Source organism: Protopterus annectens, chromosome 4.part1 (assembly GCF_019279795.1).
Source record: "Protopterus annectens isolate FY-2018-M chromosome 4.part1, PAN1.0, whole genome shotgun sequence".
NCBI lineage: Eukaryota > Metazoa > Chordata > Ceratodontiformes > Protopteridae > Protopterus > Protopterus annectens.
The window spans coordinates 75,587,741-75,659,829 of record NC_056734.1 but is presented as its reverse complement, the minus strand read 5'-3'; positions in this window follow the sequence as shown (position 1 = coordinate 75,659,829).

Here is a 72,089-nt window from a genome sequence, read left to right as displayed (position 1 = left end):
AAATGTTTTTGAAAAGAGTGCTGCATAAGAGACCTCCAAGAAATCCAATGGAACTCCTTGGGAACTTAATTTTGTGTTTAGCAAAAGCTGACACTTGCTCCATTTAAACCAGCTTATCTGGCTGACTTGATAATCTCAACATGGGAAACAATTTTACTAATTGCTCTGATATCTGCAAGAAGAGTGTCTGAATTGCAAGCTCTTATGATGAGTGAACCGTAACTCCTTTCCACTGAGACTGGGTTTATTTGATAATTGATCCTTCTTTTGTGCCTAAAGTGGTATCAGAGTTTGTTTATCCCTCTCCCTGTGCTCTTTCCTGAACCCAAAAGTGAAACCATGAGTAAAAAAAGTTGCACCGAAAACAATCTGTTAACACACACACAAAATCTTGGAAAGCTAGACTTTCCACTGTGTGATTCCTTAAACCTCTTGTATTGGAGGCAACATGAGATATATGCAAATTACCTTTTAAAGACATTGGGTGTTACAGCTAAATGGCAATTTTGAATGTCCATGATTTTTTCTTTTAAATCTTAGTCTATTTATGGACAAATTCAGGGCAATAAAGCCAAACCTCACTAGCTGTGGACATGCATGTTTCTCCCTTCGTATGGCATTATCAGCACAGCATAATTAGACTTTAATGGACATTCAGAATTGCCATTTAGCTGAAACACCTGATGTCCTTAAAAGGTAATTTGCATATATCCCATGTTGCCTCTAATACAAGAGGTTTAAGGAGTCGCACAGTGGAAAGTCTAGCTTTGCTAGATATTTTTTTGTGTGTGTGTTTGAACCCAAAAATTGACGGAGAAAGGATACTTCGTGCATGTTCACAGATAACTCTGGTATTATCTTGACAGAACAACATTTTTTAGAGAATCCAATCAATTGTTCACTTCTTGTGGAGGTAAGAAGGGGCAACCTCTGTCAAAGCTGATTATTTCCAAATGGTTGTTTCAGGATATCACCTTTTTGTTTCTACCAGAAAACAAGAATAAAAATATTCAGGAAGGGTCGAGCCACACTCCACTGTCCCTTTTTGTTTAGACTCTAAGAATTCTAGAAGCAGCTACTTGGTTTTCTGTACTGACTTTTACAAGCACTACAAGCTAGATTGCTTTTCTAGGTCAAGATCCTGCTTTGCTAGGACCATTCTCCTGGTACTCTTGGACCCTTCACCCTCCCAAGTGTTCTAAGCTATGGTAATATACCCATATAACTTAAGCTACTGCAGCACCGATAATTATGATGCACACAGTACAGTGGTATAAGTGAACGTGCCATAACAGTAGATGTTAATATGATCAGTGTTGCAGTAGCCACCTCCCTCCCTCATCCCCCTTGTTTTTTGGTGTGTGTTATGCCAGAGTGTGGACTTTACTAGGAAAAACAAAAATACAATGTCCACTGAGCGCTTAGCGTCCAACTTTCAGTTAGCATGAAAGCTCTGAAGGGCGTGGCACCTTAACCTGTCATTTAATCATCTCTGCTCAGACTTATGTGAATGGCAGGTGTCCTGAAGCTTTGGAAGCTGGCCAGTTGTTAACATCCTTGGCAGGATATAACCTGTATAGCTTATGCTACTGCAGCAGTGATCATCTGAATATCTACTGTTATGGTAAGTATACTTGCACAGCTTTATTTTCTTACCAGTTTACTGTTGGACATACCACAGGTGATTGCTCCTTCAAGTCCAATCAAGAGGCCAGAGTTATTTGAAGTATTGGCCATTGTGGCTAAGAAATGCATGTATCTGACTCCCTGTGTGACCCTTTGTAGGATGGGTGGTAGTTCTGCATGGAGATTTTTTTTTTTTTGGTGGGGGACCTTTCCTTACTGGGCTGCCTTCCCCCACTGCTAGATCCATATTGCTGTCACGGTTTTCAAAGATGCTGTTTTTGTCTCATTCTCTGCTTACTTTTTTAAACACTGGGCTACACTCTCTCTCTTCTATTTCCCATGTGTTCTCCTTACCATGTTCTTTCTTAGAGGGCCTATGAGATCTTGGTTTGTTAGTATGGTTACTGATGCAGTTTATAGCCCATATTCAAACTGGGTTGTGATGAGTTCTTGTGCAGAAAACGCATTCTTCATTTTTAAGTCGTGTTTATAGACATGGATATTGCTGTTGATTTTGAGGTGTCTGTGGCAACCGGTCTTTACACGTTCCACCCCTGATTTTATTTGTCCTGTATCTCAGTCCACTGATGATTAATTACATCGCTAAACCTTTGGTAAGACTCTCCTTCTAAAGCTTTTCTGTTGCTTCCAGCCTGTGGTGTCTTGGGTTATGGATTGATGTCCTTCCTTATCACTGTTGCAGTATTTTTTACAAAAGGGATTTCTTGCCAAGGGTAGCCCAACATTCAGCCAGTATAAAAAGCCTTAGGATTTTTATAGAAGTCGTACATCATGTATATGCTCCTTGCTCAAGGTGTATGGCATAAAGGTGACGTACATACCTCGGAACTTCTTTGCCGCCAATCTGAACACCATCATAGATTGTATGTATGAACACTCCTTCTGTGGTGATTACGGAGCCATGTTTCAGAAAAGTGCCCCATTGGGGTTTATCTTTTTCTCTCAATTTTTATGAGTTTGCATGTCATCCAGAAAGGGAAAATGCCATTGTGGGAGGCAGATTTCCAGTGAAGATCATCATGAACTATGTCTTCTGTTTGTGTGAGTCTCATTATCGTACACAGTGTTCTATATGTTAAGCATTTGTACCCAAGTCTGTACGTAGTCATCCCTCCTTTTCCATTTACCAGGAGAACCAGCATCTTAAATTGTTGGGTAGTGTGCTATGACAGAATCTTCCCTTCCCGGATGTCGGCCACCTGCTAAGAAAAAGGCCAAGAAACTCTGGTCTTATTTGGCTACTGTTCCGCTTCCCCCAGATGCATCTCTCGAGGCTACTGAAAGTCCATATGATTCCCTGGTTGTTGTCGGATTCTTCTGCCACGATCCAGTCGGAGGCTGGCATGGATCTGATTTCTCACACTTCTTCAGAGGCTCTGCTAACATCGCCTCTGGATGCTGAGGCAGAACCTGTGCTGATTTATTTCAGAGGGACTGAGTGGGTTACCGCAGGTACCACTTCAGGAGAAGATTCATACTTTGTTGGTTGAGTGTAGGCAAGGGTCTGAACCTTCTAGGGTATTTAGGCAGATATCCCTCAAAAGAAAAAAAAAATGAGCGTTTTTCCCTGCTGCTAAAGATCCCCAGTGTGAATGGCAGGATTTTACCCAGAGTTGTTTTGGTTTTTAATGCATTGATGAACTTTAAAGTCTCACCAAGGTGTTTCTATGACACCCCCCCCCCCCCAGTCTTCTACACCACTCAAGAATCACAGGGAGCAGGACTCCTCTGAAGAAGATTTGGATTCTGGGGAAGAATCTTTGGGATATTCCTGTAAGATTCCTTTAGTCCAGATGCTCCCTTGGAAGAACTCCTCTTTGGGGATACTGTAGCTCGCATGATGCGATGTTTTACATGAGACTGTTCTCGAGTTTTTGACATTCAAAGTGATATTAAAAGCTCCTCCAGATGAAGTCCCCCTAAGCCCTCTGCTGTACCTCCAGTCTTTGCTGCCCTCTTAAATGCCTTTTTAGTAGCCTCTGTGGCCCCAAATTCTCAACTTCCAGTCCCTAAGAAACCTGATGGAGTTTACAAAGTACCCGATGAGTGTAAGTTCCTATACAAATGTCCTTCTGCTGACCCTTCTGTAGTGCCCGTCTCTTCTAACAAGCCCTCTAACCTTTTGCTATCTACTAAGCTACTTCTTTCAGACAAGGACGGTAGAACTGTGGATGACTAGGCAAAAAGTATATATAGGTGCCACCCTGCCTTTTTGGGCTATTAATTACCAGACCCCATATGACCAGGTACTCCAAAGACATGCATCTGGAGTGCATCTCCCCGGGCCTCCGCTGAAAACAGGCTCTGTGGAACCTAGTCGGACATTCCCGGTCAACAAATGTTAAATAAATAAATGTTTTATCCCTTCTTTCTCAGGCTTCCCCAGCAATCTCTACCCTCCCTGATCACAACTCAAGTAAATTTAGTTATGATGCAGCTGATGGCTCCTCTAGGGCTGGTGCCTTTGCTTCTGTTTTGAGACGTTACTCCTGGCTTCATATCCAGCCTTTGCCTGCTGATACTAAGGCTAAGTTGGTGGATGCTTCTGTTGATAAGAACCTGCTTGGTTCTGCCGCTGCTGAGCTTTTAAGTCCCTTCAGGGTAAGGTAAGGCCTTGCATATTTTTTGTGGCTCCTATTCCTAAGTGCCAGAAGAATTGTATACCCAAATCTGTCTCTGTTTGTAGACAGCCTTGCCTTCCATCTGTAGTTAAGAAGTGTTCTAGGCAAATTCCTCTTGCTAAGTCTACTCTGATTCTTGTTTCTCAGAGGCAGCCTTTTCAAGAATAGCCAGGTTCTGTCTGACAGTTTGCTTCCCCTTTTCGTAAGTTGGATTTCCTTAACCAACTGGAAAGGGACAAGGAAACATGAAAGGATAAGGGTCACTCAAGACTCTTGGGATGTTCTTCGTGTTTCACTGTTGCAGTCATTACAGTTGTGTTGTCCTGCTGGCAGCCTACCCTCAGTCGGACTGAATTCCAAAGTCTAGGTCCGGCGTTGGTTGCTGTCGCCTCTTCCCTGACGTCAGTGTGCCAGGGGTATAAAAGATGCAGCGACACTATTTTCTTCAGTCTTTTTTGCTGCGCGGTGCCCGAAGCAAAAGCAGTTCGCAAGTGCTGGTCGACCGACTCCTGAGATTTTCATGTTCGAATTTCAGATCCGAAGTTTTCACTAAAAGCTAAGTACCCCGTTGGGGAAACTTTTCTTGCTCCAGACTGATGACAGAAAACATTAATAATTGTGTTTCTTGTGGGAAGCAAATACCTTATAAGGACTTTCATTATTACTATATTCCTTGCCTAGGCCCTGACCATGTCGTAGCTAGTTGTCGGTTTTGTGCTAGATTTAACCAACTCATTATTAAGCATCAGTATGATTTTGCATTTCACTATTTTGGCAGAAGATTTAACTATACAAGGTCGTTGGATAGCCATCCGACTACCGGAATTCACAAGAAACGCAAAGAAAAGGACATTCATCCAAGGTCCAAAATCGACGAGGCTTCTTCTAAGCCAGTCGCCGGTTCTCAGTGAGGCGCCTTCGCAGCCCCTGACTACCGCTACTTTAGACTCGCAGGCCGCTACCGACGCCCACGTGGAGTCGACCAGGCCACTGTAAGCTCAAGGTATTGGACCTTCGGAAACTATTCCCTCAGATGGGTCCGGAGCCTCTGAGCAGGCATCTGCTTCTGAGGGTGTTTAAAACGACTTCAGCTTCAAAGGCAAAGATTAAAGCACCTTTTAAAGACAAAGAAATGAGTACAACAGCCTCATGGACAGGCCTCCATGCCTAAAAAACAGATGCTCAAAATGGATGAAGACCTAATTACTTTGATCAGGGGTTCCAATCCCCCTCCTGATAAGAGGCCTAGGCAAGAGACAGAATATGAATCTTCAGATCAGGTTTCCATCTCATCTGATTCCTCTTCTGATCAGGAATACTCTCTTCCTCCCTATGAGGATTCTGATGCTGAAGAATCTATCCCTTCAGCCTCTCCTCTGAGGATTATTCTTTTGGGGAAACTTTACATACCATGAGGGAGCATTTCCACTGGGAGAGCCAAGATTATTCAGAATCTAAGAAAAGGCTCTGAGACTTCCTTTTACTGCCACAACACCGACCCCTAGATATTCCACCTGTTAGACATTGTAGATGTATTTTCAGAGTCCAGTCTGACCCCTGACTCCTTACCTACAGCTCCTGTTAAGCCGGACAGGTACTACAGGGTTCCTGACTCTCATAAATTCCTTTTCAAAAACCCTGCTGCTGACCCAGAAACTATCTCTCAGGGTCCTAAAGGGGTCAAGGCTTCCACTGCAAAAAAAACCCTACTTCCTCTGACAGGGATTCTAGGGCACTGGACAGATGGGGAAAAAGATTTACACTTCTGCTACCTTGGCTATAAGGGCTTTAAATTGTCAGTTTCATATGCTCAAATATCAGCACTATATTATGTCACTGCTTAAACAGAAAATGTTGGTAAATTCTGAAAACAAAGAAATGCAGGATTTATTGCATGCAGCTGAACAAGTTGGAAAGCATACTTTGCAATGTGGTTTTGATTCTCTGGAGGCCTCCTGCAGGGCCGCAGTTACGGGTTCTGTCATTAGGAGGCATGCTTGGTTAAAGGAACAAAATCTTCCTGATCATGTTAAAGCAAAATTATTAGATGCTCCATTACAGCATGATGCTTTGTTTGGTGTTAAGGCAGAAGAGGTGTTAAAGAAAATGGAGGACAAAGCTAAATCTATGCAAACAGTCAAGGATTTCTTACAGGTACAGCCACCAAGATTTAGCAGACACTGGCCTACAAAGAATTGGTCCTTTCCAGTGTCAGACAAGCCACAAAGGGGCAGATACAGACACCCTAGAGGCAGATCCCAGCCCCAAGGTTCATACAGGTCTAAACGGTGGGGTGCTTCTACCTCCAAAACTGGAGAAGACAAATCACAGCCATACAGGAAACAGTCCCAATGACTTTCCCCTGCCTGTGCCAAGCACTTATCTTCTGGCAGCACCTTTAGGGGGAAAACTAGCACTTTTTTCTCAAAATTGGCACATAATAACCCAGGACAAATGGGTCTTAAACATAGTGTCACAAGGCTACAAGTTTCACTTCCATACCCTGCCAAGGGCAAACAGTTGGCCAGACCTGCCAAAGCATCAATGGGCAGAGGCACAAAAACAAGTCTCATCCCTCATGGACATGAGGGCCATTCAACAAGTACCAGAGCAAGAGCAGGGACAAGGATTCTATTCAAGACTCTTCTTGGTACCCAGAAAAGACAAAGCCTGGAGACCAATACTGGACCTATCTATTCTAAACTCATCTGGATATTCCAAAATTCAAAATGTTGACTCTACGGCAGCTTCTGCCCATGTTTGGCAAGAAGGCTTGGCTTGTGACTTTAGATCTAAAAGAGGCATACCTGAATGTCCTAATCAGACAAACATGCAGAAGATACCTCAGATTCAAAGCTGGCTCAATGCACTACCAATTCTCTGCACTGCCCTTTGGCTTATCTACTGCGCCCAGGGCCTTCACAAAGTGCCTGGCACCAGTAATTGCATACTGCAGACAAAGAGGAATACAAATATATCCTTACTTGGACGACTGCCTCATTCAAGCAGAGAACAAGGACGTTCTACTACAGCATCTGGCATTTGTAAAGAGATTGCTACCAAGCCTAGGGTACACAGTCAACAAACAGAAATCAAAACTAGTACCCTCTCAAGAGATAATATTCCTGGGTGCAAGCAAGCTTAAATACAACTCCCCAGATGGCTTATCTCGCGCCAGACAAAGGCAACTGACTACCTATTTCAAACCGTTGGCAACAAAGGCCAAGTTATCTGCAAGAAAAATTCTGCAGGCTTTGGGCTTCATGGCATCTTGCATTCTACTAATTCCATATGCAAGACTGCATATGAGGAAACTTCAATGGTACCTAAAAAGTGTTTGGACTCAACATTGCCACAGCCTGGAAATAATAGTTACCCTCATTAAACAAGCAAGTTGGTCACAAGTACCCGAAACTGCACTGATTAAACCAAAAAAAGCTTGTACCTGTTTTTGGTTTAATAGTTACTCTCATTCCCTGCTTGCAGCAGGAGTTTCAATGGTGGGTGAAGGCATGTCACCAGAACAAGGGACAGCCATTCACTCTACCCCCAGCCACACAGACCTTAACAACGGATGCATCGGATTGTGCCTGGGGAGCCCACATGGCAGGAAGATGTATTCAAGACACATGGTCCGCAAACCAAGTGCATCTACATATCAATCAAAAAGAGATGCTAGCTGTTCAAAATGCCCTGACAGCCTTCAAGGACCTACTTCATTCGGGACAACTACTGATGAAGACAGACAATACCACGGTCATGTGGTATATAAACAAGCAGGGAGGCACTCATTCTCACCCCCTTTGCAGACTAGCCATGACTTTGTGGGACACAGCATTGACTTACCAAGTACATCTGCAGGCACAATTCCTGCCAGGAAAGCTAAATACTCTGGCAGACGAACTAAGCAGAAATCTCATGGATCCCCACGAGTGGAAATTGGATCCACAAGTCTTCAGCATGGTAACAAGGAAATGGGGATGCCCAGACCTAGATCTATTTGCCTTGCCTCACAACTGCCAACTAAAGAGATTCTGCACAAGGACTTATCACAGACGAGCATGGAAAGTGGATGCCCTGTCTTTCAGCTGGAAAAACTTAACAGTATATGCCTTTCCTCCACTGCCTGTCCTCCTCAAGGTACTCCTAAAGGTCAGACAGGAGAAGCCAAAAATGATACTGATTGCCCCAGACTGGCCACGCCAGTACTGGTATCCAATCCTAAGGAACTTGTCTCAATGCCCAGCCTGGACCTTACCTCAAGTTCCTCATCTACTGTCCCAGCAGAACAATCAGATCCTGCACAGCCAACTCAAGACCTTAAATCTGGCAGCATGGCGGATAATGTAGTCATACAAAGCACACCTCTCACTAAAGCAGTGATGGATGTCATTTTGGAAGCCAGGAAGCCAGGAAGCCTAGTACTAGAAAATCCTATGTTGGAAAATGGAAGAGATTCTGTGCTTGGAACTAGGCACAAGGAATTGACACAGCTGTACCAAATATTCCTCAGATGTTGCAATACTTGACTGAGATGCTGGACAAAGGCCTATCCTTTTCATCTATAAAAATTCATGCCTCTGCCATTTCGGCTCATTACAATACAGAGGCACCAATTTTTGCTCATCCTTTATTAACGCAGTACCTCAGAGGGGCCAAAAATTTAAGGCCTCCAAGGAGATCTCCAATACCTGCATGGGACCTCAGTTATGTCTTGGAAAAACTCACCCTGCCTCCTTTTGAGCCAGCCGCTACAGCTGATATAAAGTTTTTATCTTGGAAAACAGTTCTGCTCCTAGCAATAACTTCTGCAAGACGAGTCTGAGCTACAGGCATTCATGGCTGTGGAACCTTTTATCATTTTTATCCAGACAGGGTTTCTCTGAAGACAAACCCGACATTTATGCCTAAGGTAGTGTCCAGTGTGGCCCTTAACCAAACTATTCATCTGCCTACTTTTTATCCAAACCCACAGAATAAGGGGGAGAGAATTCTGCATTCTTTGGATATACACAGACAGCTACACTTCTATTTGAACAGAACCAAAGCTTTCAGAAAGACAACAATTATTAGTGACATATGCTGCAGCATCACAAGGAAAGGCTATCTCAAAGCAGACTATTTCAAAGTGGATAGGCCACTGCATTTGTTTCTGCTATTTACAACGTGGCAAGCCAGTACCAAAGGGCATTAGGCCACATTCAACCAGAGCAGCAGCCACTTCAGCAGCCTTCCTCAGGGGAGTACCAACCAAAGACATTTTAGAGGCTGCTACTTGATGTTCAGTGCACACCTTCACAAAGCACTATCACTTACCACTACTCTAAATCCAGGGCAGGCTTTGCCACTGCAGTTCTGCAGGGCCTAATAGCCGCTCCTAATGCTATTTAGCTCCAGCCTCCCAACCTTAGCTTTGGGATTCAACCCAATTGTAATGACTGCAACAGTGAAACACGAAGAACATAGAACAGCTGTGTACACTTAACATAAATGTAGATGTTCAACTGTATTCACTGTTGCAGTCCGGGTTACCCACCCGCCATCCCTCATTTCTTTGCTGGAACTTATCTGTACTTCTCTATTCTATACAACCTATGTGGTGTATTTGCTTGTAGATGAAGGCAAAATATATACTTTGGTGCATGCATGTTTTATTGACATATTTTTAGCCTACCCTTTTGGGGGCACCTGACATCTGGGGCAAGAAAAACTGAAGAAAATGGCGTTGGCTGCATCTTTTATACCCCTGGTGCACTGACGTCAGGGAAGAGGTGACAGCAACCAACACCGGGCCTAGACTTTGGAATTCATGCCAGCTGAGGGTAGCCTGCCAGCAGGATAACCCAATTGTAATGACGGCAACGCCATTAGTGGGGAGCATACAACACTCAAACATCTACATTTATGGTAAGTGTACACAACTGTACTTTCTTTCCATCATCCGTCCAGGGATATTTCATGGTATGGAAATCCCTTCCTCCTTTTCTGGGTATCCCTCAACTTCTTTGGGAACAGCTTCCTTTCTTCCCAGACCTACTACAGGGCCTTTTAGCACAAGGTGCCATTCAAGCTGTGCTCTCCTCCCAGGTAGGGAAGGGGTTTTATTCCAGAATGTTTCTAGTTTCCAGGAAGTAAGCGGTCTGGAGACTCATTCTGGACCTTTCTCAGCTCAACACCTTTCTGAAGGTCCCTTCCTTTCAGATGTTCCTTCAAGCACTGTTTTGTCCTCCTTCCACAGGCTTTTTGGTCTCCCTGGATCTTGGGAATGCTTATCTTTACATCCCAATTATCCCCTTTTCAGGAAGTTGTTTTTTTTTCCTTGCATTTTCAGTTCTCTGCTTTGCCCTTTGGCCTTTCTGCTACCTCAAAGGTATTCACCAAATGCCTTGCCCCTGTGATTGCCTTTTGCAGGATGAGAGGGATTTGAATCTTTCCTTATCTAGACAAACTGCTCATTCAAGCTCTATCTCTCCCCCCCCCCCCAAGGTCTTGCTTCAGCACCTCCATTATACTGTTTGTCTGTTACCAAGACTGGGGTTTACAATAAACTTTCAGAAATCAGTCCTGGTTCCTTCTCGGGATCTGGTGTTTCTCTGTTTTAGGATCCAGACCATTCCCATCCTGGCATCCCTGCCTCCTCCCAAGGCTCTTTTTCTGATTGCCTTTTTTCAATCCCTTCTTCCTCTGGCTTCAGTTACAGCCAGGGAATTTCTCAGGGTTCTAGGATTTATGGCTTCCACTTCCGATGCTATCTTCAGCCAGACTTCATATGAGAAAATGACAGTGGTCCTAAAGTCACTATAGCTCAAACACTGTCATCATCTAGATTTTCTAGTCCCCTTTTTCCATGCCTTACTCAAGCTTCAGTGGTGGATTGATCACCTAGCTCTCAATCCAAGACTTCCATTTCAGCCTCCAGTCCCCTCTCGGGAACGTTTCTCGGGAGGTGAGGAACCTCCTCCAGTAGTTCCCTCAAGGCCTAGGTTCTTTGGCCTCTTCATCACAGATCAGATCATATAAACATAAAGGAGATGAGAGCTCTCTGCCCTTATCTCAGATCGGAAAAGAAACTCGCAAAGGAGGGAATAATGAATGAGAAAATATAGTTGTGCAAAATTGTACTGTAACAGCAGGCTTCCTTCTCTTTATTGTTGCAGTATTCTTTACAAAAGGGATTCCCTGCCAAGATTAGCCACCCTTCAGACCTTTCACTCCTCCTTTCTTCCAGGCCCTCTCAGAATCTTCACAGAATGGGGTATATTAACAAGGAAGTGGGGACACGGTACAACCTTGTTTGTAGGCTGGCTGTTTAGGTGTGTGATCTAGCTGTCTAATATCAAGTGACTCTTTAGGCTGTATGCATTTCTTCAGAGCACAGTATAGTGACCGTCTTTTTGAACAGGTCCAGTACACCAGCTCATGAACGGATACTTCACAAAGATGTGTTTCTGGACATTGCTCATCAGTGGGGTACTCCACAGCTGTCCATTCTTCAACTGACATTTGGGTAATAGGATTTTCATCCCTTTTAGGTATATTTTTTTCTGAGGACATGCTTAGGGTTCTGAAGGAGGCCAGGAAACCTACTACCACGAAATCATGCATGTCCAAATGGAAAAGATTTTCTGTCTTGTGCCTTGCTCATAACGGAGATCATTTTCTGTAGGGATCTCTCTGGTACTCTCTTATTTGTGTGATTTGCTCCATGCTGGGTTAGTATATTCTTCTGTTAAAGCTCACCTATTTCTGCTTGTCTGTCATAGACTCCTCCTCCTCTGGCCTCTAGATTTGAGGCCAAACCATTTCTTAAAGGTGTCTTTAATGTCGGGCCTCCCCATGCAGCCTGTTCTGCCTTCCAGGGACCTCAGTTTTGCTTCAGTTTTCTTGCAACATTGTACATGGAAGACTGTTCTTCTTTTGGCCCTTACTTCGGCTGCAAGAGTTTCTAAACTCAAGGCTGTTGTGGCTGTTCCTCCTTTTGTTTTTTCATAGGGACAGGGTGTCTGTTCGTACTAATCCTTCTTTTATGCCTAAGGTAGTTAACATTCTTTTAATCAGTATATTAATTTGCCCTACTTTTTCTTTCTTTGCAGTCTGCTGGTGAGAAGGTTCTTCACACCTTGGATTTGCATATACAGCCCCGATATTTGGATAAAACTAAGGCCATTCACAAATCTGAGCAACTTTTCATTTCTTTTCATCACAGATTTCCGGGCTTGGCCATTTCTAAACAAACCATATCCTTCTGCATCTCTAGGGCCACTTTTTTTTGTTATGACTGTCATGGAAAGTCTTTCTGCATTTGTAAAGGCTCATTCTTCTGTCTCTGTAAAGGCTCCATTCTGCTAGGGCTGTTTCTTTCTTTGGTGCTTTTTTTCAAAGGAATGGATACCAGTGCCTTCTTTGAGGCTGCTACTTAGATCTGTTTCACTAAGCAGTACAAACTGGATGTTGTCTGCAGAGCAAGAGCCAGCTTTGACAGAACTGTCCTGCATGGGTTTCTTGAGGGCTCCTCAGTGCCTTTCTCCTCCTAAGTTTCCTTTTGAGTTTATGTACTTTCCCTTTTGTAACGTATACCACAACAGTGACATAAAAGGACATAATACGGCTGTGTAAAAGCTTACCATAACAGTAGATGTCCTTCATTTCAATGTTGTAATATTCACTCCCTTCTGCTCTGTTCCTTCTATCATTCTGGCCTGGAATTCCTTTCCTTTCCTTTTTCTCTTTCTGGATGCACATGTTCCTCCTAATTCCTTAGACTGTTCTTCCTGGGGCTTCATTTCTGAGGCATGTACGTTCATACGTTACCTTTTATGCCCTACGCCATTAGTGGGGAGCATACATGTGATGTACAACATCTGTAAAAATCCTTGGGCTGTGGTATACTGGCTGGACATTGGGCTACTCTTGGCAGGGAATCCCTTTTGTAAAGAATACTGCAACAGTAAAGAGAAGGACATCTGCTGTTATGGTAAGATTATACACAACTATATTTTCTAATTCATTATTCCTTCCTTTGTGAGTTTCTTTTCCGATTTGAGATGAGGGCAGTGCTTATTCTAGGCCCCTTCATTTTTCAGGTCTGCATGAAGCCTGATGTCCTTCATGGATGCATCTGCAGTCATAACAACTGGGTTGTCCTGTCGTCAGGCAGCCCTTCGGTCGGCCGGATTCCAAAGTCCGGGTCCGGCTTCAGCTGATGTCGCACTTCACCCGACGTCATCTCTGTTGGTCTTCGGGTATAAAGGCATCAGCCGACGCCATTTTCCTCAGTCTTTCTTGCGCGTGGCCCGAAGCAGAAGCTGTTCGCAAGTGCCGGTCGGTCAGATCCAGAGATTACTACTTCCGAATACTACTTCGAAGACTTCTAAAAGCTAAGTACCCCGTTGGGGACTCTTTCTTGCCTCAGCCGATGTCAGAAAAAGTCAATAACTGTTTAACTTGTGGGAAACAAATACCTCATAAAGATTTCCACTCTTACTGTTTGCCTTGTTTAGGCCCAGACCACGACGTAGCAGCCTGTTCAGCCTGTGCCTCATTCAACCGACGAACGCTTAGGCGTCGGTCGGAGTTTGCTGAACAGTTTTTCGGCTCAGATTTTGCGTACATTATGCCGTCGGATCCTCCGACTACCCAGATTGTTAAAAAACGCAAAGAAAAAGACCGACACTCGCGGTCCGCGGTTTCGGCCGAAACCATGGTTAAGCAAACCGCGAGTGTCTCGGTTTCGGCCGAAACCGAGAAAACTGATCAAAGCACAGCTGAATCAATGACTACTACTGAGGCTCCTGCTACCCTACTTGAAACGGCCTCAGAAATCTTACCTACAGTGGTTACTAGTGACTTATCAGACACCATCCCTTTGGATGTCTCTACCCCAGCACGTGGTGCTACTAGGCCTCCTGCAGCCATGTCTATTAAGGCCTTTGCCAGGGCTAAAGCAGCCAAATCTACTAAGTCAGTGCCTTTTAAGCCCCCCTCTACTAGGCCCACTTCTAGTTCACAAATGCTTACTCTGGCAGAGGATTTGATATCCTTAATTAGGGGATCTCAATCTCACCCAGACAGGGCCTCTCAGCCCCCAGAAAAGAGACCTAGAGCAGAGCCCCCCGAGCCTGTGTCCTCTGATGATTCTGCGGAGGACTCTGATATTACAGACCAGCCAGAGGCTCATTTCTCCAATTATGAAGACTCAGATGCTGAAGAATCCATTCCAGCTGCTTCTCCACCAGAAGAATTCTCCTTTGGGGAAACCTTACATGCCATGCGAGAACAATTCCAATGGCAGGAACAGGATTTCTCAGATTCCAGAAAAAGACTTAGGACTTTTCTGCACCTACCACAACACAGGCCTTTAGCTATACCTCCTGTCCTCTCTGTTGTGGACGATGCATTTAATGATGTCTGCACTGCACCAGATTCCTTACCTCCAGCCCCTGTCAAACCAGACAGATTTTACAGGGTTCCAGGCACTCATCACCACTTATACAAGGCCCCACTTGCAGACCCCGAAACCATATCCCAGGGGCCGAAGGCAGCAGCCTCGACCACAGCAAAAAACCCTATCCCTTCTCAAAGGGAAGCCAGGTCTTTAGACAGATGGGGCAAAAAGGTTTACACCTCTGCTACTCTCTCAGCTAGAGCTTTAAATTGTCAGTTTCACATGATACAATACCAAGAGTTTATGCTTGATCAGTTAACTAAAAAGCTATCCTCTGATGACTCTATAGATAAGAAATATATATTAGAAATGGTAAATAACATACAACAGGTCAGTAACCATTCCTTAAAATGTGGCTATGATGCACTGGAGGCTTCATTTAGATCAGCCATGACGGGCACAGTGATAAGAAGACATGCATGGCTGAAGGAACAGGTCTTACTGGATCATGTTAAAGCTAAGTTATTAGATGCACCTATGGATAAGGCCAGTTTGTTTGGTACACCTGCCCAGCAGGTAATGAAGAAAATGGAAGAAAAGGCAAAATCTGTACAAACAGTTAAAGATTTCTTGCAGGTTCAACCCCCAAGGTTTAGCAGGAACTGGCCTGCCAAAAATTGGTCCTTTCCTGACTCTACAAGATCCCAAAGGGGCAGGAATAGACGTCCCAGAGGCAGAAATCAATCCAGAGGGGGTGCCTACAGAGGACGACAGTGGCAAGGTAATAACAGAGGCACAGACACAGCCACTGCCACTACAGCAGCACAGTGACTTGATTCTAACTCCGCCTACCAGGGAACAAATAGCAGCACCATTAGGCGGAAAATTAACCTTATTTTCGAAAAACTGGCACTATATCACAAAAGACAAGTGGATTCTGCAAACCATACACCAAGGATACCGGTTCCACTTCCACACCTTACCAGTCAAAAGAGGAATGCCAAACCTGCCTCCAAATCAAAAAACAGAAGCTCTACAGCAGATAATGCAACTAACAAAGATGAGAGCTGTGGAAAAAGTGCCAATAACAGAACAAGGCAAAGGATTCTACTCCAGACTATTCCTAGTTCCAAGAAAGGAAAAAAGCTGGAGACCTATTCTCGACCTGTCCATCTTAAATACATACATCATTGTCCCAAAATTCAAAATGCTGACCCTCCAGCAACTTCTTCCCATGCTGGGCAAGGAGTGCTGGCTGGTAACTCTAGATCTCAAGGAGGCATACCTGCACGTCCCCATACAACCAATTTGCAGAAGATACCTCAGATTTCTTGCAGGATCAGAGCACTATCAATTCTCAGCATTGCCCTTTGGCTTATCTACTGCCCAGAGTATTCACAAAATGCCTGGCATCAGTAATCGCTCACTGCAGACTACAGGGAATCCAAATTTATCCATACCTGGACGACTGTCTGCTACAGGGGGACAACGAAAGCAAGCTGACAACAGATTTACAAAGGGTCATTTACTTGCTACAAGCACTGGGATACACAGTCAATTTACAAAAGTCAAGGCTGATACCATCCCAAACAAGGACATTCTTGGCTGAATTGGACACAGTAAAACAAATGGCATTCCTAACTGCAGAAAAACAAAAGAACTCCCTCTTTACTTCTTGGCACTAACAAAACAGAACAAGCTAACAGCAAGAAAAGTTCTACAGGCCTTGGGCTTCATGGCATCCTGCATAATCTTGGTTCCACATGCCAGACTACATATGAGAAAACTACAGTGGTACCTAAAGAATTTATGGTCCCAACACAGGCACAGCCTAGAAGCAGAAATTCCTCTAATCCCATGCCTAAAACAGGAGTTCCTATGGTGGGCTCAAGCATGCCAGTCAAATCCAGGCCTACCTTTCCACAACTATCAAGCAAGCCAAACCATCACAACAGACGCCTCAGACCTAGGATGGGGGGCTCACATGCTGGACAAATGCGTACAAGGATTGTGGACACAGGACCAGCTCCATTTGCACATCAACCTAAAAGAAATGCTGGCAGTAAAGCTGGCAATCCAAAAATTCAGACCATTCCTCAAAGCAGGACATTTGATGATAAGGACAGACAACACCACAGTCATGTGGTACATCAACAAACAGGGAGGCACTCATTCATACCCCTATGCAGAATGACTTTGGACCTTTGGAACCTGGCTCAGCTACAACATCCAGTTACAGGCAATGTTCGTACCAGGAAAGGAGAATACTCTAGCAGACATGTTAAGCAGAACCACCTCGGATGCTCACGAATGGATGCTACACCCGGACATCTTCAAGGCCATCTCAAAGAAATGGGGAATGCCACAGATAGATCTATTCGCTTCCCTCTCAATCACCAGCTCAACAATTCTGCACAAGGACGTTCCACCCACTTGCATGGAAAGTGGACTCGCTCTCCTTCAGCTGGAAAGGTCTGACAGCATATGCATTCCCACCTCTTCCCTTGATACACAAGGTATTACAAAAAATCAAGGAGGAACGTCCAAGGATAACCCTGATAGCTCCAAACTGGCCAAGACAACACTGGTACCCATTGCTGAGGAGCATGTCTCGGGACAAACTATGGCCAATACCCCTGATGCCTTTGATGTTAACCCAGAACAACTACAGCATCATGCATCCAAACCTAAAAACTTTGCAACTGACTGCATGGAACATCACATAGCAGCAACTAATCCAGAGCTTTCCCAAAGGGTTAAAGACATTATCCTTGAAGCCCGCAGACCTTCAACAAGAAGGAACTATGCAGGAAAATGGAAAAGGTTTGTCATTTGGAGTGCTGAAAGAGGAAAAGATGTGTCCAATATAGACATTGCTAACATTCTGGAGTATTTGGCAGAGCTTCTACATACAGGCCTGTCCTATTCCTCCATCAAGATACATGCATCAGCTATTTCAGCAGAATACAGCTTTGATCCACCTGTCTTTTCACATCCTTTACTCAGGCAGTTCCTCAGAGGGATCAAGAATGTAAAACCTCCTAGGAAACCACCATTGCCAGCTTGGGATTTGAACTTTGTGCTGGAAAAGTTGACACTGCACCTTTTGAACCAGCAGCAACAGCAGACCTGCAGCATCTATCGTGGAAAACTGCTTTCCTACTGGCAATAACCTCAGCAAGAAGGGTTTCTGAACTTCAGGCCCTAATGGCAGTACAACCCTTCCTAATCTTCCACCAAGATAGTGTCCATGAGGACTAATCCTACATTTATGCCTAAGGTGGTATCCAGAGTGTCTTTAAACCAGGCAATCCACCTACCTACCTTCTTCCCAAACCCACAAAACAGAGGGGAAAGAATGCTGCATACCTTGGATGTACATAGACAGCTACGCTACTACCTGGACAGAACAATAAGTAACAGAAAAACTGACCAGCTGTTTGTAGCCTATGCAACAGGAAGGGAAGGAAAAGCGATTTCCAAACAGACAATCTCCAAATGGATAGGAAATTGCATACGATTCTGTTACTCCTTTCATGGAAAACCAATTCCACAGAACATAAGGCCTCATTCTACAAGGGCAACAGCCACTACCACAGCCTTCTTACGAGGAGTGGCAACCAAGGACATTATTGAGGCGGCTACTTGGACCTCCGTGCATACATTTGCCAAGCATTATAATTTACCTCTGTATTCCAGATCCCGAGCAGGGTTTGCCACTGCAGTACTGCAAGGGATCCTATCCACACCATAATCTATTCTTCCTCCTCCCCTAGTTGGCTATGGTATTCTACCCAGTTGTTATGACTGCAGATGCATCCATGAAGGACATATTACAGTTTTGTACCTACCATAAATGTAGATGTCCGAACTGGATAGCATCTGCAGTCAGGATTACCCTCCCTCCTTCCCCTCTGTGGTACTCCTAGGGTATTTACCCTCCTAAAAGCTAGCTGGCGGGGGGGAATCTCTTATGGTGTATTTGTTTGTATATATGTACATACATGCTTATTTTTTGTGTTTGCCTTCTATCTTTTTGGAAACATTGGCATTTACCCAAAATTTAGCCTTCCAAGAGGGCAACTGGCATCTGGGGCAAGAAACACTGAGGAAAATGGCGTCGGCTGATGCCTTTATACCCGAAGACCAACAGAGATGACGTCGGGTGAAGTGCGACATCAGCCGAAGCCGGACCCGGACTTTGGAATCCGGCCGACCGAAGGGCTGCCTGACGACAGGACAACCCAGTTGTTATGACTGCAGATGCTATCCAGTTCGGACATCTACATTTATGGTAGGTACAAAACTGTACTTTTGCTACCCTTGTCAGGCAAGGAGCTGGGAGGCTGCTCCCATTTACAAAGTGTCGTTTTTATGTGGCATATTACTGTGGTCTCATATTTAACTGTCACAAAAATCTCATTTGTGTGGTTAAGGATATCCCAGCAGGCATAAAGCTGCAATTGTTTCCCTTTGCTTATGTTGTGGCTCCAGAAACCATGTCTCAACTGAGTATGTACAGGTGGAGCACTTCAGCGATTGACACTTGTCATCAGAGGATCATACTTTTCTGGTTCTCCTGCTTGGCCAGCTGATTGAGGAGGATATGTTGAAATGGTTTTGTTTCTCCCTCTTGTGGCACATAGTATTCCTCTGCAGCTTCTTTGCAATCATTGGTTCCATGACACAGTAGAGTAGAGTTCAGGGACTAAGATTAAACATACTGCACCTCTTGGTGAGTGGGGAGGGGGCTGTGATCCAGGCTTTGTCTTTTCTTGTTAAGACCCCTTTAGTGTTGCCCAAGGATGTCTAATTGTTTGACTAGTTGCTAATCCCAATTCAGGGCTTAGCTCAAGACTTTTCCCCCTCTGATCTTCATATTCTTGCCTTTTGGAACAGTGAGGGGGTAGGCTTGGAAATACTAGAAAGCTTTACAAAGTAGTATACTCTCTTACTATTTGTTGGGATACAGGTGTCTTTCATTTATTTAATGCATGTATGCATTTTTGATGTGTGTGTCTGAACAGATGTTTGCCCTTTTTATCATTGGATTGTGGACTAAGGCTGGTCTAACGGATGTTCATTGTGTTTCACTGTTTCAGCCCTTACAAATGGGTTATCTGGCTCCCGGTAGCCCACAGTCAGCCAGAATACCAAAGTCCTTGGTATATGACGTTGGCTGCCTTCAGCTTAGGCCTGATGTCCGGTACAAAAGAAGGCAGCCAACGCCATTTCCTCAGTCTTTCTTGCTGTGGAGCCCAAAGCAGAAGCATTTTGCACAAGTGCTGGTCGGCAAAGTACCTTTTTGTATTCCAGCTGCTTAGTTGAAGACATCCTCAAATAAGTACCCCATTGGGGACCCTCTTTTCTTGCTTTAACGAGTGTCAGAGAAAGTTAATAACAGTCTTACCTGTGGAAAACAGATTCCGCACTGTGATTTTCATTCCTGTTGTATTAGTTGTTTGGGCCTTGAGCACAACGTCCCTAATTGTGTTCTCTGTGCTTCTTTCAACCCTCATACCATACACCGTAGAGCTAGGATCCTGTTCAAGCATTTCAGAGTTTGGCCTAAGTTCGTCGGTATGGCGTCTTCTGGTCTCCCAACTTCAAATGTTCCTAAGAAGTGCAAGGATAAGGACCGCGACAGGCTTAGGGTCAAATTAGCCAACAACGGCCCTGTTAAGGTGGTTGTCGGCCCAGCGGTAGTCATTGTGGCACTTTCTTTGCCCCCTGCAGTCTGTGGATGTTCAGCAGCAGGGGTCTGCAGAGGCCTTTTCTGAGTCCTCCATACAGCAGGCTTCCACTTCATCTTCTGACCCTCTGCCAGTCTTCACCTCTGATGGATCCGGAGCTGCTGAGCAGGCGCTGGCTTCTGAGGCCTCTTTTCTCCGCCCGGAGACCAGATCAAGACCGACTACCTTGATTCAGACTTCTGCAGTGGCTAGGCCTCCTGAGTCCCTCCGGCTTTCTAGCAGGCCTTCCAGCTGAAAATCTACTCCCAAGCAGGCATCGACCTCCCCTCAAATGCCTCGGGCTCAGATGGTTAAAATGGCTATTGATCTCTTGACCCTTATCAAGGGCTCTCAGTCATCTCCTTCTAAAAGGATTAGGGAATTGGCCCCAGAAGTTTTCTCTGCCTCAGACTCTGAGGTTTCCAGCAACTCTGCTGATGAAGAGGGGAAAAACTCCACTTTTTTTGGTTTTGAGGATTCTGATGCAGAAGACTCCATCCCTTCTGCCTCCCCTCCAGGAGATTTTTCTTTTGGAGATGCCCTGAATACTCTTAGGGAGCATTTCAAATGGGAAAGTCAGGATTACCCTCAGTCTAAGAAATGGATTAGGGAATTCTTGGATTTGCCACAACGTAAGCCTTTGGCTATTCCTCCAGTTTTGGAAGTTGTTGATGATTTCTTTGACTCCTAATTCTGTTCCTCCTGCTCTCAGAAAGCCTGACAGGTGTAGAGTTCCTGATTCTCATCAGTTCCGTTTCATGAATCCTACTCTTGATCCAGAAATTATTTCTCAGGGCCCTAAGGGTGTTAAAGCCACAGTTGCTAAAAATTGTGTTTCTTTTGACAGGGAATCTAGGGCCTTGGATAGATGGGGTAAAAAGATTTATACTTCTTCCACCCTGGCTGTTAGGTCTGTTAATTGTCTCTTTCATATGCTTAAGTATCAGCAGCGTACTTTGGAGGCTATTAAGGCTAAAATTGCTGGTGTTCCTTCCCTGATGGAGAATAAGGTCATGCATGATTGATTTATTGAATTCTGCCACTCTTGTCACTAAACATTCTCTACATTGTGGTTTCGACACTTTGGAGGGTTCTTGCAGGGCAGCAGCCACTGGTTCTGTCAATTAGAAGACATGCTTGGCTCAGGGAACAGCCCCTTTCTGAACCTGTCAAATCTAAATTACTGAATGCGCCTTTGCACAAGGACAATCTTTTTGGTAGCAAAGCAGAAGAGGTGTTGAAAAAGTTGGAGGATAAGGCCAAATCTATGCAAACTGTTAAGGACTTTCTGCAAGTACAGCCTCCTCGTTTTAGTAGATATTACTCTTCTAAGAAATGGACTTTTCCTGACCCTAGTAAACAGTCGCACTAGGTCCAGGGGTTACAGGTCTTCTAGGGGACAGACTTCCACCCCTCAAAAGGCTAATCACTGGCAGGCTTCCTCTTCAGAATCGGGAAGTTCTAAGCAAACTTCCCAAAGCAAGCATTCCCAATGACTCCTGCCTTCCCCTGCCTGCTTCTGCGGGCCCAGGGTTTCCTTTGGGGGGAAGGTTAGCCATGTTTTTAAATGTCTGGTTCACCATCACAGACGACAAATGGGTGCACAAAATAGTATCCCAAGGCTACAAGTTCTCCTTTCACACCTTCCCTGTTCACTAAGGATGCCCAGATACCCCCCCAAATCAAAGGGCAGAAGCAAAAAAACAAGTTGTTTCTTTACTAAACCTGGGAGCAATAGAGCCAGTTTCTGCACTACAGATAGGCAAGGGTTTCTACTCGAGACTTTTCCTGGTTCCCAAAAAAGGGGGCACCTGGCACCCTATTCTGGATTTGTCCATTCTAAACACATTTTCTGGTTATTCCCAAATTCAGAATGCTCACTCTTCAGCAGTTGCTGCCAATGCTGGCCAAGGATTCCTGGCTGGTGACTTTGGATCTCAGAAGCTTATCTGCACATCTCAATAAGGAAAAGCTGCAGGCAGTTCCTTCGCTTCAGGGCAGGGAACAGGCACTTCCAGTTTTCTGCACTGCCCTTTGGATTATCTACTGCTCACAGAGTTTTTACCAAATGCCTGGCAGGCAAATGCAGGCAAAGAAACATTCAAATTTACCCTTATTTGGACAATTGTCTTATTCAGGCAAACTCTCCAGAGCAACTCCTAAAGGATTTTGACTTTGTAAAGACCCTTTCTCACCTCTTTGGGCTACACAGTCAACGAAAAGAAGTCAAAACTGGTACCCACCAGGGAGATTGTGTTCCTGGGAGCGAGCCTGAACACAGCTGCCCAGATGGTATTCCTCCCTCAAGAGAAACAAATGGATCTTTCGAATTACTTCAAAAATTTGGCAAGCATGACCCAGCTTTCTGCAAGGCAATTCCTGCAAGCCCTGGGATTCATGGCTTCATGTATTCTGATTCCATATGCCAGACTGCATATGAGGAAAATACAATGATACCTCAAAAACCTTTGGTGTCAACACACTCAGGATTTAGACTTGATACTTCCTCTGATTCCCTGCCTGCAGACAGAGTTCCTTTCGTGGGGCAATGGCCTGTGCACTGAACAAAGGGCTGCCTTTCTGTCCACCTATTGCCAGCCAGACTCTCACCACAGATGCCTCTGACTATGTTTGGGGAGCACATCTAGAGGGCAAATGCATTCAGGGGACTTGGAACTCTCAACAGGTTCATTTGCACATAAATCTGAAGGAATTGATGGCAGTCCAGCAGGCCTTAATGGCTTTCAAACATCTTCTCTCTCCTGGTACTCTTCTGATCAGGACAGACAACACCACAATCATGTGGTACATCAACAAGCAGGGAGGGATGCACCACCTGTGCAGACAAAGCATTATACTGTGGTTCATAGTAGCTTCCATGGGCATTCATCTGATAGCTCAGTTTCTTCCAGGAAGGCTCAACACCTTGGCAGAACGGTTGAGCAGGCAGGTCCTGGATCCTCATGAGTGACAACTAAACAAAACCATCTTGTATCGCATCATTCAGCGTTTGGGCACTCCCCAGGTGGATCTCTTCTCATCTCCAACCAACCACCTTCTTCCAACCTTTTGCACCAGGGATCATCACAACAAAGCTTGGAAAGTGGATGCTCTGTCCTTCCCTGGACACCGCTCTCGTTATGCATTCCCTAGTCTGCCTCTTTTTCCCAGAGTGCTGTTAAAGATGAGGGACGAAAAACCAAGGGCCATCATCCTAGCTGCAGACTGGGTCAAACAACATTGGTATCCACTACTTCGCAGTCTCGGCCTTGGCATCTTCCCCTGATACCAGATTTCTTGGTTCAGGAGGGGGGAAGAATTCTGCATTCCTATCTTCAGACTCTGTGCATTTGGCAGCTTGGCTCATAATTTAAACCTTTCCCAACAAGTGGTTGAGGTCCTTCGTGAGGCCAGGAGGCCTAGCACTAAGAAATCTTACGCAGATAAGTGGAAAAGATTCTCCATTTGGATGCAGACTAGAAGGGAACATCCTTCTCAACCTTCTCTTCCTCTCATTCTTGACTATCTGGCAGGCTTGCTTAATGGTGGATTTTCCTTTTCTATCAAAATCCATGCTTCAGCTATTTCTGCTCATTGTTCCTTTGAGCATCCCATTTTCTCTCATCCCTTGATGAAACTGTTCCTCAGGGGAGCTAGCAATTTAAAGCCTCCCAGAAGGACACCTACTCCTGCTTGAGATCTCAGTTTTGTACGTGAGAAACTTACTCTGTCTCCTTTTGAACCAGCTGCCTCAGCAGACCTGAAGTTTCTTTCCTGAAAATCTGCCTTTCTTCTAGCTGAAGTAATAGCCAAATTAGTTTCTGAGCTGCAGGCCTTAATGGCAGTAGAGCCTTTTATCATCTTCCATGTGGATCAGGTTTCTCTTCGAACTAATCCCTGCTTTATGCCTAAGGTAGTTTCTAGTCCCTGTTAACCAGTCTATCCACCTGCCTACCTTCTTTCCTAATCCTCAGAATAAAGGGGAAAGGTTACTGCATTCCCTGGATGTGCATAGACAGCTTAGATGTTACATGGACAGGACTAAATCTGTTCGAAAGTCGGATCAGTTGTTGGTCAGTTTTGCTCCTGGAGCTCAGGGCAAAGCTATTTCAAAACCGACCATTTCTACGTGGATTGCTCATTGTATTCACTTTTGTTACGTACAGCATGGCAAGGTTCCTCCTCAGATTATTAGGACCCATTCTACTAGAGCAGCCTCTACCTCAGCAGCTTTCTTAAGAGGTGTACCTACTAGGGACATACTGGAAGCAGCTACATTAACTTCTGTCCACACTTTCGCTAAACATTACAATTTACCCTTGTTTTCTACGTCCAGGGCTGGTTTTGCCACTGCAGTATTGCAGGGCATCCTTACCACCCCTTAAACAGTGGGTGTTCCTCCTCCCTTTTGTTTTGTTTTTTCCTGGGCTTTGGGAATCAACCCATTTTGCAAGGACTGCAACAGTGAAACACTGTGAACGTAGTACAGTTGTGTACACTTACCATAAATGTAGATGTTTGAGTATATTCACTGTTGCAGTCCTGGTTCCCCTCCCTTCCATCCCCCCTTTTTTTCCTAGTGCACAGACTGGATTTTCTTTTCCTGGTCTAACATTTTTTGGGGGGCTCCTGACAGTTAAGGCAAGAAAAACTGAGGAAATGGCGTCGGCTGCCTTCTTTTGTACCCGACGTCATATACCGAGGACTTTGGTATTCCGGCCGACTGTGGGCTACCGGGAACCGGATAACCCATTTTGTAAGGACTGCAACAGTGAATACACTCTAACATCTACATTTATGGTAAGTGTACACACCCGTACTTTTCTTTACAAGTGCTGCTTTGAGGAATTCCTCCCATTCCAGGGACTGACACTTCATCTAGAGCAGCCTCTCTGCCTCCTGTTGGTCTTTCAGGGTCATCAGTGTTTGATTTCATCCTTCGGCTAAACTTCCTTTTTTTAATGGCTGTACATTTACAGAACAATCCTGAAGCCTCAGGCTTTCAGTCCATTTTATCTCTTCTGTACTAGTTTCCCTCCATCAGTTGTACATCTCCTTGAAAATTGCACTGTTTTTGCCCTTGAACTAATTTTTTTTCTTCTCCCTATTTCTTTACAAATGTAGACATTTCAGGATAGAGCCTTTTTTTTTTTTTTTACTACTTTGGAGGTATGCTTTCTGAGGTGCTCCCCAAAACAGTTGCTGTGGTTTGCTAGTTTAGTCAGTAACTTATCTCTTTCATTTTATGAAGGAAAGAGTATTCAGTTGCGAGTTAAATACTTTGTTGCTGTACCCTCCTTTGCTGTTTGATTGGCAACTATATCCTCTCTAACTGAAATGGCCAGCTAATGCAGCCATTCAGTGGAAGTCTGCTTTCTCTAGGACTACTTTTGTGCTAGCTTTGCTGTGTCTTATTGCAGATATGGGCAGCATGACCTTTGGACTACAGTGTTCTCTATCAAAAAGCATTTTTGTCTCGGCCATAACTTCCGAAGTTTGGCTTTTCTGTCTAGGCAGATGTTCATCATCAGATCATTGCTGCAGTAACTTAAGCTGTTTGGGTTATATCCTGCAAAGAATGGCAGCCAGTATTTAGAACTTTAGGGCACTTTCCATGTACCCTAACTGCTGATGAGCTTGAGGAAAGCAACTTGTAGTCCGTTGTTAGGGCACCAAATACTTCAGATCAGATCATTGCTGCAGTAACTTAAGCTGTTTGGGTTATATCCTGCAAAGAATGGCAGCCAGTATTTAGAACTTTAGGGCACTTTCCATGTACCCTAACTGCTGATGAGCTTGAGGAAAGCAACTTGTAGTCCGTTGTTAGGGCACCAAATACTTCAGATCTTTCTTGTTGCCAAAGTGTACTCTTGTAGGCTTCAAAGGACCAGTAGTCTGCTAGCAATGCTTTAAGGCTGGGCTAGCAAGTCTCCTTTGGGAAAAAACTTTCACTTTCTGTTTATGAAGGCTTTTTTTAGTTTCTTAACTTCACTATTTTGTGCTAGAGAAAGTATTTTTAGGGATTGTAATGAGACCATTACTGTGTATTTCTTGTCTACCAGGCAAAAGGTTGTTGTGAGGAAATTTTTTTAAAAAAAGCATTTTGCATAATTTTTATTTGTTTACCTCTTAAGTATATGGGCTACTTTTGATGATTTTTGGAGGTTGCCATTGTGTTTTTGATACTTTAAACAGTTTTTTTTTTTTTTTTTAATATTTGGGACTTTACTGACTCACTAAGGCTGACCTAACCAGGATTCATTTCTAGCATTCGGCACTCATATATACGCCACTGTATGGAAGTTTGTAAGTGATATATAATGTTTGTAATTTAAAATATGTTAGTATGGTTGGTTTTCTTTTACAGAAATGTATGATTACCTATGTTATAAGTGATGATTCAGTAAAACTGTTCCTTGTTTTTATATTTAAAAAAAAAAAAAACTTTCTGAAGGTATTAAAACGGAGCATCTTCACTCTCCCCTTGATCAAGAAGAGGTATTTGGCCCTTCGGTGGATGAGATCCTGAAGAGACTTGATGAAAGAGGGTAATTTTAATTCAAGGGTTGGCCCATATTTCTAACCCTCTTTTTCTGAGTTTTCTAATAATTTGTCTTCAGCTGAGGAACTTTTACAAGAGAAAAAATACAGTCTCAGCAAGTTGCATGCCAGGAAGCTTCCAAAAAGGAGGAAACTTCCCATAAGGAAGGGGAGTCCAAAAAGTTGGACCAATTATCATTCTTTTTCCACCCCAACACTATTACATCTGCCCTGAAGTCTGACCCTTCATTTCAGTTTGTGTACAAGAGGACCCTCTTTGCATCTGGAATACCTCTCGCCATCCACCTACAAGTAGTTTCAGTCAGATGTTCTTCGTGTTTCACTGTTGCAGTCATCACTTGTGGGTTATCCTTGCTGGGTAGCCCTTGGCCAGCCCAAATACCAGAATAAAGATTGTCCCTCCTGCGTCAGCTTCTGGTCGCCAGGGACTGACGTCAGGTCATAAACAGGGCAGCTGACACCATTGCATTAGTCTTTCTTGCTGTGGACCCTGAAGTAGAAGCAGTTTGCGTGTGCACTGGTCAGCTGCTACCAGAGTGAAGTAGAAAATGACTAAAGCTAAGTACCCCATTGTTAATCTTTTTCTTTCACTAAGCAATGTCTGAAAAAGTAAATGATTGTCTCCGCTGTGGAAAACAAATACCAAACTGAGACTTCCATAACTTGCGCGTAACCTGTTTAGGCCCAGACCACAATGTCCCTGGATGTTAGATGTTCGTGTTTCAGTGTTGCAGTCGTCACATTTGGGTTATCCCTGCCAGGGTAGCCCTCGGCTGGCAGGAATATCAGAGGCTTAGTATTTCTGTGTCGGTTGTTGTCACTTCAGGACTGAAGTCAGGTCATCAGTAGTATAATGTAAGTCCAGAATGCCAAAGTCCTTGGTATGTGACGTTGGCTGCCTTCAGCTTAGGCCTGACGTCTGGTACAAAAGAAGGCAGCCGCCGTTTCCTCAATCTTTCTTCCGCGGAGCCCGAAGCAGAAGCAGTTTGCATGAGTGCCGATCAGCTGCTACTTGAGTTTCGTCTTCTGAATTGAAGCTGAAGTCTTCTAAGGCTAAGTACCCCGTTTGGGGATACTTTTTTCTTGCACTAACAGATTTCAGAAAAAGGTAACAATTCTCTCGCCTGTGGAAAGCAAATACCACACCAAGACTTTCATTCTTACTGCATCACTTAGGCCCAGACCACGACATCCCCCGCTGTCACTTCTGTGCTTTGTTCAACACCAGAACTATACGTCATCGGGCCCTTATTGCAGCTAGATATTTTCACTTACAGTCCTCAGATTCCGATATGGCTTCGGTAAGCCATCCGACAGCAGATCTTCTGAAAACACGTAAAGGCAGAGACAAACCGCACAGGTCCAAACCCACCGACGACACTTCCGTTAAGCTAGTAGTCAGTTCTCCAGTCTTCAGTGAGGTGCTTTTGCAGCCCCTGATGCCCACTTCTGTGGATTCGCAGGCCATTACCGAGACTCTTTCGGAGACCGGTGTGACGCAAAACTCTTCTTCGACTAAGGATCCTGCGGTTGTTTCTCCCGTGGGAGGGTCTGGAGCTGATGAGCAGGCACCGGCTTCCGAGGAAGTCCTTTGCAGTACCGATTCTCGACTGACAACTTCTTTCTCATCTACCGTTCTTTTGAAAACTACCTAGTTTCTTAGGCCCAGGGTATGAACCACACCCAAGAAACCGACGACCCAATCTCAGGCACCTGCTTCCTTGCCTCCATCTCAAATGCTTAAAAAGGTGGAAGACCTTATCATGCTGATCAGTGGAATCCAAGCTAGCCTTTCCAAAAGAAAGAGATATGTCCCCTGGTAGTTTTATCTGAACAGGAGTCTGACACTAATGCATCTGAATATGAAAACAATGCAACCCCTCTCTACTTATGAGGATTCTGATGCAGAGGATTCCATTCCTTCAGCCTCTCCCCAAAGGACTTCCCGTTTGGGGAAACCCTTCATACCTTAAGGGAGCATTTCCAATGGAAAAGTCAGGACTACCCTCAGTCTAAAAAGACTCTGAGAATTCTTAGATCTTCCACAGCACAGACTCCTGGCCATTCCACCAGTCCTGGATGTTATGGAGGATGTTTTCCTGGAATCCAGTTTGAATCCTGACACCCTCCCTCCTGCACCCAGAAAACCAGACAGATGTTCATCGTGTTTCACAGTTGCAGTCATTACAGTTGGGTTATCCTGCTAGCAGGCTACCCGCAGTTGACCTGAATTCCAAAGTCTAGGTCCGGCATCTGTTGCTGTCTCCTCCTCCCTGACGTCAGTACGCCAGGGTTATAAAAGATGCAGCTGACACCATTTTCTTCAGTCTTTCTTGCCACGTGGTGCATGAAGCAAAAGCAGTTTGCATGTGCCGGTCGGCCGACTCCTGAGATTTTCAAATTTGAATTTCAGATCCGAAGTCATCATTAAAGCTAAGCACCCTCTTGGGGAAACTTTTTTTTTTCCTGCTCCAGACCGATGTTAGAAAAAGTTAATAATTGTGTTTCTTGTGGGAAGCAAATACCTCGTAAGGATTTTCATTCTTACTGTATTCCTTGCCTAGGCCCTGACCACAATGTTGCTAGTTGTCGGTTTTGCGCTAGATTTAACCAACGCACTATTAACCGTCGGTACGATTTTGCATTCCATTACTTTGGCAAAAGATTCAATTCTATAATGCTGTTGGAACAGCCGACTACCGGTGTTTATAAAAAGCGCAAAGAAAAGAACCGGCATCCGAGATCCAAAACAGACGACAAGGCTTCCGCTAGGCCTGTCGCCGGTTCTCGGTGAGGCACTTTCGCAGCCCCTGACGCCCACTACCTCAGAGCCACAGGCTGCTTCCGACTCCCACGTGGAGCTGACTAGGCCGCTGGAAACTCAAGGTATTGGACACTAACTATTCCCTCCGGAGCCGCTGAGCAGGCATCGGCTTCTCTGGGTGTTTTCAGGCCTACACAGTTATATGTGAAACCTACTTCAGCTTCAAAGGCATAGACAAAAGCAGCTTTAAAGACAAAGAAACAAGTACCGCATTCTCCTGGACAGGCCAACATGCCTAAAAAACAGATGCTTAAAATGGCCGAAGACCTAATTACTTTGATCAGGGGTTCCCATCCCCCTCCTGATAAGAGGCCTAGGCAAGAGATAGAATACGAATCTTCAGACCAGGTTTCCATTTCCTCTGAACAGGAATATTCTATTCCTCCCTATGAGAATTCTGATGCTGAAGAATCTATCCCTTCAGCCTCTCCTCCTGAGGATTATTCTTTTGGGGAGACACTGCATACTATGAGGGAGCATTTCCACTGTGAGAGCCAAGATTACTCAGAATCCAAGAAAAGGCTCGGAGACTTCCTTTTATTGCCTCAGTACAGGCCCCTTGCCTATCCCACCTGTTTTAGACATTGTAGATAATGTATTTTCAGAGTCCAGTCTATCTCCAGACTCTTTACCACCAGCCCGTGTTAAGCCAGACAGATACTATAGGTTTCCTGATTCACATAAATTTCTTTATAAAAACCCTGCTGCTGACCCAGAAACCATCTCTCAGGGTCCCAAAGGGGTCAAGGCTTCCACTGCAAAAAACCCTATCCCCTCTGATGGGAATTCTAGGGCCTTGGACAGATGGGGTAAAAAGATTTATACTTCTGCTACCTTGGCTGCAAGAGCTTTAAATTGCCAATTTCATATGCTTAAATATCAGCAATATATTATGTCACTGCTTAAACAGAAAATGTTAAATTCAGAATGTGCAGAAAACAAAGAAATGCAGGATTTATTGCATGCAGCTGAACAAGTAGGAAAGCATACTTTGCAATGTGGTTTTGATTCTCTAGAGGCCTCCTGCAGGGCCACTGTTACAGGTTCTGTCATTAGGAGGCATGCTTGGTTAAAAGAACAGAATCTGCCTGATCATGTTAAAGCAAAACTATTAGATGCTCCATTACAGCATGATACTTTGTTTGGTGTTAAAGCAGAAGAGGTGTTGAAGAAAATGGAGGACAAAGCTAAATCTATGCAAACAGTCAAGGATTTCTTGCAGGTACAGCCTCCCAGATTTAACAGGAACTGGCCTACAAAGAATTGGTCCTTTCCAGTGTCAGACAGGCCACAAAGAGGCAGATACAGATGCCCCAGAGGCAGATCACAGCCCCAAGACTCATACAGGCCTAAACAATGGGGTGCTTATGCCTCCAAAAGCGGAGAGGAAAAATCACAGCCATACAGGAATCAGTCTCGATGACTTTCCCCTGCCAGCACCAAGCACTTATCTTCTGGCAGCCCCTTTGGGGGGAAAACTAGCACTTTTTTCACAAAATTGGCACATGATCACCCAGGACAAATGGGTCCTAAATATAGTATCACAAGGCTACAGGTTCCACTTTCACACCCTGCCAAGGCCAAACGGTATGCCAGACCTGCCACGCTATCAATGGGCAGAGGCACAAAAACAAGTTTCATCCCTCATGGACATGAGAACTATTCAGATAGTACCACAACAAGAGCAGGGACTAGGATTCTACTTGGTGCCCCGAAAGGACAAAGCCTGGAGACCAATACTGGACCTGTCTATCCTAAACATATTCCTGGATATTCCAAAATTCAAAATGTTAACTCTGCAGCAGCTTCTGCCCATGCTTGTGACTTTAGACCTAAGAGGCATACCTTCATGTCCCAATCAGACAGTCATGCAGAAGATACCTCAGATTTATAGCTGGCTCAATGCATTACCAATTCTCTGCACTGACCATTGGCTTATCTACTGCGCCCAGGGTCTTCACAAAATGCCTGGCACCAGTGATTGCATTTTGCAGACAAAGAGGAATACAAATATATCCTTACTTGGACAACTGCCTTATTCAAGCAGAGAACAAGGACATTCTACTACAGAATCTGGCGTTTGTAAAAAGATTACTAACAGGTCTAGGGTACACAGTAAACGAAAATAAATAAAAACTCGTACCCTCTCAAGAGATAATATTCCTGGGTGCTAGCTTAAATACAACTGCCCAGATGGCTTATCTCACACCAGACAAACACAGACAACTGACTATTTATTTCAAAATGTTGGCAACAAAGACCCAGTTATCTACAAGAAAAAATCTGCAGGCTTTGGGCTTCATGGCATCCTCCTGCATTCTGCTAATTCCATATGCAAGACTGCATATGAGGAAACTTCAATGGTATCTAAAAAGTGTTTGGGCTCAACATTGCCACAGCCTGGAAACAATAATTACCCTCATTCCTTGCCTGCAACAGGAGTTTCGATGTTGGGCAAAAGCCTGTCACCACAACATGGGACAGCCATTCACCTTGCCCACAGCCAGGCAGACATTGACAACAGATGCATCAGATTACGCCTGGGGGGCCCATATGGCAGGAAGATGTATTCAGGGCACATGGTCTGCAAGTCAAATGCATCTACATACCAACAAAAAGAGATGCTAGCTGTTCAGAACGCCCTGACAGCCTTCAAGGATCTACTTCATCCAGGACAACTACTGATAAGGACGGACAATACTACAGTTATGTGGTACATAAACAAGCAGGGAGGCACACATTCCTACCCCCTCTGCAGACTAGCCATGAACTTGTGGGACACAGCATTGACTTACCAAGTACATCTGCAAGCACAATTCCTGCCAGGAAGGACAAATACTCTGGCAGATGAACTAAGCAGAAACCTAATGGATCCCCACGAGTGGAAATTGGATCCATAAGTCTTCAACATGATAACAAGGAACTGGGGATGCCCGGACATAGACCTATTTTCCTCCCCTCACAACTACCAACTATAGAAATTCTGCACAAGGGCTTATCACAAGCAAACATGGAAAGTGGATGCTCTATCTTTCAGCTGGAAAGACCTAACAGTATATGCCTTTCCTCCTCTGCCTCTCCTTCCCAAGGTACTCCTCAAGGTCAGACAAGAGAAACCAAAAATGATTCTGATTGCCCCAAACTGGCCCCGCCAGCACTGGTACCCAATCCTAAAGAGCTTGTCTCAATGCCCAGCTTGGACATTACCTCAAATTCTTCACTTATTGACACAAGACAGTCAAATACTGCACAGCCAACTCAGGACCTTAAACCTGGCAGCATGGTGGATAATGTAACCAGTCAAGGCACACCTCTCTCTAAAGCAGTGATGGATGTTATTTTGGAGGCCAGGAGGCCTAGCACCAGAAAATCTTATGCAGAAAAATGGAAGAGATTCTGTGCTTGGAACCAGGCACAAGGTTTTGACACGATTGTTCCAAATATTCCTCAGATTTTGCAATACTTAACTGAGATGCTTGATAAAGGCCTTTCTTTTTCATCAATTAAAATTCATGCCTCTGCCATTTCAGCTCATTACAATACAGATCCACCTATTTTTCTCATTCATTACTAAGGCAGTACCTCAGAGGGGCCAAAAACATAAAACCTCCAAGGAGAGCACCAATACCTGCATGGGACCTCAACTATGTCTTGGAAAAACTCACACTGCCTCCGTTTGAACCAGCCTCTGCAGCTGATATTCATTTCCTATCCTGGAAAACAGCTGTGCTCCTAGCAATAACCTCTGCTAGACGAGTCTGAGTTACAAGCACTCATGGCTGTGGAACCTTTTTGTCATTTTCCATCCTGACAGGGTTTCTCTGCGGACAAACCCTGTATTTATGCCTAAGGTAGTGTCCAGTGTGGCCCTTAACCAAACCATTCATTTGCCTACCTTTTTATCCAAACCCACAGAATAAGGGTGAGAGAATTCTGCATTCTTTGGACATTCACAGGCAGCTACGCTTCTACTTGGACAGAACCAAAGCTTTCAGAAAGACTAAACAACTTCTAGTGGCATATGCTGCAGGATCACAAGGAAAGCCCATCTCAAAGCAGACCATTTCAAAGTGGATAGGTCACTGCATTCGTTTCTGGTATTCGCAGCATGGCAAATCAGTGCCTAAGGGCAATAGGCCACATTCAACCAGAGCAGCAGCCACTTCAGCAGCCTTCCTCAGAGGAGTTCCAACCAAAGACATCTTAGAGGCTGCAACTTGGAGTTCAGTGCATACTTTTACAAAGCACTATCCTTTACCGATCTACTCTAAATCCAGGGCAGGATTTGCCACTGCAGTTCTGCAGGGCCTGATGGCCTCTCCTAATCCTATTTAGCACCAGCCTTCCAACCTTAGCTTTGGGATTCAACCCAATTATAATGACTGCAACAGTGAAACATGATTAACATAGTACAGTTGTGTACCTACCATAAATGTAGATGTTCGAGTGTATTCACTGTTGCAGTCCAGGTTACCCTCCCACCATCCCCTTTTTTCCTTTGCTGGGACTTATCTGTACTTCTCTATTCTATACAATCTATGTGGTGCATTTGCTTGTAGATGAAAGAAAAGTTGTTTTTTGTGCATGCATGCTCATTAGCATAATTTAGCCTACCATTTTATGGGGCACCTGACATCTGGGGCAAGAAAAACTGAAGAAAATGGCATTGGCTGCATCTTTTATACCCCTGGCGCACGGACGTCCGGTAGGAGGCGACAGCAACCGACGCCAGACCTAGACTTTGGAATTCAGGCCGACTGCGGGTAGCCTGCCAGCAGGATAACCCAATTGTAATGACTGCAACAGTGAATACACTCCAACATCTACATTTATGGTAGGTACACAACTGTACTGTATTAGAGTTCCTGGCTCTCACAAATTTATTTTTAAAACTTCTACTGCTGACCCTGAGGTAATTTCTCAAGGGCCTAAATGAATTAAAGCAACCTCTGCTAAGAATCCCACCCCCTCAGATAGGGATTCCCGAGCACGAGACAAATGGGGTAAAAAAGTATACACCTCTGCTACTCTTGCTATTGGAGCACTAAATTGCAGTTCCATATGCTAAATTTTCAGCAACATACCCTGGAACTCCTCAAACAAAAAATGTTTTCCTTTCCTGCTTGTGCAGAATCTGAAGAGTTACAAGAGTTAATGCATTCTGCCCGTCAAGTAACTAAATACACGTTGCACTGTGGTTTTGATGCCCTTGAAGTTTCTTGCAGGGCAGCATTTACCCGTTCTGTTCTTACACATGCATGGCTTAAGGAACAGCACTTGCCAGACCATGTTAAATCTAAATTGTTGGATGCCCCCTTGCACAAAGACAACTTATTTGGCCCTAAGGCTGAAGAGGTCTTAAAAAAAAAAAAGACGGAAGAAAAAGCAAAATCTGTGCACAGTTGAGGACTTTTTACAGGTCCAGCCACCCAGGTCCTTTCCTGCTCCCACCAGGTCAGTTCAGCCCAGACCCTGTGGAAGCAGACCCCCCAGACAGCAACCACAGGGAATGCAGAGATCTAAACAGTGGACTTCCTACACTTCAAAAACAGGGCAATGTTCATTGTGTTACCCTGCTGCAGTCATCACACTTGGGTTATCCTGTCGTCAGGCGGTCCCGCAGTCGGCTGGAATTCCAAAGTCTTGGTCCAACGTCGGTTGCTGTCGCCTCATCCCTGACGTCAGTGCGCCAAGGGTATATATAATGCAACCGACACCATTTTCTTCAGTCTTTCTTGCAGCGCGGTGCCCGAAGCAGAATCCGTTCGCAAGTGCCGGTCGGCCGACTCCTGAGATTTTCGAATTCGAATTTCAGACAGAAGTCTTCTATAAAGCTAAGTACCCCGTTGGGGAAACTTTTCTTGCCTCAGACTGATGTCAGAAAAAGTTAACAATTGTATTTCTTGTGGGAAGCAAATACCTCATAAGGATTTTCATTTTTACTGCATACCTTGCCTAGGCCCGGACCACGACATCACTTCTTGTCGGTTTTGTGCTAGGTTTAATAAGTGTACTATTAAAAGACTATTTGATTTCGCACGACACTATTTTGGTAGAAAATTTAACTACACCATGCCGTCGGAGCAACCTACTACCGGCGTGCACAAAAAACGCAGGGATAAGGACCGACAGCCCAGGCCTAAGCCAGATTCCAAGGCCTCGGCTGATCCGGTTCTCAGTGAGGCTCCGACGCAGCCCCTGACTACCGCAGATCTGGAACCCGAGACCGCTACGGAAATTTTGACGGAATGTACCAGGCCGACGCAGCCTTTTACTTCAGGTCCTTCCGACGACTGCTTCTAAAGACGTCAGTGCTACAGAAACACCATCGGTTTCTGAAGGCGTTTTCAGACCGACTCACCATTAAAACGTTTTCTAAGTCGAAGACTCCTTCTAAATCTAAAAGAGCTGTGCTTCAGTCTCCTGTTCAAGGCCCTATGCCTAAGAAACAGATGCTCAAAATGGCTGAAGATTCGATTTCTTTAATCAGGGGTTCACAGCCCCTTCCTGACAAAAGGCCTAGACAAGAGGAAGATTCTGCTTCCTCTGAGCAAATGTCCATTTCTCCGGACTCCTCTGAGGACCAAGACTATTCCTTCTCTCCTTATGAAGATTCTGATGTTGAGGACTCTATTCCTTCAGCTTCTCTTCCTGAACACTACTCCTTTGGGGAAACTTTACACGCTATGAGGGAACATTTTCACTGGGAAGGTCAGGACTACTCTGATTCTAAGAAAAGGCTCAGTTTTTTTTTACTCCCCCAACACAGACCTCTTGCCATCCCACCTGTTTTGGACATTGTGGATGATGTCTATTTAGAATCCAGTTTCAACCCAGACTCTCTACCTCCTGCTCCGGCTAAGCCTGACAGATACTACAGAGTGCCTGATAACCACAAATTTCTTTACAAAAGCCCAGTAGCTGACCCAGAGACTATCTTCCAGGGTCCCAAGGGGGCTAAGACTTCTATGGCTAAAAACCCAGTACCTTCAGAGAGGGATTCCCGAGCACTAGACAGGTGGGGGAAAAAAGGTTTATGCCTCAGCCACACTAGCTATGAGGGCACTGAATTGTCAATTTCATATGCTTAAGTATCAGCAATTTCTAATCTCTCAGTTAAAGCAAAGGATAACCTCCCTCCCCCAACAATCTGAATTGAAAGAAGTACAGGATCTGTTGCATGCCACTGAGCAGGTGGGCAAACATACCTTACAATGTGGGTTTGATTCTTTGGAGGCCTCCTGCAGAGCAGCTGTCACTGGGTCTGTTACACGTAGGCATGCTTGGTTAAAGGAACAAACTCTGCCTGATCATGTTAAAGCAAAACTACTAGATGCTCCCTTACAGTAGGATGTTCTTTTTGGTGTTAAAGCAGAAGAAGTTTTAAAGAAAATGGAAGATGAGGCAAAATCTATGCAGATGGTCAAAGATTTCCTACAAGTACAACCCCCTCGCTTCAGCAGAAACTGGCCAACAAAAAATTGGTCCTTTCCAACCACTGACAATCTATGCAGACAGTCAAAGATTTCCTACAAGTACAACCCCCTCGCTTCAGCAGAAACTGGCCAACAAAAAATTGGTCCTTTCCAACCACTGACAGACCACAGAGGGGTAAATACAGGCGCCCAAGGGGCAGAGGACAACCACAAGCCCAGTATAAACCTCTCCAATGGGGCACTACAACACAGAAGGGAGGAGAAGACGGGTCTCAATCCACCAGAAGGCAAACTCAATGACTCGCACCTCATCTGGCCAAGCAATACTCCCTTGGCAGCCCCCTTGGGGGGGGAAACTCGCAATTTATGCAGACAACTAGCACATTGTCACAAAGGACAAATGGGCCCTAGACATAATTTTATGAGGATACAGATTCCACTTTCACACCTTGCCAATGAAAAGAGGAATGCCAAACCTGCCACAAAATCAATGGGCAGAGGCACAAAAGCAAATTACAGCTCTCCTGGACATGAGAGCCATTCAACTGGTACCTACTCGTGAGCAAGGCCAAGGATTTTACTCAAGACTCTTTCTAGTACCCAGAAAGGACAATGCTTGGAGACCAATTCTGAACCTTTCAATTTTAAACACTTACAAGTTCCCAAATTCAAGATGCTAACACTACAGCAGCTACTTCCCATGTTTGGCAAGGAAGCATGGCTAGTAACGTTGGACCTCAAGGAGGCATACCTGCATGTCCCTATCAGACAAAGTTGCAGAAGATACCTCCGTTTCATTGCAGGTTCAACCCATTACCAATTCTCTGCACTGCCCTTTGGCTTATCTACTGCGCCCAGAGTTTTCACAAAATGCCTGGCACCAGTAATTGCGTACTGCAGACAGAGGAATTCAAATATATCCATACCTGGACGACTGCCTCATCCAAACAGAAAGCAAAGACATTCTCTTACATCATCTGGCCTTTGTGAAGCATCTACTAAACTGTCTGGGGTACACAGTAAACAAAAAAGACAAAACTAGTACCCTCACAAAAAATTACATTCCTGGGTGCCAGCTTGAATACAACGGCCCAGAAGGCTTATCTTACACCATTCAAGCAACTAAAACTGACTCAATATTTCAAGACAATGGCAACAAAGACCCAATTAACTGCAAGAAAAATTCTGCAGGCTTTGGGCTTCATGGCATCTTGCATACTAGTAATACCATTTGCAAAGCTGCATATGAGGAAATTACAGTGGTACCTAAAAAGCATATGGTCTCAACACAGCCACAGCTTGGACACAATGATATCTCTCATTCCCTGCCTACAACAGGAATTTCTATGGTGGTCACAGGCATGTCACTTCAACAAGGGTCAGCCTTTCACCTTGCCCCCAGCCAGGCAAACTATCACAACAGATGCTTCAGACTACGCCTGGGGGGCACACATGGCAGGACAATGCATTCAAGGCCTATGGACAGCAGATCAAAGAAATCTGCACATAAATCAAAAAGAGGTGCTAGATGTACAGAAAGCTGTGACGGCCTTCAAGAATCTTTTACATCCAGGACAACTTGCAATAAAGACGGACAATACCACAGTAATGTGGTACATAAACAAACAAGGGGGCACACATTCCTACCCTCTATGCAGGCAAGCAATGATCTTATGGAATACAGCTCTGGCCTACCAAGTCCAGTTACAAGCTCAATTCCTGCCAGGACAGAAGAACACATTGGCAGACTACCTCAGCAGAAACATCAAAGATCCCCACAAGTGGAAACTAGACCCACAAATATTTGCAATGATAACTCAAAAATGGGGCCTTTCAAACCTAGACCTGTTTGCCAGTCCTCAAAACTACCAACTGACAAAAATTTGTACAAGGACATTTCTCCATCGAGCTTGGAAAGTGGACGCTCTCTCTTTCAGTTGGAAAAACCTGACAGCATATGCTTTCCCTCCATTACCTCTCCTCACAAAAGTTCTTTTGAAGGTCAAAAAGGAGAGACCACGACTGATTCTCATAGCCCCAGACTGGCCACGCCAGCACTGGTACCCGCTATTGAAGAAATATGGCTCACAGCCCACCATGGATATTGCCTCAAATACCCCATTTGCTCACACAGCAAAACAAACAGATTCTTCACAGCCAGCTCAAAACTTAAAATCTGGCTGAATGGCAAATCAACTAAACATCCAACTTGCTCCTCTTTCACAAGCAGTTCTGGATGTTATTCTGGAAGCCAGGAGGCCAAGCACCAGGAAGGCTTATTCGGACAAATGGAAAAGGTTTTGTGCCTGGTACCAAGCTAAAGGCCAAGACACAATTCAGCCTCACATTCTGCAATATTTATCTGAGATGTTGCACAAAGGACTTTCCTTTTCCTCAATTAAAATCCATGCTTCAGCTATTTCAGCTCACTACGACACGGATCCACCTTTATTTTCAAATCCTCTTCTAAGGCAGTTCCTCAGAGGGGCAAAAAACATTAGACCACACAGGAGAGCTCCTACACCAACATGGGACCTCAACTTTGTTCTGGAAAAACTAACGCTACCTCCCTTTGAACCAGCTTTCTCTGCAGACCTTCAGTTCCTATCATGGAAGACTGCTCTGCTCCTATCAATAACTTCAGCTAGAAGAGTCTCAGAACTACAGGCACTAATGGCAGTGGAACCTTTCCTCATTTTTCATCAAGACAGAGTTTCTCTACGAACTAATCCTTCCTTTATGCCTAAGGTGGATGCAGTAATCACATATGGGTTCTTTGCCGTCAGGCGGGTCCTCGGTCGGCCGAATTCCAAAGTCTAGGTCCGGTGTCTGTTGTTGTCGCTTTCTTTCCTGATGTCAGTGCGACAGGAGTATATAAGACACAGCCGACGCCATCTTATTCAGTCTTTTTTGCCGCGCGGTGCCCGAAGCAGAAGCAGTTAGCAAGTGCCGGTCGGCCAGCTCCTGAATTTACGAAAAATTGGAAACCGAAGTCTTCTTTAAAGCTAAGTACCCCGTTGGGGAAACTTTTCTTGCCTCAGACCAATGTCAGACAAAGTTAACAATTGTATTTCTTGTGGGAAGCAAATACCGCATAAGGATTTCCATTCCCTCTGCATACCTTGTTTAGGCCCAGACCACGACGTCTCGGGCTGTCGCTTTTGTGCGACTTTCAATAAGCGCACTATTAAGCGTCGGGCGGAGTTCGCCCAACATTATTTTGGTAAAGCCTTTGATTATAAAATGTCGTCAGAGACTCAGACTACCGTTTTGTCCAAAAAACGCAAGGACAAGGACTGACACGCGAGGCCCGCGGTCTCAACCGTCACCACGCCAAAACCAGCTGCACGTGGTCCGGTTCTCAGTGAGATGCCTATGCAGTCCCTGACTACCGACGACACTTTCTTGGTGTCTTCTGTAACCGAGACCACAGGTACCTCGGCCCTTACTCAGACTACAAACAACGAAGCCACTGTGAGTGTTGAGCCTCCTAATGTGGACAGGTCCACTTCCACCCAGGGTGTCTTTAGGCCCTCATCTTCCTTTTCCATTAAGGCCTTTACTAAGTCCAAATCAGCCATGCATCCCAAGAGGCCTGTTGCTCAGGGCCCATCCCCAGGCCCCATGCCTAAAAAGCAGATGCTTAAAATGGCTGAGGATTTAATTACTCTTATCAGGGGTACCCAACCCCCTCCAGACAAGAGACCCAGAGTGGAGGAAGATTCTCCCTCTTCTGAACAGGGCTCCATTTTCTCAGAACATTCTGATGTAGAGGAACACTCGTACTCTCCTTATGAAGATTCTGATGCAGAACAGTCCATTCCTTCTGTATCTCCCCCAGAGGATTTTTCTTTTGGGGAAACCTTGCACACCTTGAGAGAACACTTCCATTGGGAAGGCCAAGACTTTTCTGATTCCAAGAAAAGGCTTAGGGAATTTCTTTTGTTACCTCAACACAGACCTCTGGCTATACCTCCTGTCTTGGACATACTTGATGATGTTTACTCGGAGGCTTGTCTTAATCCAGATTCCCTGCCTCCTGCCCCAGTCAAACCTGATAGGTACTACAGAGTTCCCAACTCTCACCAATTTCTTTTCAAAAGCCATAATGCTGACCCTGAAACCATTTCTCAATTCCCCAAGGGAATGAAGGCCTCTACAGCCAAGAATCCACTACCTTCTGAAAGAGAATCTAGATCCTTAGAAAGGTGGGGAAAAAAGGTATACACCTCGGCCACCCTAGCCATGAGGGCCTTAAATTGTCAGTTCCATATGCTTAAATATCAGCAGTTTCTGTTATCACAATTAAGAAATAAAATGTCTCAACCTGAACAACCAGATTTGAAGGAGTTGCAGGATATGATGCATAGTGCAGAACAAGTGGGTAAACACACCTTACAATGTGGCTATGATGCCTTAGAGGCCTCGAGCAGAGCTGCTGTTACAGGATCAGTCATTCGTAGACATGCCTGGCTTAGGGAACAAAGCTTGCCTGATCATGTTAAAGCTAAACTACTAGATGCTCCTTTACAAAAGGATGTACTATTTGGTACTAATGCTGAGGAGATACTGCGGAAAATGGAAGAAAAAGCTAAATCTATGCAAACTGTCAAGGCTTTTCTACAGGTACAACCACCTCGTTTTAGCAGAAATTGGCCTTCTAAAAACTGGTCCTTTCCAGCCACGGACAAGCCCCAAAGAGGTAGATACAGGCGCACAAGGGGCAGAGGACAATCTCAAGGATCATATAGAGGCAGACAATGGCAAACTCCAGCACCAAGAGGTGGCGAAGACAGTGCACAACAATACAGAAAACAAACCCAATGACTTCCTCCTTTTCATGCCAAGCAAGTCTCAGCTGGCAGCTCCCTTGGGAGGAAAGCTGGCATTACTTACAAGAAATTGGCATATTATCACAACAGACAAATGGATCCTGGACATTATAAACAGAGGCTACAGATTTCATTTTCACACTCTTCCAAAATGAGAGGCATGCCAAACCTGCCACACAATCAAAGGGCAGAGGCACAAATACAAATTTCAAAACTCATGGACATGAAAGCTATTCAAGAGGTACCTACTCACGAACAAGGTCAAGGTTTTTATTCCAGACTATTTCTGGTACCAAGGAAAGGAACCGACTGGAGACCCATTTTGGACTTATCCATCCTAAATACATTTCTACTCGTACCAAAATTCGAGATGCTCACATTACAGCAGCTTCTTCCCATGCTGGGCAAGGAGTTTTGGCTGGTAACATTGGACCTCAAGGAGGCATACCTGCATGTCCCAATCAGACAAAGCTGCAGAAGATACCTCAGATTTCTTGCAGGTTCAATCCAGTATCGATTCTCTGCATTGCCCTTTGGCTTATCTACTGCGCCCAGAGTATTCACGAAATGCCTGGCATCAGTAATTGCCTACTGCAGATTTCAAGGGATACAAATTTACCCTTATTTGGACGACTGCCTGATCCAAGCGGACAGCAAGCACATACTTCTGGAACATCTGGCTTATGCAACATGGTTACTGAATTCTCTGGGATACACAATCAACTAAGAGAAATCCAGGCTAACACCATCTCAGAAAATAACTTTCCTGGGTGCCAACTTGGACACAAACACCCAGATGGCCTACCTTACGCCAGAAAAACAAGGGCAACTAACTCAGTACTTCAAAATACTAGCAAATTGTACCAGGCTTACTGCAAGGAAAATCCTGCAGGCTCTGGGCTTCATGGCATCTTGCATTCTTTTAATCCCATGTGCAAAGTTGCATATGAGAAAACTTCAATGGTACCTAAAAAAAACCTATGGTCTCAATACAGCTACAATTTGGAAACAATAATACCAGTAATTCCATGTTTGCAAAAGGAATTTCTATGGTGGGCCCAAGCATGTCAAGCAAACACAGGTCTCCCATTCTGCAAGCCTCAAGCAAATCAAGTCATCACAACAGATGCCTCAGATTATGCCTGGGGGGCGCACATGACAGGCAGGTGCATTCAGGGCAAATGGTCCCAAAAGGAAAAGCACCTTCACATCAATCAAAAAGAAATGCTAGCAGGAATAAATGCAATTAGAGCATTCAAGGACCTCCTGCATCCAGGACAATTATTGATAAGAACAGACAACACCACAGTAATGTGGTACATAAACAAACAAGGAGGAACACATTCATGCCCCCTGTGCAGACTAGCCATGGCACTTTGGAACTTGGCTCTGGAATGGCAAATCGAACTTCAAGCACAGTACTTGCCAGGTTTGGAAAACACACTGGCAGACAATCTAAGCAGAAATATGATAGATCCGCACGAATGGAAGTTGCATCCTCAGGTGTTTACAAAGATAATCCAAGCGTGGGGGAGGCTAGACATAGATCTCTTCGCCTCCCACAGGAATCACCAATTGGAAAAGTTTTGTTCAAGGACCTTTCATCCAAAGGCCTGGAGAGTGGACACCTTTTCATTCAGTTGGACAGCATGGACAGTTTACGCTTTCCCACCTCTGCCTCTTCTGCCCAAGGTGCTCTTGAAAGCAAGAGCAGACAGACTGAAGATGATACTGATTGCTCCAGACTGGCCAAGACAGCACTGGTACCCACTCCTGAGGAGCCTAACACCTATTTCTCCCTGGCCTCTACATCTAATGCCTCTTCTGCTGACTCGGCACAACTACAAAACTCTTCACAGTCAGCTGAAAACGCTCAATCTCGCTGCATGGAAAATTCCTTAACACCACAACAGACCCTACTCCCCAAAGAGGTGCAGGACGTCATTCTGGAGGCCAGAAGGCCATCTACTAGAAAGGCTTACTCCGCAAAATGGAAACTGTTTTGCTCTTGGAATGAGAAAAAAGGCCAGGACCCTAGAAAACTGAATTTGCCTTGGGTATTACAGTATCTAGCTGAGCTGCCGAACAGTGGACTTTCATTTTCCTCCATAAAAATCCATGCCTCAGCCATTTCTGCAGAATTCAACACGGATCCACCATTATTCTCTCACCCACTTGTAAGACAGTTCCTCAGAGGGGCTAAGAATATAAGACCACCAGGGAAACAACCAGTGCCAGCCTGGGATCTTAATTACATTCTGGAAAAATTAACATTGCCTCCCTTTGAACCAGCTGCCTCAACAGATTTGCAATATTTGTCCTGGAAAACCGCTTTCCTTCTGGCCATTACCTCAGCTCGTAGGGTTTCGGAACTACAAGCCCTCATGGCTGTGCAGCCCTTTCTCATCTTCCATCAGGACAGGGTTTCCCTTCGAACCAACCCGTCATTTATGCCTAAAGTGGTATTCAGGGTAGCTTTAAATCAAGCCATACACTTACCTACCTTTTACCCCAATCCTCAAAACAAAGGGGAAAGGCTGCTGCATTCCTTAGACATCCATAGACAGCTACGTTATTATTTGGACAGAACAAAACCTTTCAGGAAATCGGAACAACTTTTTGTGTCCTATGCTGTAGGAACTCAAGGGAAGCCTGTTACCAAACGGACAATTTCAAAATGGATAGGCCACTGCATACGATTTTGTTACTCCTATCATGGGAAATCTGTCCCTACAGGCATCAGATCCCACTCCACCAGGGCCACAGCTACCTCTACAGCCTTCCTCAGAGGAGTTCCTACCAAAGATATTTTGGAGGCAGCCACTTGGAGTTCTGTGCATACCTTCACAAAACACTACCACCTGCCTTTATATTCCAAAACTAGAGCAGGCTTTGCCACTGCTGTGTTGCAGGGCATTCTGGCTCATCCCAGTTCCACCTAGTGCCTACCACCCTGTGCGTAGCTTTGGGATTCCACCCATATGTGATTACTGCAGCTGTATGCATGATGAACATAGTACAGTTTTGTACCTACCATAAATGTAGATGTTCGAGTGCTAATGCAGCTGCAGTACAGGTTTCCCTCCCTCCTTCCCCTCTTGGTAAAGGACTAGTGGCTAACACCTCCTCATACAACCTAATTTGGGTTATCCTCCTATGGTGTATTTGCTTGCAACTACTGTTTTTTGATTACATTGCATTGCTTGAATATATTTATATATATATATATATATATATATATATATATATATATATATATATATATATATATATATATATATATATAATTTATGTATTGCCTTCCTTCTGGGGGCACCTGACATCTGGGGCAAGAAAGACTGAATAAGATGGCGTCGGCTGTGTCTTATATACCCCTGTCGCACTGACGTCAGGAAAGAAAGTGACAACAACCGACGCCGGACCTAGCCTTTGGAATTCGGCCGACCGAGGACCCGCCTGATGGCAGAGAACCCATATGCGATTACTGCAGCTGTATTAGCACACGAACATCTACATTTGTGGTAGGTACAAAACTGTACTTTTCCAGTGTAGCTTTAAATCAAACCATCCACCTACCCACCTTCTTCCCCAATCCACAAAACAAAGGTGAGAGACTCCTGCATTCCTTGCACATTCACAGGCAGCTTCGTTACTACTTGGACAAACTAAGGCTTTCAGAAAAACTGACCAGCTCTTTGTATCCTATGCTACAGCTTCTCAAGGAAAGGCTATATCTAAGCAAACCATTTCTAAATGGATAGGTCATTGCATACGGTTCTGTTATACCCATCATGGGAAACCAGTTCCTGCTACCATTAGATCCCACTCTACCAGGGCAACAGCTACCTCTACAGCCTTTCTCAGGGGGGTTCCAACCAAGGAAATTTTAGAAGCTGCAACTTGGAGTTCTGTACACACCTTTACCAAACACCATCACTTACCTCTTTACTCTCAAGTCCAGGGCGGGCTTCGCCACTGCAGTTCTGCAGAGCCTTATTGCCTCCACTAACCCTCTATGATACCTCCCCCCTACCTTAGCTTTGGGATTCCACCCAAGTGTGATGACTGCAGCAGGGTAACACGATGAACATAGTACAGTTTTGTACCTACCATATAGATGTTCGAGTGTTCACCCTGCTGCAGTCCAGGTTACCCTCCCTCCATCCCCTCTGATCTACTGGCTAAATCTCTGCTATGCCTTACTGATGTATTTGCTTATAGCTAAAGGGATTTTGTGTTTGTGCAGTGTTCACTCCATTTGGTATTAATTCTTACCACCTTTTTGGGGGCACCTGACATCTGGGGCAAGAAAAACTGAAGAAAATGGCGTCGGTTGCATTATATATACCCCTGGCGCACTGACGTCGGGCATGAGGCAACAGCAACCGACGTTGGACCAAGACTTTGGAATTCCGGCCGACTGTGGGACCACCTGACGACAGGATAACCCAAGTGTGATGACTGCAGCAGGGTGAACACTCGAACATCTACATTTATGGTAGGTACAAAACTGTACTTTCTAAGCCACTGCTTATGGTAAGAACTCAGAGACTCTCTTCCCCCACCAACTCCCTCTGCCCACCTTCACCTACGCCTAGGAGGAAAACTCTCCTTTCACGCAAGCACCTGGGCCACCATTACCAAGGACCGCTGAGTTCTCAACATAGTGTCCCAGGGATACAGATTTTCTTTTCACACCTTTCCAACTCCAAAAGGGTTCCCAGATCTACCTCCAAACCAGTGGGCAGAGGCACAAAAAGAGTTGTTTCCCTGCTGTCTATAAAGGCAATAGAGCATGTTCCTGCAGAACAGAAAGGCCAAGGTTTCTACTCAAGACTTTTTCTGGTACCCAGAAAAGAGGGCACCTGGTGCCCCATCCTCTATCTGTCCATTCTAAACACTTTCCTGGTGATACCAAAATTCAAAATGCTCACCCTCCAGCAGCTGCTACCCATGCTGTCCAAGGATGCTTAGCTAGCCACCCTAGACCTAAAAGAGGCCTACCTCTACATTCCGATCAGGGAATCGTGCAGGAAATATCTCTATTTCAGGGCAGGGGTTCTGTACTGTCAGTTCTCTGCACTTCCCTTTCACTTATCTACTGCTCTGATAGTTTTCACAAAACGTCCGTCTCCAGCCATTGCCTTTTTCAGACAAGGAACATCCAGATTTACCCATACTTAGACGACAGCCTAATTCAAGCAGACAGCCAGGAAGAGCTGCTCAAGCACCTGGCCTTTTGTGAAGTCCCTGTTAACCTCGCTAGGGTACACAGTCAATGAAAAGAAATCCAAACAAGTACCCACCCAAAGGATTATATTCCTGGGAGTAAGCCTGGACACAGCATCCCAGATGGCATTCCTTACACCAGAAAAGCAAACTTTCCCTGACTGCCTTCTTCCCTCAGTTAACCACCAGACCCCAGTTATCTGCAAGGAAAATCCTGCAACCTCTGGGGTTCATGGCATCTTGCATTCTACTCATTCCATATGCCAGACTGCATATGAAGAAACTTCAGTGATACCTAAAAAGCCTTTAGTGTCAACACTCTCTCAAGACCTGGAGACTCTTTTTATACCCATGATACCTTGCCTCAGAAAAGATTTTCCTTGATGGGCAGCAGCATGCTCCCATAATAAGGGACTACCCTTCTCACCACCCCCCTGCTGCCCAGACCCTCACCACAGACGCATCGGACTATGCCTGGGGTGCACACCTGGATGGTAGGTGCATACAGGGCCAATGGAGCCCACAGCAAATCCATCTGCAAATCGGCCAAAAAGAGATGCTAGCCGTCCAGCACACCTTGACAGCTTTCAAGCCTCTTTCTCTCCCCAGGGGCACTCCTGATCAAAACAGACAACACCACTGTTGTGGTATATCAATAAGCAGGGAGGGACTCACTCCTACTCTCTATGCAGGCTGGCCATGACCCTTTGGCACACAGCTGCTGCCATGCATTTCCACCTGTTAGCACAATTCCTACCAGGTTCTCAAAACTCTGTGGCAGATCACTTGAGCAGAAATCTTCTTGACCCACATGAGTATCAGCTCGACAAAAGAACCTTCACCCTAATAACTCAGAAATGGGGCGCCCTGAAGGTCGACCTCTTTGCCTCCCACACCAACCATCAGCTCAGTAAGTTCTGCACCAGGGAGCATCATTGCATGGCTTGGAAATTGAATGCCCTGTCCTTCCCCTGGGTCATTCTATCGATCTCTGCCTTTCCTCCACTAGCTCTCATCCACAGGGTACTGCTCAAAGTAAAGGAGGAAAAACCAAGGACAATTCTTATTGCTCCAGACTGGCCTCTGCCTCGGCAGCACTGGTACCCACTGCTGCTCAGCCTGTCCTCACTGCCACCCTGGCATCTCGCTCAGATTCCAACCCTCCTGACCCAGAGCGAAGGAGAATTCATGCATCCCCAATTGCAGATCCTCACTTTGGCAGCTTGGCTTATTCCCTAATCCCCTATCAGTCTGCCAACCTCAGTAAACGGGTTCTAGATGTTATACGTGAGGCCAGACACCCTAGCACTAGAAAGTCTTAAACTGACAAACGGAAAAGGTTCTGCACCTGGATTCAGGCTAAGGGAGCCAATACGGCACAGCCCTCCCTATCTCTCATCTTGGATTACTTAGCTGACCTGCTACACAGTGGTCTCTCTTTTTCCTCTATTAAAATTCATGCCTCTGCTTTCTCTGCTCATTTCCCCACTGAGTAGCCCCTTTTCTCACACCCTCTGATCAAACCATTCCTAAGAGGGGCTAGCAACTTGAGGTTACCCAGAAGAGCACTAACCCCAGCTTGGGACCTTAACTTTTTGTAAAAGCTCACCCTGCCCCCTTCAAACCAGCCTCTTCAGCAAAGCTAAAATTTTCTCTCCTAGAAGACAGCTTTCCTTCTGGCCATCACTTCAGCCAGAAGGGTCTCCAAGGTGGAAGGCACTCGTGGTCATGGCTGTGAAACCCTTCATCATCTTCCATGCTGACAGGATATCCCTCAGGACTTTGACCCATCCTTCATGCCCAAGGTGGTGTTCAGCGTGGCTCTCAACCAATCCATTCATTTGCCCACCTTTTTCCCTAACCCACAGAACAAGGGGGAAAGGATCCTGCACTCTCTAGATGTGCACAGACATCTCCGATTCTATCTTAACAGGACTAAATTCTTCAGAAAGTGCATCCATTTCTGCTACAAGCAACATGGAAAGCCTCACCTCAAGGGAGTCAGGACTCACTCCACCAGAGCAGCCTCCACCTCTGCAGCCTCCTCAGAGGAGTCCCCACCAGGGACATCCTGGAGGCTGCCACCTGGACATCTGTTCACACCTTTACCAAACATTACCACCTGCCTATCTTCTCCAAATCCAAGGCAGGGTTTGCCTCTGCAGCCTTGTAGGTCATCCAAGCCAGACCCTAGTTTCCTTGACTGCCTCCACCCTTTTCCTCAGCTTTGGGAATCAACACAAATGTGATGACTGCAACAGTGAAACATGAAGAACATAGTATAGTTGTGTACACTTACCGTAACTGTAGATGTTCAAGTGTATTCACTGTTGCAGTCCTGGTTTCCCTCCCTCCATCCCCCTCTTTTTTCTTCTCTTTACTTACAAGGGATATTGGTATTTACTTTCTACTGGTGGGGTTCTTCCACCAGAATCTGGCTCCCACTTGGGGGCTTCTGACAGGTTAGGGCAAAAAAAACTTGTGTAATGGCGTTGGCTGCCTTACTTTATACTACTGACGACCTGACGTCAGTCCTGAAGCGACACCATCCCATCTGCACCCGAGAGCAACCAATGCAGAAATACTAAGTCTCTGGTATTTGGGTCGTACAGGGGCTACCCTGGCAGGTATAACCCAAATGTGATGACTGCAACAGTGAATGCAATCTAACCTCTACATTTATGGTAAGTGTACACAACTGTACTTTCTGCGCTCTCTTTAATGCTAGGACCATCTGCCGTAGAGCAGAATTGGTAGCTAGATATTTCAAAGACAGTTCTTCTCAGTTCGAAATGGCATCTGTCAGTCAGCATACAGTGGATATCCCCAAAAAGAGAGAGGATAAAGAAAGGGGCAGACCACATAAAGTTAGGCCTTCAGACAACTCGACCCTGAAGCCAGCCAGCAGCACAATTGAATTCAGTTAGGCACCTACTTGGCCCCTAATGCCCACTGCTATACCTCCCCAGGCCTCTACCGGGACCCATTAAAAGACTGGTACACCCCTGGATTAGACTACATCTGCCGAGTTTTCGGTTGTCAGCCCAGCAGTTTGGTGTGGAGCCGCTCTGTAGGCACTGGCTTCTGAGGATGCCTTTCAGATAACCGATGCAAGACAAAGGTCGACGACCATGCCACCGGCTACATCTGCACCCAGGCCCATTGAAACAGAGGCCTAAAAGTAGAACCACTCCCAGAAAAACAATTCCTAGCCACCATCTTCCTCAAACCCAACCTGCTCAGTCACAACAGCTTCTCAAGATGGCTGAGGATCTTATCACTCTCATCAGAGGTAATCAGACAACCCCTGCTAAAAGAAAAAGGGACATTTCCCCACAAATTTTACCAGAAGCGGACTCGGAAGAATCTGACTTTTTGGATTCAGACAATGAACAACTCCTTACCACCTTTTGAGGATTCTGATGAAGAGGAATCCATCCCATCTGCACCCCCCCCCCCCCGAGGACCTGTCCTTTGGAGAGATCTTACACACCTTTAGGGAACATTTCCATAGGGAAGCTTAGGATTATCCTCAGTCGTAAGAAGAGACTTTCTGGATCTTCCCCAGTACAAACCCTTAGCCATCCCTCCCATTTTGGAGGTGATGGAGGATGTTTTTATGCACTGCGTCTCACACTCAGAAAACTTGACAGGTACTACAGGGTGCCAGACACCCTTAAATACTTTAAAAATCTTGCAACAGACCCAGAGGTAATCACCCAGGGACCCAAAGGAGCTAAGGCCAGTTCCATCTGACAAGGATAGCAGAGCTCTGGACAGATGGGGTAAAAAGTATACACCTCTGCTACCTTGGCTATTAGAGCTCTAAACTGCCAGTTCCATATCTTAAAATATCAGCAACATACCTTGGAACTTAAAAATGTCCTCCCTGCCAGACAGTCCAGCTTCCAGAAAGCTAGGGGAACTCTTACACTCCAGCTCTCAAGTGGCAAAGCTTTGTCTCCACTGTGGATACCGATGCCCTAGAAGCCCCTAGCAGGGCTGGGGTGGCAGGTTCAGTTATTAGAAGACATGCATGGCTGAAAGAACGACCTCTCCCTGATCATGTCAAATCCAAACTCTTACACTCCCCCCAGATAATGTTCGCTTGTTTGGAACTAAAGCGGAGGAGGTGATTTTAAAAAAAAAAAAAAAAAAAAAAATTGGAGGATAAAGCCAAATCGATGTAGACAGTAAAAGATTTCCTCCAGGTCCAACCTCCCAGATTCAGCAGGAACTTTCCCACCAAACACTGGTCCTTTCTTGCCCAATCTAGACCCTTGCAAAGGAAAGGGAGCAGGGACAGACCCCCCCAGACAACAACTACAAGGACAGCAGTGGCCCAGACAGTGGACATCTACAACCCCCAGAGCAGAGAGTTCCAAGTCCACTCCCTACACAAATTATTCGGAATGACTCTTCACCCCCCCCCCTCTGCCCCTCCCCCCACAAAGGTTAGGTGAAAGGCTACCCTTTACAAAGAAAACTGGCCATCACAAAGGACCAGTGGGTCCTAAAAATCATTTGCCAAGGATACAAATTCACTTTCAAAGAAAGTCCAGTCTTGTCAGGGTTTCCAGACATTCCTACAAATCAGCGGGCAGAAGCCCTAAGACAAATTCAGAAACTATGTACTCAAGGAGCAGTGGAGCCTGTACCCTAGTAACAAGCCGGAAAAGGGTTTTATTCAAGATTGTTCCTGGTCCCCAGGAAAGAGGTCACTTGGCACCCTATTCTGGATCTATCCACACTAAACCTTTCACTGATAGTGTCAAAATTCAAAATGCTTACACTCTCTAAAAGCTATTGCCCATTCTGACCCCAAATGCCTGGCTTAGTCACCCTAGACCTAAAGGATGCCTATCGCCATATCCCTGTAAGGGAGTCCTGCAGAAGGTTCTTTTGCTTCAGGGCAGGCTCACAACTTTTTCAGTTTTTTGCTCTGCCCTTTGGATTACCTACTGCTCCCAGGGTTTTCACAAAATGCTTGGCCCCTGTCATTGCCTTCTGCAGGCAGAAAAACATTCAAATTTTATCCCTATCTGGACAACTGCCTCATACAGGCAGACAGCAGGAAAAGCTCCTGCAAGACCTAAAGTTTGTCCAAACCCTCTTTATCTCTCTGGGATTCACCATCAACAAGGAAAAATCCCATTTCCGACCCACCAGACAAATCACCTTTTTGGGAGCTCTCCTGGACACTTCCACCCAAAGAGCCTTCCTTTGTCCAGAAAAACAAGTTTTCTTCTCCAGTGCTTCTCCCAATTGGCTCACAGAACACACCTCACGGCAGGGAAGTTCCTTCAAGCTCCGAGGTACATGGCATCCTGCATCCTATTGGTGCCTTTGGCCAGACTACACATGAGAAAACTGCAATAGTACCTCAAAAAACTATGGTGTCTGCACTCTCTCTGGAGCTACAACTGCCCCTGGTTCCCTGTTTTAAGACAGGAACTCTTATGGTGGACAGAAGTCTACACCCTGAGCAGGGGTCTACCTTTTTTCTAATTCTTCGCCAGAGCATCAACACGGATGCCTCAGACAAAGCCTGGGGCACACAGTTAGGAGACGTGCACCCAAGGCACTTGGCAGTACTCGGGGCTAGGTCCCATCATTTCCTTTAGGTTGATGTATAGGTCTATCAAAGCCTCCAAGAACCACCTGAATCCAGGGGTGCTCCTCATCAAAACAGACAATACCACAGTCATGTGGTACATCAACAAGTGGGGGGGCTCACTCTTACCCGCTTTGTCGTCTAGCCATGCTTCTCTGGCATACTGCTTCGATGATGGGCCTTCACCTGATAGCCCAGTACATCAGAGGGGAATACAGTACCCTAGCAGACCTCCTCAGCAGAAGTGCCTTGGACCCCCACGAATGGCAACTTCAGAGGGACACCTTCCTCTGAAATTACCCAAATTTGGAGGACCCCAGAAGTAGACCTCTTTGCATCCATACAGAACAGACAGCTAGACCAGTTCTGCACCAGGGATTTCCACCCAAAAGCCTGGAAAGTGGATGCACTCTCCTTCCACTGGGGCAGCCTGTTTGTCCGTGTGTCCCCCCCCCTTACCCATAATCCCAAGGGTACTGCTATAGATCAGGGAGGAAGGGCCAAGAGCTATACTAATTGCTCCAAATTAGCCCAGACAACATTGATACCCCTTGCTTCTCAGCCTAACCAATGAGCCTCCCAGGAGTCTGCCCCTTACAGAAAGACTTTTAACCCAATAAAAAGGGTCAGTTCTGCATCCCAATCTGCAAACTCTCAACCTGTCCACATGGCTTATACCCCAAAGGCAGATACCAACCCTCTGAGCAAGCAGGTCCTGGATATAATTAAGGAGGCCAGGAGGCCCAGCACCAGGAAATCATATTCTGCAAAATGTAAAAGATTCAATGCATGGTGCCAAACTAAGGGTACCAGCAGCTCCCTTGCTTCTCTCTCTGATTCTAGACTACCTGGCGGAGCTAGTGCAAAAAGGATCATCTTACTCTTCCATCAAAATTCATGCCTCCTCTGTCTCTGCCCATGCCCATACAGAACAGCCTTTGTTCTCCCACACCCTCCTAAAACAATTCCTCAAAGGGGTATCTCACATTAGGCCATCTAGGAGGCCACCCACTCCTGCCTGGGACCTGAATTATGTCTTGGAAAAATTTACTTTACCTCCCTTTGAACCAGCTGCCTCAGCAGAGCTAATACACATCTCTTGGAAGACTGTCTTCCTGCTGGCCATAACCTCAGCTTAGGAGGGTTTCCGAGCTGCAGGCACTTATGGCCATTGAACCCTTCATTATCTTCCATGCAGACAGGGTGTCTCTCAGAACTAACCCCTCCTTTATGCGTAAGGTGGTGTCTGACATAACACTGAATCAGGCTATACATCTTTGCACCTTCTTTCCTAACCCTCAAAACGAGGGAAAGAATCCTTCGTACACTAGATGTGCACAGACAGCTTGGATACTATCTGAATAGAACTAAGTCTCTCAGACTGACCAGCTACTGGTCAGCTTTGCCCCAGGGGCAGAGAGGAAACCTGTTAACAAGCAGACCATTTCAAAATGGATATCCAGCTGTATCCATTTCTGCTACCACTTCAATGGGAAAATTCCTCCCAAGCCAGTCTGACGCCACTCCACTAGGGCAGCATCTACTTCCAAGGATTTCCTAGAAGCTGCCACTTGAATTTCTGTCCACACCTTCACCAAGTACTACCACTTGCCTCTTTTCTCCAAAAAGCGGGCAGGCTTTGCCTCTGCAGTCCTGCAGGCATGCTAAGCCCTACTTGGAACACTGCTTTCCTGTTCTACTATTCATTCCCTTCTACCATCCACTCTACCTTCAGCTTTGGGAATCTTCCCACAAGTGATGACTGCAACAGTGAAACTCGAAGAACATAGTACAGTTGTGTACACTTACCATAAATGTAGATGTTCGAGTGTATTCACTGTTGCAGTCCTGTTTCCCCTCCCTCCTTCCCCCCTCGGTTTCTCTGATGTTCCTCGTGTTTCACTGTTGCAGTCATTACACTTGGGTTATCCTGCTGGCAGGCTACCCACAGTTGGCCTGAATTCCAAAGTCTTGGTCCGGCATCGGTTGCTGTTGCCTCTTCCCCGACGTCAGTGCGCCAGGGGTATAAAAGATGCAGCCGACGCCATTTTCTTCAGAATTTCTTGCAGCGTGGTGCCCGAAGCAAAAGCAGTTTGCAAGTGCCAGTTGGCTGACTCCAGAGATTTTCAGAATCGAATTTCGGATCCGAAGTCTTCATTAAAGCTAAGTACCCCGTTGAGGAAACTTTTTTTTTTCTTGCTCCAGACCGATGTCAGAAAAAATTAACAACTGTATTTCTTGTGGGAAGCAAATACCTCATAAGGATTTTCATTCTTACTATATTCCTTGCCTTGGCCCTGATCACAACATTGCTAGCTGTCAGATGTGAAATTGTTCATTCTCGCCGTTTGTTCTTACACACTGGTTCGGAGCCGATCATCGGCTCTGAGTCGACCGCATCACAAGCTCTGCATCTAAGAGAAGCTCGAGGCACAGTCTACATCCCATGATCCTCCACTGCTATCCCTCGGATCTAGTTTGCCACTGCAGCAGATCGTGCCGAGGAGAGCTCGGGCCAGTAGAAACTTTTATATTTTTTCAGTATTTTGAGATTTAGAGTAGTTTAAATTCATTATTCTAGTGAATAATTTAATAAGTGTGTGTGTATGTACTCATAGTGTAGTGTTTGGTCTTTTGGCTTAGGCCTAGTTAGTCCTGTCAGGGCTCTGACAGCAGTAATATTTACATTTATACTCTGTCATTTTTATAACATTTACTATTTAGTCTTGTGTGCAGTTTATATATATATATATATATATATATATATATATATATATATATGTATGTATATATATATATATATATATATATATATATATATATATATATGTGTGTGTGTGTATAAATATATATATATATATATATATATATATATATATATAAATATATAATATACACATATCTTTACTTGTATATCGTAGTTTCATATATCTATGTACTAGTCACTTATAGATAAGGTTGCTTAATATTTGACTGTTAGACTGTTTACAAGTTATTGGTAAAATTAGTTTCTGGTTAGATATGGCAGAGAAAGCTAAATCTGGTTTCAAAAGATGTCAGTGTGGACAAAAAATATCCATCACTGACAATCATGCTTCCTGCGTCTACTGTCTTGGCCCTCTCCACCTGCAGGAGGACTGTTCTATTTGTCACTTTCAGTGGAAGGGTCATGATGGAAAGACGCAGGAAGTTAATCGAAAGGGGCTTGCTAAAGCCAGACTTTCAAGAAGCCTTGGAGAAGGTTGATCAGGTGTCTAAGTCTTCGAAGGGGTTGAAGACTTTGAAGGTATCGGAGCCCAGGTCATCGGCCCCGAGCACCTCTTCTAAGGTTCGGTCACCGGCTCCACAGACCTCTGGGCCGAGCATCGAGCGATTATCTCTGATCGAGGCTCAGGTCTTGGAGCCGGTGTCGGAGGTGCCTCCATCCTCGATCCTTCGGTCGGTGGCATCTTCGGCCCCTTCGACCCGTTCTTCCAGGCCTTTATCTGATACACACGTGGATCGAGTGGTACAGAAGCTCATGGAGATTACGGCTCTGTCCAAGCTAATTGCGGTTTCGTCCCAATTGGTATCGAAACTGGAAGCCCTCCCTGTATCTCCGGCAGATCCTCCTTCGAGACCTATCGAGTCTTCGGAGCCGGGAGAAGACTAACCGATGTTTGTTGAACCCTCTGTACCAAAGCCTTCCTTAGTGCGATCGGCACCACTGACCTCGACTCCCTCAAAGCCCATCGAGGAGTTGCGGAGCCGACGGTCTCTCCTCTGTTCCAGGTCCGAGAGTCAAACCGAACTTTCAGTTCCTACTCTACCCCGTGAAGCCTCGGCACAGATTAGTTCGGCTCCGTCCTCTGGGTCGGAGCCCGTGGTCCCGGTCCCGGGGAAACTACCGTGCTCTTCGGATCCGGTGGAGTCCTCGGCCCGGGGCTTTTGTGCCTTCGACGTTATATGGAAGATCTTGTCTGAATTTACTTCATCTGAGTCGTCTTCTGCTTCCCCCAAAGGGCCGCATTCTGTTTCTGTACCCACAATCCCTCCCAAGCGTAGAGACCCAATGCCTCAGCCAACCCCAGAGGGTGTCCCCTGTTCCTCGGAAGCTTCACCAGATGCCCCCTCTGATGAAGTCAAGAGGAAGAAAAATTGTGCAAGAGGAGGCACATTGATTCCCCACAGGAATCCTTGACATCGGACATCAATTTGGATGAGTCATAGGGGTCCCCACGGTCTCCCTCTGAGAATGTCTCATTTGCTGACATCCTAGAGCTCTTGAAACAGAGGGGTGATTGGCAGACTCTTGCCCCCACTGAGGATGAATCGGTGTTGCTGAAGGCTTTTGGGGCTCAACCTTCCACCTCCTGGGTGACCCCGCCCTTCGATGAGTTAATGGACCTAATAGCTCGAAGGGCGTGGGAGACTCCGGATACAGTGGAACCAGTCCCTCGGAGGCCGAATAAATATATTACTGCCCCTCAGGACAAGACTTATCTTACTAAAGGAGTCCCTGTGGATGCTATGGTGGTAGCAGCAGCCACGAAGAAGGAAATGTCTGAGGCATCTTCCTCTGTCCATCCTCCTAACAAGGATTCTAGGACTATGGACAGGTATGGGAAGCGCGTTTTCAGTTCAGCGACTTTTTCCATGCGTTCGCTGAACTACCTCACGCAGTTTACGTTCAGAGAGATCTCATTAAGGAGCTGGGAGATGCTCTCCAGGGTAACACAGATGCTGTTGTCTCCGAAAAGGTAACATCACAGCTTAACACCCTCACTTCGATAGTAAACTCGTCCATGAGGCTCATTTCGTATGCGGCCGAGGGTTCGAGTAGGGCTGCAGCTTCAGCGATCACTCTGCGGAGACAATCCTGGATGCGCCTGTGCTCCTTTGCGGAAGCTTTCAAGTCTTCCTTTACCAATGCCCCTTTTGATGGTGCCACCCTGTTTGAACCCAAAGTAAAGGAGACTCTCACTCGGTGTGAGCAAGAAGGTAAGACCCTGTCTGCCGTAGGGGTCCGTTTTTCCTCACCGACCAGACCGTACCCCAAAGGGCAAAGAGGTGGAAAAATGTGGTTCCGAAAGACTCTGGGATCTTTCCAGTCCACACAGAGTGATGCCCCATCCAGAGGCAGAGGAGGCGGGAGAAATGGAAGACGCCGCCCAGGCGGTAGAGGGGGTCCGCAGAACCAGGGTGACAGGCATAGCGCCCCTGGGAAGCCCTTCCAGCACTCCTGAGGGGAGGCCTGATTGCCATGCTCTGGAGGCAGTCGGGGGTCGCTTAGCTTTATACCCAGAGGCCTGGCTAAATCTCACTTCGGATTCCTGGGTAAAAAGCGTAGTAACCAGAGGATACAACATCCCATTTATGTCCATTCCCCCCGATCAAAAGAGATTTCCAGATGTTCCACCCAATCTGCGAGATCAAGCAGCCATAGAAATAAGAAAGCTGCTCGAAAAGAGTCATCCAACCAGTCCTGGCGGACCAGATAGGATCCGGAACTTACTCAAGGTTCGTTTTAGTTCCAAAGAAGACAGGGGACTGGAGGCCAATACTGGACCTCAGCAAACTCAACACCTTCGTAAGGAAGGAAAAATTCCGGATGGTCACACTACAATCGATCCTTCCCTTCCTTCAGAAGGACGATTGGATGTGCTCTATTGATCTCCGGGACGCTTACTACCACATCAAAATGGCCAGAGCCTCCAGAGATCACCTGCGCTTCCGGCTGGGAGCCAGTCATTTCCAATTTCGAGCTCTGCCTTTGGTCTCACCTCAGCCCCAGGGTGTTCACCAAATGCATGGCAGTAGTGGTGTCTCACCTGAGGCGGCTAGGATTCCAGGTGTTTCCGTATCTGGACAACTGGCTCCTTACCGCCACCACCAAGCATCGTCTTGTACAAACCAGGGACTACACAATCGACCTCTGTTCCCGTTTAGGAATCTCAGTCAACTTCGAAATATCTGCCTTATCGCCCTCACAGCATATCTCATTCATAGGGGCGGAGTTACATACTACCGCAGTGCTGATCAAGCACCCCCAGACAAGAGCATCAGCCCTCAGGGATCAGGTCACTATTCTTCTTCGGAACAAGAAAGCTTTTGCTAAGCAAGTGCTGAAAGTTCTAGGCATGATGGCAGCTACCCTTATTGCAGTTCCTCTGGGCAGGATGCACATGAGGATCCTCCATTGGCTGCTTTTCGCACAGTGGTCGTTCCAACAACTTCCTTTGTCACACAACCTCTCTATCACGGAGTCTTGCAAGCGGGATCTTCGATGATGGCTGAACAGCCAAGATCTGACGATGGGTTGCCCGTTTGTACTACCCAACCCTACAGCCACAATAACCACGGACGCTTCCCTGATGGGGTGGGGGGAGGGCCTTTTCAGGGGAGAATGGTCCAAGGAGAATGGTCCAAGATACAATCTGCACATCAGTGTCCTGGAGTTGAGCGCAGTGTTCCTAACGTTGCAACACTTTCACGGATCTCTACCTCTAGGAACAGTAGCAGTTCAGACAGACAATATGTCAGTGGTCTGGTACATAAACAAGGTGGAACCAGATCTTATCCATTATGCAGAGAGGCCCTGAGAATTTGGCAATGGGCTGCATCCACAGGTCGCTTTCTGATAGCAATGCACATCCCGGGGTCATCCAACGTCATTGCGGACAGGTTGAGCAGAGCCATCCTGTTGCCACACGAGTGGTCCCTCAACAATCTAGTGGCGGAAAGGATTTTCCGCAGATGGGGCCAGCCTTGCTGCGATCTTTTTGCATCCCCCTTAAATGCCAAATGCAGAAGCTACTTTGCCCTACTTCCCCCTCCGTGGGGTGCCCCCAGGGACGCACTGGTGCACGATTGGCCCCCGGGTCTCCTTTATGCATTTCCTGCTGTCCCGTTGATACCCAAATTTCTACAGAAAGCCAGGAATCTGGAAAGGACGATCATCCTAATAGCACCATTCTGGCCTCGACAGATCTGGTTTCCCTTCTTTCGAGCCCACCAGATGGAGGAACCATGGATTCTGGACCCAGTGCCAGACCTATTGACTCACTCGTCGGGAGTTCCTCACCCATCTCTTCAGTCCCTCAAACTGACAGCTTGGTTGCTCCGCTTCCCAATTTAGCCAGGTCGAATTTTTTTTCTCCAGCAGTACAGCACATTCTAGTTTCTTCCCACAAAGCCTCCACTAGGAAACTATACAGGAGCAAATGGAAATGTTTTGCGTGTTGGGCATCAGGGCAAGGTATAGATCCCTTGGTGGCCCCAGTACACAAAATCTTGGAATTTTTATCTACGCTTTTTCAACAAGGGGCCTCTACTTCTACGATAAGAGTACAGTTAGCGGCCATATCGAACTTTCATGTAGGTGAAGGGGGCTCTACACTTATGTCCCACAGGCTTTGTAGAGCTTTCATGAAGGGTACCTTTCACCTCCGTCCACCCATTCGGGATCCGTTTTTTCCATGGAACTTGAATTTAATGTTATCTCAACTTATGCTACCACCCTTCGAACCAGCTTAATCGTGCTCACTTAAGTGTTTGTCATGGAAGACTCTCTTTCTTATTGCTGTTACTTCAGCTCGGAGAATATCGGAGCTACAGGCCTTCTCCATTAGGCCAGCATACATGGTTTTCCATCCAGACAGAGTCTCCTTGCGTACAAGTCCGTCATTCCTCCCGAAGGTATGTTCTGTGCTTAATATTAACTAATCTATAGAACTTCCCACATTTTTCAAAAACCATTCAAACAAGTTGGAATACATGCTGCACAAGTTGGATGTACATAGGCAGCTGAGATTTTATTTGGACAGAACAAAGGATTACAGGAAATCGGATTAGCTGTTTGTTTCATTTGCAAATAGTGCGAAGGGCATGGCAGTAACAAAACACACGTTATCCAAATGGCTTTCGGACTGCATAAATTTTGTCTATTCAGCTTCCAAACAACCACTCCCATTCAAGCCTAAGGCTCATTCTACTAGGGCCATTTCTACTTCTCTATCCCATGCCACTCGTCTACCGTTGGATACTATTTGTGCAGCGGCGACGTGGGCAAAGCCTCATACTTTTGTCACCCACTACAAAGTGGAAAGTACCTCCAAGGACAGGGCATCCTTTGGTTCCACTGTACTCAGGAACGTTCTTCCATGAGTCACCCAGGGTAACGGAGCTAGGGATGCTACCCGTGTGTAAGAACAAACTGCGAGATCGAACAATTTCACATAAAGAAGTTATGTTACCATAACGTTCCATGTGAATTGTTCATCTCGCCTTTGTTCTTACATCCCCTCCCTCCTTTCCCCACTGCGTTCTGGAAGAACGGGTACGACTAGTGTCTGGTTGGTATTCTCTAGGTTATCTACACTACCTACTCTTCAGTAGGTTGCATAGTAGCTGTACACCTATCTGTATTTAGTTCTTATATTGTTCAGTTTCTAGTGTGTGATTGCGTGAGCGTTGGACGCAGTGGTTAGTAGTGCGTTCTGGGTTCTTGCAAACTAGATCTGAGGGATAGCAGCGGAGGATCATGGGATGTAGACTGTGCCTCAAGCTTCTCTTAGATGCAGAGCTTGTGATGCGGCCGACTCTGAGCCGAGGATTGGCTCTGAACCTGTGTGTAAGAACAAAGGTGAGATGAACAATTAACATGGAACGTTATGGTAAGAACATAACTTCTTTTTTTGCGCTAGATTTAACCAACGCACTATTAAGCGTCTGAACGATTTTACATTTCATTACTTTGGCCGAAGTTTCAATTATATAATGCCGTTGGAACAACCGACGACCAGAGTTTATAAAAAGCGCAAGGAAAAGGACAGGCATCCGAGGTCCAAAACCAACGACTAGGCTTCCGCTAAGCCTGTTGCCGGTTCTCAGTGAGGCGCTTTCGCAGCCCCTGATGCCCGCTACCTCTGAGCCACAGGCCGTTGCCGATTCCCACGTGGAGCCAGTTAGGCTTCTGGATACTCAAGGTATTGGACACTCGGAAACTTTCCCCTCAGATGGGTCCGGAGCCGCTGAGCAGGCATCGGCTTTTGAGGGTGTTTTCAGACCTACACAGTTATATGTAAAGCCTACCTCCACTACCAAAGCAAAGACTAAAGCAGCTCTAAAGACAAAGAAACAAGTACAGCATTCTCCTGGACAGACTTCCATGCCTAAAAAAAGATGCCCAAAATGACCAAAGACCTAATTACCTTTATCAGGGGTTCCCATCCCCCTCCTGATAAGAGGCCTAGGCAAGAGACAGAATATGAATCTTCAGATCAGGTTTCCATTTCCTCTGACTACTCTCTTCCTCCCTATGAGGATTCTGATGCTGAAGAATCTATCCCTTCAGCCTCTCCTCTTGAGGATTTTTCTTTTGGGGAAACACTGCATACCATGAGGGGGTACTTCCACTGGGAGAGCCAAGACTACTCAGAATCAAAGAAAAGGCTTAGAGATTTTCTTTTACTTGCCTCAGCACAGGCCTCTTGCTATTCCCCCTGTGTTAGACATTGTAGATGATGTATTTTCAGAGTCCAGCCTTTCTCCTGACTCTTTACCCCCTGCCCCTGTAAAACCAGACCGATACTACAGGGTTCCAGACTCGCATAAATTTCTTTATAAAAACCCTGCTGCTGATCCAGAAACTATTTCTCTGGGTCCCAAAGGGGTCAAGGCTTCTACTGCAAAAAATCCCCATCCCCTCTGGCAGGGATTCTAGGGCACTAGACAGATGGGGGAAAAAAGTTTACACTTCTGCTACTTTGGCTGTGAGGGCTTTAAATTGTCAGTTTCATATGCTTAAATATCAGCAATACTTAATGTTACTACTAAAACAGAAAATGTTGGCAAATTCTGATTGTGCAGAAAATAAGGAAATGCAGGATTTATTGCATGCAACTGAACAAGTGGGAAAGCATACATTGCAATGTGGTTTTGATTCTCTAGAGGCCTCTTGCAGGGCCGCAGTTACGGGCTTTGTCATTAGGAGGCATGCTTGGTTAAAGGAACAGATTCTACCTGATCATGTTAAGGCAGAATTACTAGAAGCTCCATTACAGCATGATCCTTTATTTGGTGTCAAAGCAGAGGAGGTGTTGAAGAAAATGGACAAAGCGAAATCTATGCAAACAGTAAAGGATTTCTTACAGGTACAGCCACCCAGATTTAGCAGGAACTGGCCTACAAAAAATTGGTCCTTTCCAGTGTCAGACCGACCACAGAGGCAGATACAGATGCCCTAGAGGCAGATCCCAGCCCCAGGGCTCATGCAAGCCTAAACAGTGGGGCGCTTCTAGCTCCAAAAGCGGAGAAGACAAATCACAGCCATACAGGAAACAGTCCCAATGACTTTCCTTTGCCAGCACCAAGCACTTATCTTTTGGCAAGCCCCTTAGGGGGGAAAACTAGCACTTTTTTCTCAAAACTGGCACATGATCACCCAGGACAAATGGGTCTTGAATGTAGTGTCCCTGGGCTACAGGTTCCACTTTCACACCCTGCCAAGGGCAAAAGGTATGCCAGACCTGCCACGCAATCAATGGGCAGAGGCACAAAATCAAGTTTCATCCCTCATGGACATGAGGGCCATTCAGCGAGTACCACAGCAAGAGCAGGGACAAGGATTTTACTCAAGACTTTTCTTGGTACCCAGAAAGGACAAAGCCTGGAGGCCAGTACTGGACCTTTCTGTTCTAAATACATTTCGGATGTTCCAAAATTCAAAATGTTGACTTTGCAGCAGCTTCTGCCCATGCTGGGCAAGAAGGCTTGGCTTGTAACTTTGGACCTAAGATGCATACCTGCATGTACTAATCAGACAGTCTTGCAGAAGATACCTCAGATTCATAGCTGGCTCAATGCACTAGCAATTCTCTGCACTGCCCTTTGGCTTATCTACTGCACCCAGGGTCTTCACAAATTGCCTGGCACCAGTAATTGCATATTGCAGACAAAGAGGAATTCAAATACACATCCTTACTTGGACGATTGCCTTATTCAAGCAGAGAACAAGGACATTCTACTAGAGCACCTGGTGTTTGTAAAAAGATTATTGATTTGTCTAGGGAACAGTAAACGAAAAGAAATCAAAATTAGTACCCTCTCAAGAGATAATATTCCCTTTGGCTTATCTACTGCGCCCAGAGTATTCACAAAATGCCTGGCATCAGTAATCGCTCACTGCAGACTACAGGGAATCCAAATTTATCCATACCTGGACGACTGCCTGCTACAAGCGGACAACAAAAGCAAGCTGACAACAGATTTACAAAGGGTCATTTACTTGCTACAAGCTCTGGGATACACAGTCAACTTACAAAAGTCAAGGCTGATACCATCCCAGACAACAACATTCTTGGGCGCGGAACTGGACACAGTAAAACAAATGGCATTCCTAACTACAGAAAAACAAAAAGAACTCCCTCTTTACTTCTTGGCATTAACAAGACAGAACAAACTAACAGCAAGAAAAGTTCTGCAGGCCTTGGGCTTCATGGCATCATGCATAATCTTGGTCCCACATGCCAGACTGCATATGAGAAAACTTCAGTGGTACCTAAAGAATTTATGGTCTCAACACAGGCACAGCCTAGAAGCAGAAATACCATTAATCCCATGCCTAAAACAGGAATTCCTCTGGTGGGCCCAAGCATGCCAGTCAAACCCAGGCCTACCCTTCCACAAGTTTTGAACAAGCCAAACCATCACAACAGACGCCTCAGACCTAGGATGGGGGCACATGCTGGACAAATGCGTGCAAGGATTGTGGACTCAGGACCAGCTGCACCTGCACATAAACCAAAAGAAATGCTGGCAGTAAAACTGGCAATCCAAAAATTCAGACCATTCCTCAAAGAAGGCCATTTGATGATAAGGACAGACAACACCACAGTCATGTGGTACATCAACAAACAGGGAGGCACTCATTCATACCCCTATGCAGAATGACTTTGGACCTTTGGAATCTGGCTCTCAGCTACAACATCCAGTTACAGGCAATATTTGTACCGGGAAAAGAGAACACCCTAGCAGACATGTTAAGCAGAACCACCTCGGATGCTCACGAATGGGTGCTACACCCAGACATCTTCAAGACCATCACAAAGAAATGGGGAATGCCACAAATAGATCTATTCGCTTCCCCTCTCAATCACCAGCTCAAAAAATTCTGCACAAGGACATTCCACCCACTTGCATGGAAGGTGGATTCTCTTTCCTTCAGCTGGACAGGTCTGACAGCATATGCATTTCCACCTCTTCCTTGATACACAAGGTATTACTGAAAATCAAAGAGGAACGTCCAAGGATAATCCTGATAGCTCCGAACTGGCCGAAACAACACTGGTACCCACTGCTGAGGAGCATGTCTCGGGAGAAAATGTGGTCAATACCCCTGATGCCTTTGATGTTAACTCAGAACAACTACAGCATCATGCATCCAAACCTAAAAACTTTGCAGCTGACTGCCTGGAACATCACATAGCAGCAACTAAGCCAGATCTTTCCCAAAGGGTTAAAGACATTATCCTTGAAGCCCGCAGACCTTCAACAAGAAGGAACTATGCAGGAAAATGGAAAAGGTTTGTCATTTGGAGTACTGAAAGAGGAAAAGATGTGTCCAATATAGATATTGCAAACATTCTGGAGTATTTGGCAGAGCTTTTACATACAGGCCTGTCCTATTCCTCCATCAAGATAATGCATCAGCTATTTCAGCAGAATACAGCTTTGATCCACCTGTCTTTTCACATCCTCTACTCAGGCAGTTCCTCAGAGGGATCAAGAATGTAAAACCTCCAAGGAAACCACCATTGCCAGCATGGGACTTGAACTTTGTGCTAGAAAAGTTGACACTCCCTCCGTTCGAACCAGCAGCAACAGCAGATCTACAGCACCTGTCATGGAAAACTGCTTTCCTACTGGCAATTACCTCAGCAAGGAGGGTTTCGGAACTACAGGCCTTAATGGCAGTACAACCCTTCCTAATCTTCCATAAAGATAGGGTGTCCATGAGAACTAATCCTACATTTATGCCTAAGGTGGTATCCAGAGTGTCTTTAAACCAGGCAATCCACCTACCTACCTTCTCCAATCCACAAAACAGAGGGGAAAGAATGCTGCATACCTTGGACGTACATAGACAGCTATGCTACTACCTGGACAGAACCAAAAGTAACAGAAAAACTGACCAGCTTTTGGTAGCCTATGCAACAGGGAGGGAAGGAAAAGCAATTTCCAAACAGACAATCTCCAAATGGATAGGAAATTGCATAAGATTTTGTTACTCCTTCCATGGAAAACCAATTCCACAGAACATAAGGCCTCATTCTACAAGGGCTACAGCCACTACCACAGCTTTCTTACGAGGAGTGGCAACCAAGGACATTATTGAGGCGGCTACTTGGACCTCCGTGCATACATTTGCCAAGCATTACAATTTACCTCTGTATTCTAGATCCCGAGCAGGGTTTGCCACTGCTGTATTGCAAGGGATCCTAACCACACCATAATTTTATCATCCTCCTCCCCTAGTTGGCTATGGTATTCTACCCAGTTGTTATGACTGCAGATGCATCCATGAAGGACATAGTACAGTTTTGTACCTACCATAAATGTAGATGTCCGAACTGGATAGCATCTGCAGTCAGGATTACCTTCCCTCCTTCCCCTCTGTGGTACTCCTAGGGTATTTATCCTCCTAATAGCTAGCTGGGGAGGGGGAGTCTCTTATGGTGTATTTGTTTGTATATATGTACATACATGCTTATTTTTTGTGTTTGCCTTCTATCTTTTTGGAAACATTGGCATTTGTCCAAAATTTAGCCTTCCAAGAGGGCAACTGGCATCTGGGGCAAGAAACACTGAGGAAAATGGCGTCGGCTGATGCCTTTATACCCGAAGACCAGCAGAGATGACGTCGGGTGAAGTGCGACATCAGCCGAAGCCGGACCCAGACTTTGGAATCCGGCCGACCGAAGGGCTGCTTGACGACAGGACAACCCAGTTGTTATGACTGCAGATGCTATCCAGTTCGGACATCTACATTTATGGTAGGTACAAAACTGTACTTTCTTCGAGTTTCACTGTTGCAGTCATCACATTTGGGTCATCTGCCTGCAGGTAGCCGTCAGGCGGCCTGAATACAGAGTCTTCGGATTTCTGTGTCGGATGCTGTCGCTTCTTCCATGACGTCAGGTCATCAGAGGTATAAAACATGCAGCCGACGCCATTACATCAGTCTTTCTTGCCGTGCGGTGCCCGTAGCAGCAGCAGTTCGCAAGTGCCGGTCGTCTGACTCCTGAAATTTTCGTTTTCGAGCTTCAGACCTGAAGTCTTCAATAAGATAATACCCCGTTGGGGATTCTTTTTTCTTGCTCTAACCGATGTCAGAAAAAAATTAACAATTGTCTTGCCTGTGGAAAGCAAATACCTCATAGAGATTTTCATTCTTACTGCGTCACCTGTTTAGGCCCAGACCACGATGTCCCCTGCTGTCGGTTTTGTGCCTTTTTCAACACCCAAACTATTCGTCATCGGGCTATTTTTATAACTAAATACTTCCGTTCTAGATTTCCGTACTCCAAAATGGCTTCGTTAAGTCCTCTGGCTACCGATCTTCCGAAAACAGGGAAGGATAAAGACAGAGACAGACCTCATAGGTCCAAAACTGCCGCCGACACTTCTGTTAAGCTAGTCGCCAGTCAACCGGTACTCGGTGAGTCTCTTTCGCAGCCCCTGATGCCCACTACTACTGATTCGTAGGCCTCTACTGAGACCCATTCGGAGTCTGGTATGCCGCGAGATGCTTCTTAGACTATGGAACCAGCGGATGTCTCGACCTTGGATGGGTCTGGAGCCGCTGTGCAGGCACTGGCTTCTGAGGGTGTATTCAGTCCTACCAATTTTCATATTAAACAGACGACATAATTTCAAGCTAAGAATACTGAATTTCTCAGGCCTAAAGCTCGCACTACACCTAGAAAACAGACGACCAAAATGCATTCTCAGGCCCATATGCCTCAAAAACAAATGATTAGTATAGCTGAAGACCTTGTTACCTTAATTAGAGAAAGCTTTCCCCCTCTAAGAGACCTAGAACTGATTTTCTTTCTGATTCTTCTGACCAGGAATCTGCTATCTCTGATGTTCTTAGTGTTTCACTGTTGCAGTCATTAGATTTGGGTTATCTGCTTGCAGGTAGCCTTCAGTTGGCCTGATTAACAAAGTCTTGGGTCCTGCATCGGTTGCTGTCCCTTCTTCCATGACGTCAGGTCATCAGGGGTATAAAACATGCAGCCAAAGCTGTTATATCAGTCTTTCTTGCCGTGTGGTGCCCAAAGCAGAAGCAGTTCGTAAGTGCCAGTCAGCCGACTCCTAAAATTTTCGTTTTCGAGTTTCAGAACCGAAGTCTTCAACTAAAGCTAAGGACCCTGTTGGGGAAACTTTTTTTCTTGCTCCTTCCGATGTCAGTAAAAGTTAATAATTGCATTACTTGTGGAAAGCAAATACCTCATAAAAATTTTCATTCATACTGTATCCCTTGCCTAGGCCCTGACCACGACGTACCTTGCTGTCGGTTTTGTGCTTTATTTAATCAGCGCACTATCTGTAGTCTGTATATTTTCGCCTCTAAATATTTTAGTTCTCGGCTTGCTTATCCAGAAATGTCATCGGTTAGCCATCCGACTACCGGGATTCTGAAAAAACGCAAAGATAAAGACAGAGACAGGCCGCTGAGGTCCAAAACTGCCGCTTCTCCTAAGCCAGTTGCCAGTTCGCCTGTACTCAGTGAGGTGCTTTTGCAGCCCCTGATACCTGCTACTTCTGATTTGCAGGCCTGTACTGAGACCCATTCGGAGTCCGGTATGCCGCGAGATGCTTCAACTATGCAACCTGCGGATGTCTCTACCTTGGATGGGTCCAGAGCCGCTGTGCAGGCACCAGCTTCTGAGGGTGTATTCAGGCCTACGGACTTGCATATCAAACCGACACCTTCTTCTTCATTTAGGCCTAAATCTCGAGCCATGCCTAAAGAAACTACGCCCAGGCCACATGCTCAGGCCTCTTTGCCTAAAAAACAAATGATAAGAATGGCTGAAGATTTAATAACTCTAATCGGGGGTAGCCAACCCCCCCCCTTTCTAAGAGGCCTAGGACTGAAGTTGTTTATGAATCTTCTGACCAGGATTCTGTTTTTTCTGATTCTTCTGATGATCTGGATTTGCCCTTATCTACTTATGAGGATTCTGATGCAGAGGACTCCATTCCCTCTGCTTCCCCTCCAGAGGATTTTTCTTTTGGGGAAACCTTGCATACTCTAAGGGAGCATTTCCTCTGGGAAAGCCAGGATTTTTCTGATTCAAAAAAGAGGCTTAGGGATTTCTTACTCCTACCTCAGCATAGGCCTTTAGCTATTCCTCCTGTACTAGACATTGTTGATGCTTTTTTGAATCTAGTTTGGCCCCTGATTCCTTGCCTCCTGCTCCCAAAAAACCTGACGGATACTACCGGGTCCCTGAGTCACACAAGTTCCTTTTTAAAAATCCTATTGCAGATCCAGATCCAGAGACTATTTCACAGGGTCCCAAGGGCATTAAGCCTTCTACTGCTAAAAATCCTACCCCTTCTGATAGAGACTCCAGGGCGCTGGATAGATGGGGTAAGAAGGATGTTCTTCGTGTTTCACTGTTGCAGTCATTACATTTGGGTAATCTGCAGGCAGGTTGCCCTCAGTCAGCCTGAATGTCAAAGTCTTGGGTCCTGTGTCCGTTGCTGTCTCCTCTACCATGATGTCAGGTTGTCAGGGGTATAAAACATGCAGCCGCCGACGCCATTTTCTTCAGTCTTTCTTGCCGCGCGGTGCCTGAAGCAGAAGCAGTTCGCAAGTGCCGGTTAGCCGACTCCTGAAATTTTCGCATTCTGGTTTCCGAAACTAAGTCTTCAATTAATGCTAAGTACCCCATTGGTGAAACTTTTTCTTGCTCCTTACCGATGTCAGTAAAAGTTAATAATTGCATTACTTGTGGGAAGCAAACACCTCATAAGGATTTTCATTTGTACTGTATTCCTTGCTTAGGCCCAGTTCATAACGTGACTTGCTGTCGGTTTTGTGCTAGATTTAACCAACGCACTATTAAGCGTCTGTATATCTTTGCTTCAGAATATTTTGGAATCAGATTTAATTACCCTGAAATGTCGGATAGCAGTCCGACTACCGGAGTTCATAAACGCAAAGAAAAAGACAGAGACAGACTGTCTAGGTCCAAAACCGACGACGAAGCTTCTCCTAAGCCAGTCGCCGGTTCACCGGTACTCAGTGAGGCACTTTCGCAGACCCTGTTATCTGTTACTTTTGAGTCACAGGCCTCTACCGAGACCCATGCCACGAGTTTCTCAGTATTGTACCCGCGGATGTATCTCCCTCAGATGGGTCCAGAGCCGCTGAGCAGGCACCAGCTTCTGAGGGTGTTTTCAGACCTCAACATTTCTATATAAAACCGACACCAGCTTCAAAAACAAAAACAACTTCTAAGGCTAAAAAAAACAATGCATGAGCCACGTGCTCAGGCCCCTATGCCTAAAAAACAAATAATCAAAATGGCTGAGGACTTAATTACCTTGATCAGGGGTTCCCAACCCCCCGTAAGAGGCATAGCCAAGACACTGATTATGAATCTTCGGATCAGGTTTCTATTTCTTCTGATTCCTCTTCTGATCAGGAATTTTCTATACCGCCCTATAAGGATTCGGATGCAGAGGAATCCATCCCATCTGCATCTCCTCCTGAAGATTATTCTTTTGGAGAAACCTTGCATACTTTGAGGGAACATTTTCATTGGGAGAGTCAAGATTTCTCAGAATCAAAAAAGAGGCTTGGGGATTTCCTTCTTCCTCAGCATAGGCCTTTGGCCATACCTCCTGTGTTAGACATTGTTGATGTGTTTTCGGAATCAAGCATGGCTCCAGATTCCCTACCTCCGGCTCCTAGCAAGCCAGACAGATATTACAGGGTTCTTGACTCCCACAAGTTTTTATTCAAAAAATACTGCTGCTGACCCTGAAACTATCTCACAGGGTCCCAAAGGTGTAAAGGCCTCAACAGCTAAGAATCCTACCCCCTCTGATAGAGATTCCAGGGCACTGGATAGATGGGGAAAGAAGGTTTATACGTCTGCAACCTTGGCAATTAGGGCCTTAAACTGCCAGTTTCATGTACTTAAATATCAACAGCATGTTATGGGATTATTAAAACAGAAAAATGATGTTGATTTCTGAATGTGTGGAAAATAAAAAATTACAGGAATTATTGCATGCAGCAGAACAGGTTGGAAATCATACTTTGCAATGTGGTTTTGATTCCTTGGAGGCCTCCTGCAGGGCCGCAGTTACTGGATCTGTGATTAGAAGGCATGCCTGGCTCAAGGAGCAAAACCTGCCTGATCATGTTAAAGCTAAATTGTTGGATGCACCTTTACAGCATGATACTCTGGTAATAAGGCAGAAGAGGTTTTAAAGAAAATGGAAGACGAAGCTAAGTCTATGCAAACTGTAAAAGACTTCTTACAAGTGCAGCCACCAAGATTTAGTAGACACTGGCCTACAAAAAATTGGTCCTTTCCTGTGTCTGACAGAGCCTCACTGGGCAAATCTAGGTGCTCAAAAGGCTCTAGATACCAATCACAGGGTTCTTACAGGTCAAAGCAATGGGGTTCCTCTACCTCCAAATCTGGAGGAAACAAAGCACAACCCTACAGTAGACAGTCTCAATGACTTCCATCTGCCATCACCAAGCACTTACTTTTGGCAGCCCCCTTAGGGGGAAAACTAGCACTTCATGCTCAAAATTGGCAGTTAATAACCCAGGACAAGTGGGTATTAAACATAGTATCCCAGGGATACAGATTATATTTTCCATACCTTGCCAATTCCAAACGGTTGGCCAGATCTGCCACAAAAGCAATGGGCAGAGGGACAGAAACATGTTACGTCCCTCATGGAAATGGGGGCTATTCAGCCAGTACCAGCACAGGAAAAAGGACAAGGGTTTTACTCTACTGTTCTTGGTACCCAGAAAAGACAATGCCTGGCGCCCAATACTGGATTTATCGATTTTGAACACATTCTTGGACATCCCAAAATTCAAAATGCTGACTTTGCAACAGCTTCTGCCCATGCTGGGCAAGAATGCTTGGCTAGTGACTCTAGACTTAAGAAGCATACCTGCAT